Here is a 70853-nt window from a genome sequence, read left to right as displayed (position 1 = left end):
GTCTGTAATGCTTTGTCATGGCAGCTGGAGTAGACTAGTATAATATCCTTCATTCCTCCCACTCCTGTGAAATAAGGCCTATGACTATTTCACAGAGAAGGGGCCCAAAACTTTAAGAGGTTAACTATCTTGCTCAGGGTCACACAAACTAGTAGGCAGCCATGCCAGGACTTGAACGCAGCTTGATCTGTCCCCAAGCCTGTGTTTTCCACTCCGCCAGCCTAGGGGGAATTGCACCCCAGTTCGCCCAATTCAGAACATCTGAATCCTTTTCCTAGTCATGCCCATCCCTCATGCCCTGTGGGCTCAGGGACTTCCTGGCACAGGTCTCCCAACCCCAGACTCAAAGCTTCCCTGTGGTCTGCGTTCTTGTCCTAGGCTAAGAGGACTGCCGTAGCTAGATCCTTTGACAGAAGGACTCTGGAACCATATTAGCATTTACCCTAACTCTAAGGACCAAACAAAAGAGTGAATATGACAAGCCTTTAAAGTGTCACACACCAGAGTTCCAGGTGCATGGGGTTCATGAACACGTCAGCACTAAGGGAATATTCTTCCTTTACTATTAAAGTGACTACATCAGGATATCACAGATTCTGTTGCCTTTATGTGGAGGAGCAATTCAGCTCTCTCTGTGACTCTCTAATTTCAGCCCAGAGGCAGCCAGGTGTCTTCCTAAACAAAGAGTTGTCTACCCGGGGACAACCATGTCACTCGCCTAAAAAGCAAAAGCAACCGCAGATAGTTAAGGAGATTTTTCTTCTTTCTTCTTTTGTTAAAACAATTTTAGGTTAATGGTGCTTTATTGGGGTATAACGTATATACAATAAATTACCCAGATATTAAGTGTCCAACTTAATGAAAAATTTAACAAATGTACACTCCCGTGGAACCATCATCCTGGTTGCTATGGTAGTTGTATTTTTAAATAGAAATCGCACCTTCTTTAGCCAGGCATGGTGACATGTGACTGTAGTTTGAGCTACTCAGGAGGCTGAGGTGGGAGGATTGCTTGAGCCCAGGAGTTTGAGGCTGCAGTGAGCTAAGGTCATGCCACTGCACTCCAGGCTGGGTGACAGAGCAAGATTCCCATCTTTATTTACAACAAGAAAAAGAAAATCCCATCTCTCTGCTGTGAGGCTTCTGTGCTGTGATGAAGAGAACAAGGGCTGGGGAAGCACAGAGAAGAGTACAAATCCAGCATGGAGGAATCCTGAAAGCATCCCCTCGAGCGTGTGACGGACAGGTAAGTTAGATCTTGCAGAGTAAGGAGTCTGCTGAGAGGAGACAGGGAATAAAGGGACATTGTAGACAAAGGCTTGGGGGTTTCCAACAGCTTAGGAGAAAGTTCAGAGTAAATACAGCAGAAGATGGCTCACGGGGTGCCATCTGGGGTCAGGAATAGATATGATTATATAAAAATGAAACCAAGCTTGCTGTCTGATTTAGAAGCTATTTCTGCTACCAGAACAGTCAGTGCCTGTCTAATGTTCATGTCAGGTTTTATTGCTTGTGGTCAAAGGCTGTTGCACAGTAGACAGAGCAAAGAGCAGAAACAGCATGATTTTTCAGAACAACATCCAGAATAAATATGAATCTCTGCCTTAAATGGGACATTGCAGAGCAAGTTACATAAAGAATTATCTATCTAATAGATCACAGCACTAATTGATCAAAGTACTTAACATCAGCTTAGCACCAACGTTTAAAGTAGTCAGAATCAAAGAGATACTTAAAGTTGAAAAATCTAAATACATGTTTCCCCTCGTTGTCCCCACATGTCATTTTCTCCCTCTTTAAACGCTTGTCTTACTCTATTGCATAGAATTCATCTTTTTAAACTGTTTTAAATCCTTTCTGGAAAAAGGAAAGTATACAGTATACACAGATTACCACATACATAGGTGCATGCCTGTCTGTCTCAGAAACGGTCTATCATTTCATGTCAATTTTTAGTACCACCCCTGCCATAAACCAGATTGCCATATGCACTTGAACCTGTTTGAAGGCTATTTCTTCTTTTCCAGTAGTCCATTTATTCATTCCTGGTAGTATACCACACTCTGTACTTACTGTATTTTCTTCCATTTAAACAATCAAACATTCTCAAGTCTTTCCCATTAAAAAAAGAAAATTCTCCCACTGCCACCCCCACATGGCCACTAGCTACCATGCTCACTCTCTTTCCATCCTTTTACAGTCACATTTTTCAAAAAGTCTTTGCATGTGGCCCTCTGTTTCCTCAGCCACTTTTCAGTCCTAAGCCACTGCAATCTTATTTCTACTCCCATCGCACCACACAAACTGCTCTTGCTAAGGTCACCAATGAGCTTATGTTGCTAAATCCAGAGGGCAAACTCCAGCCTTCACTAGCTTGACCCAGGTGACCACTTCCTCTCCCTTTGCTCCTGTGCCCTTCCATCCTCTTGGGTTTCCTGCAGTCGCTTTCCTTATTTTCCATCCCTGTTCTTTGCCTCTCCTCCTCTTCCCACTTCTTAAAGACGGACGTTCCTAGGATTTTGCGGCTGGGTTACATTCTCTTAACAGGCTCACCACAGTTTACCTAGGAGCACTCCCCCTCATCTATGGCTTCCAACATTACCTGCAACATGGACCATGCTACATGTTCACCAAACACCGTTTCCCCTTCCTGCTTTGCATGCAGCTAGACCATATTTCCTAGAATCCCTTTTGATTACAGGTCACTAGCTTCTGACCAGTGGGATGTGGGAAGAAGAGATGTTTAACACTTGCAGGGCCGGCCACTCAAACCTCACATGTGATCTTCCATGTTCTCGTTTCATTCATTTGGCCCTGTGCCAAAAAAAAAAAAAAAAAAAATATGCCAGTAGAGATCTCTGAGTGCCTAGGGGCCCCTGGAAGTATGGGACAAGAGGAAGCTTGGTGTCTAATATCCTGAATAAAAGAGAGCCCAACCTCCACCCCAACCCACTCCCACTGACTTTGAACATGAGTGAAAAATAATCCTTTATTGAGTCAGCTCACTGAAATACAGAAATTATTTGATGAGGCAATTAACCTGGCCCAACTAATACACTATCTCTATGCTAATAACAACCAAATATTTGCATTCTGGGCTTGTTCTTCTAATTATGCATCAAATGATTGACAATGCAGCCCAAACTGACGGGATAGATGGGTTTTTTTTAATAGATTACTAGGAAGTCACAGAGATTCATGCATGCATTCTTTCATTCATCAAATGTTTATCAAGTGCCTACAGGCACTAGACACCGTGCTAGAAACTAAGGTTGCAATGATGAGCAAAGATAAAACCAGTCCATTCACTCACAAAGTTTACTGTGAGCTGGATGACAGCTGATCCTCATGTCTTCTTATATTCCAGCTGTGAGACACCTCTGTAGCATTTGCTGCTTCATGCAATCCCGCTACCCATAAAACTGAGGCTTGCCCTCTCTAGATCCTGGAATCCACTGTTCTTCCCTCTGTGGAAGGGTGCAACTGGATGTAATAGTATAACATCCCTTTCTCTTAAGTAAAAAATATATAACACAATCATCATCGATTTAACAATTTGTTGCTAATTCTGTGGCATTAAATACATTTACAATGTTGTGTAACTTTTACCACTATCTATACCCCAGAATTGTCACTATCAATAAAAACTCTATGCCCATTAAACAGTAACTCCTCTTTCCCCTTCACCCCAGCTTCCAGTAACCTCTATTCTACTTTCTGTCGCTAGAATTTGCCTATTCTAGGTACCTCATATAAGTGGAATCACATAATATTTGTCCTCTGTGTCTGGTTTTTATCAGGAAACATAGTTTTTAATAGTACATCCATGTTATAGCATGTATGAGAGCTCCATCCCTTTTCATGGCTGAATAATATTCCATTGTATGGCTAGACCATATCTTGTTTATCCACTCATCTGTTGATGCACTTGGGTTTCTACTTTTGGCTATAATGAATAATGTTGCTATGAACATTGGTGTACAAATATCTTTTCAAGTCCCTGTTTTCAATTCTTTTGAATCTATATCTTGAAGTGTGATTGCTAGATCATAATTCTATGCTTAAACTTCTGAGGAACTGCCACCCTGTTTCCCAAGGTGACTGCACCATTTTACATTCCCATCAGCAATGAATCCAGGTTCCAGTTATTCCACATACTTGCCAATACTTGTTATTTTCCTTATTTTTTATTGTAGCCATCCTAGTGTGTCCTAGCATGTGTGAAGCTGTATCTAAGAACATTTTTAAGTATAAAAGTTATATATGAATACAATTTTGTTCTGACAAATTCAAACCCAGAACAGAATTTAAAAATCTACTTCACTGTAGCCATGTCCAAGCTCCTTCCCCTCTCCAGAGAAAATCACTGTTAAAAATTTGTTATGTATCTTTCCTGACCTTGTTCTTTGCATTTGTGTTCTTTTTTTTTTTTTTGCATATATGGATTTTTATCTATGGCAGAATTTTTAGATATTTATAAATCAGTTGGAAAAAGGTAAACTATTCAATAAGTGATGCTGGAACAAATGAGTCTCCGTATGGGGTGAGAAGGAAATTTTGCCACCCACCAAAAAATTAAGATGAAATAGACACTAAACATGGAAAACAAAACTATAAAACTTACAGAGGAAAATATCTTCATTATACCTGGGCAAGCACAGATTTCTTTTTTTATTTTATTTTATTTTATTTTTCCATAAGTTATCGGGGTACAGGAGGTATTTGGTTACATGAGTAAGTTCTTTAGTGAAGATTTGTGAGAACCTGGTGCACCCATCACCCAAGCAGTATACGCTGCACCATATTTGTTGTCTTTTATCCCTTGACCCTCTCCCACTCATCCCCCCAAGTCCCCAAAGTCCATTGTATCATTCTGGTTTTTTTGTTTTGTTTTGTTTTGTTTTGCATTTGTATTCTTATGGGTGTGTGAATGCAAGATTATGCATAATGGAAACAGCCATTCTGTCACTGTCAGTTTTCCTCCTTTCCAACTGTTCCACTATTTCTTTTTTTTCTGTTAGAGAAGTTCCACTTCTAAAATTTTGCCCTTAGCTTATACTGCTGGCTATAACGTGGTCTTTGATTTCCAGGAAGAGTATGCTGTTTTGGGTGAAGTCACTACCAGAAGAACTTTGGTGTCTGCCTCATGTAGAATGCATTGCCTAGGTCGTCTCAGGCCTGATCTGAGCTGAACTTCTCCTATCACATATACCAACAACTCTTTATGCTTCTCTCTTTCTCCGAAATTACCTTCTTTTGTCTGGAAAAAAAAAAGGAATGAGAAAAATTTTTCACCCCTTCGGAGCAAACAACCATCCAACAGGACGAACGTGGGAAACAGCCAGTGTTTGGTGAGAGATCGCCCTCTGCTGCCTGTGTTAGTCAGGGTTCTCCAGAGCAGCAGCCAATAGAAAAGATAGATACATTTGTGAGGAGTAACATAATACATATAAATGTACATATTTAAACATATATATTTAGATTATAAATATAAATCTATGTCTATATTATATATAAATATATACAGTTTGGTTATAAGGAACTGACTAACACTGTTATGGAGACTGGCAAATTTCAAGATCTGCAGGGTGAGTTGGCAGCTGGAGATCCAGGAGAGATGATAATGTAGTTCCAGTCTGAGTTCGAAGGCCTGAGACCCAGGAGAGCTGATGACGTAGTTCCAGTCCAAAGCCCAGCAGGCTCAAGACTCCAGAAAAGCCGATGCTGCAGTTTGAGTCCAAAGGCAGGAAAAAGCCAATGTCCTAGTTTGAAGGCCTTCAGACAGGAGGGATTCTCTCTTACTTGGGGGAGAGTAGGCCTTTTTTTTCTATTCAGGCCTTTAACTACCTGGATGAGGCCCACCCACATAATGGGGGGCAATCTTTACCCAGTCTCCTAACTCAAATGCTAATCTCATCCAAAAAGACCCTCACAGACACACTGGGAATGATGTTTGACCAAATGTCTGGGCACTCCGTGGCCCAGTCCAGTTGACACATAAAATTAACCATCACGCTAGCCATATGGGCCTTTTAGGGAGCCTGAACCCATAGCAGGAAGCTCTGGTGCATTGAGCAATTGTCCTGATAGGCATTATAGGCAGTTAAAATTCTAAGCAAGAAAGATTAAGGAAAAAAAAAAAAAAAAAAAAAAAAAACAGGTGTGTAGGCCAAACTGGAGAGAAAGAGAATGCAGTGGCAATGCTATTCGGGTTTCTTTCCTGCTCAGAACCCCGTGATGACTCCTCATCCCCCATAGAACATACCCTTACCTTATGGGGTTTATGAGGCCTGACTCACCGCCTGCCTCCTGCTGCCACCACACATGCTTCTTCACTGTTCCTCACTTCTGCCAAGCCTTTTGCTGTTTCATGGCCTTTGCACTTGCTGTTCCATCTGCTTGGGCACTCTTTCCCAGATCCTTACAGGACTTCATGGCAAGGCCTTCCCTGACCGCTCTCCCCAAAATAGCACCCCCTCCATCCCTTTCCACCTCCTTACCTCCCTTTATTTGTTTGAGCTTGTTTCCTGTCTTCTTCACTAGAATGTAAATTCCACGAGGCCAGGGACTTTATTTTTTCTCTGCAAGGCCTGGATCAGAATAGGTGCTAAGTATTTGCTGAGTGAGTGGATAAATGAATAAATGCAAAAGATAGAAGGAGGGGACAGATCCAGTGATGGATAAAAAGCACATATGAAATGGTGTGGATCCTAACGAATAATTAATTTGGGAAAAGCTAAAGCTGAAAATGAATTGAGGCTTTAAGAAAATGCTGAAGACAGATAAGTAAAATGCCTTTTAGTGAGTGTAAGGAAGTGTGAGAGCAATTTCTTGGAAGAAAATAAATCCTCTTTTGTTGGCATTTTTGCTTCCAGAAGATTGATCTTCAAGCTAAAGAAAAGTTGGAGGAGAGACAGGAGAGAGACCGGGAAATCCAGACAGCTGGTGAAGTTGCTAGATCCCAGAGGCTCCAAGGAGCGATTGATTGCGGGGGATGTCTAGATAGTGACAGAGAAAGCGTCATAGAGATCTCCAGGCCCCAGAGCAGCAAGGAAGCAGCAGCCTCATGCCCTCAGGCATGGCATAAAAATAATGCTAGAGCTGCCTCACTGAAAAAAATCCAGAAGGGCCAGGAAGCAGGCTGATCTCAGGCAATGTCTATGGACAGAGGATCTCTAAACCAGTCCCCACCCCCAAACGCGCGCGCGGGCGCGCACACACACACACACACACACACACACACTGCTAGGGCACAATGCTATGGGTTTGCATATTTTTCTCCATGCCCCCAAAATGATGTCCAAATCTAGAGCAGTGGGTCTGAATCTTTTTGGGCTCGTGAACTCTTTGAACAAATCTGATGAAAATTGCCACATGTGCATTATTTCAGGGAATTTAAGGAAATTTCAGGAATCCTCCTCCAGGCAATTCATGGACACCTGAAATCCAAGTTCCCCAGGTTAGAAACCCCCGTTCTAAGGGTATACCCCTCAATTGCAGCACTTGGATTAATGATGTAACTCTTTAACCCTAGAGTTGAAGATTGCAGCCAAATTCTGAGTGTATTCATTCAACAAATATGTATTGAATGACTGCCATGTAGCTTATTTAATCTTCACAACTGCCCTTGAAGTAGATTATATTAATACCACCTTCACTCTTGACAGATGAGACAAACGAGGTACTGGGGCTTTGGGTAACTTGCTAGAGATCACTCATTTTGTACTAGTCACTAGTAGGGGCGGAGCCAGTGATGGAACCCCAGAAGTTCAGCTTTAGAGACATTTTACTGCTACCCCACGACGCCTCTTATGAGGTTGGCGTCTGTCTTTCAGATAACCCCGTTCACCCTGAAAACATTTCTCTTAGACTACATATAGTAGGTTAGAAGTGAAAATCCCACCACCAATGACACCCGGAGGCTCTGTCACCCTGCCTCTGCTTATTCATCGTTCCCATGGTTTGCTGACTCAGTTTTAATCATCGGTTTACCTTCTGGATCTATTTGTATGAGGGATTGCACAAATATTTCCCCGCATCCAACATCTCACAAGGAGATGGTTTTACATGCATGTTCAAGTTCAGTCTCCAAGTTGAGAAGAAAGCTTTCTGATAGCAATGCTGCACACACCCAGGGGCTCATGGATCTCTCAGGGGAGGCCACATCCAGTGTCCATGAAGTCATGAGTTCTGCAGCATAGATTCCAAGTTCAGGTTTTGTTTCATCAACATTACTGTGTGCACTTCTGGTTGAGACACTTAGGGGAACAGAGAAAATTCTTCAGTAAGAGAGAGGATGTATGAGCTTCCTGTGGCTTCAGTTACAAAATACCCACGGACTGAGGAGTTAAACAACACAAGTGCATGGTCTTGCAGTTCTGGAGGGTAGAAGTCAAAGATCAAGATGTCAGCAGGGTGGGTTCCTTCTGAGGGCTGTGAAGAAAGGATGTGTTCCAGGCCTCTCTCCTTGGCATGAAGATGACTGTCTTTGCCCTGTGTCCCTTCACATCATCTTCCCTCTGCAAGTGTCTGTGTCTGTGTCCAAATTTCTCCTTTTATAAGGAAATAAATACTGGAAATATTTCTATATTTTGCACTATAATACTGGAAATATTTATATATTCCTAGTGTTTATTTGTATATTTATATATTCCCAGTATTTATTCATATATATATATTTCCAGTATTTATTTGTATATTTATTCAATATAAGGAAATACTGGTTGTATTGGATTAAGGCCTATTGTTGTAAACTCACTCTAACTTGATTACCTCCACAAGGACCATACCCCCAGATAAGTTCACCTTCTGATGTCCTAGCAGTTAAGACACCAACATATGAATTTTAGGGGTCACAATTCAACTCATAACAAGGGATAATGGTCAGGAAGTAAAAGAGCCACAGAATACTAGACATTTTTAATGAGTTAATAAATCCTTGCTATAGGATCAACAAACTTAGTAAATGAATAAGCCTGATGATGGATGGATGGAGCATTGTACCAGGCACAAAGCCCGGCTATGATGACATCAAAGGCACCCTGCGCTCTTCCATTGAGAAGTGTTCAGTGTAGTTGGGGAGTCTCAATGAGCCCACGTAGCAGGTAAGCAATCTTGATCGCTCACACTCAAAAATGCAAATGTATCATTTTGTTCACTTATAACTAGACTTAATAGGGCATCCATTCAAATGACCTGTCATTCCATCAGTGTCCACACCTGGTGGCCTTTTCCAAGGGGTCCACAGCCCCACCAGGATTCTTCCCACTGTGGCATTCTCTCCATCACACTCCAAGGCTAGATGAGACCACAGCCCTCTTGGGGCACTAGGAAGATCCAGTTTAAACCACTGCTGAACTCAAGGTGATTTAGTGGCACTGCCTCAGAACCTCTCTGTCCTGGCACCTCACCTAGTGGCAAGGGACATATCTGCAAAGACTGCTGTCTTCCAGAATTCCAGCTGGGAAGCAGTCCTCTATTTGAAAACAAGTTTTCTGGAAGGAGGGAGCTCTGAGGAGGAGTTTCACAAGGAGAAGAACACAGATTTGGGATAAGATGGGGGGACAATATTTCAGTAGGGACAATGAGAGAGACATGAGTATAATATATATATAGCAACTAACTTTATATGAAGGGAAACACACATAGACACTTATTAAGGACACGGTGTCCAAGTCAGGGGAAAAAAGAAAAACAGGCTAATTAATGAACAGCCATCATCAGTGGCAAAGAGGCATCAGGCTCTACGCTAGCTTTTGTTCGCTGTCTTTGTCCTTACTGCACCCTTGTTTTCTAGATGAGCAAACTGAGGCTTGAGAAGGTTGAATCCTTTCCCCCCAAAACCACAGCTGCTGGGTTGAAGAGTTGGGATTTGAACCAGGGGTGACTGAATCGAAAGGCTAGGTCTCTTCCCTGAGCAAAATAATGGCATGACAAAGACAGTACTGCAGAATGTCTTGGGAAAAGACAGGACAGGGAAATCAACTAGGAGGACATTTCAGCAATCTGAATTTGAGTTGAGGTGGTGGCTTCAGAAATGAAAAAGGAAGGTGTGGATGGGTGTGAATACTGTAGGGAAAGTCTGGGTGACATATGAGGCAAAGACAAAAAAGAAAATGAAAATGACATCAATCCTGTAAACCAACGCAATCAGAAAGATAAAGGCAAAAGGTGGTGGTTAAGGAGAGGCTTGGAAGACCGGAGGACTGGGAGGCCGCAGGGAAAAGCTGGAAATGAGGGTAACTTTAGCTCCAGATACAGCAAGTGCTGATGGCGATGTTCTTCGAAATGAGTCCAGAAACCCACATAAGAATTTGGGGGGCTGCTGACAGAGATTTGGGTCAGGAAATGGGTCCGACATGTCCCAGCATGGCACAGCTGCAGTTGATGCAGATGCACTACTTTTGCTACAACTGAAGATGTGGCCATTCCAGCAGCTTCCAGCATGTAGGACGATGAACTAAGCAGGTCATGAGACATGGAGTGGAGAAAGGAGCAACCTGCTGTAAGATACTTCTCACTAATGGTGATGGGGGAGCTCAAAAAAGGGTAGCTCCTGCACTGTATTCAAAGGTGTGACAAAAACATAAAATAAAGTTGAGCAGCCCTGGAATACAGTCATCCTTGACAGCAGGAGTCCCTCGAGGGAAGAGCTGCTCTAAGATCGAGTTTTGAGGTTGGCCCAATGACAGTCAGACATCCTGGCACTTGAGGTTGCATTTGAAAGATCCGCATTCTCAAAAGCCAGATTGAACTTTAAGGAAATTTCTCCCAGTGTATGGTGGGGAGCCACGTGGTCCCTGAGATAACTGGGTCTAACCTAACGGTCTAACTCCTAGACTTCCTAAAGAGGTGGTTAAACAAGAAAAATGGTAAAACGTGTTCTTTCTTCTCTTCCCGGTCATCATAGAACTTAAAAAAATCTGTCCCAGCAGCTGTTCCATGTCTTACAGAGACAGAAACTGAACCACCTCCTTTCTTAAATCATTTCGTTATATCAAGCTTGAGCAACAAATTCTGCTGTTCACAGTAGTTCTAACACTTGGGAGTAAAGAAAAGACGAATCTATTGGACAGTTTTTTCAAGGCAATTTAGCACAACCCTAAGTTATTAAGGAGGCCCACAAGACCAAACAGTAACTGAGTATTCTCCCTCCCCCTACCATTCCTCCCCTCCGGCTCTCTGGTCCATCCTTAGGAAACTGGCCTGCATTCCCTCCGACATCCCTCTGGTCCAGACCCACATGAAGGAACCCCTGCTCCCTCTTCCTCCCCTTTTTCTCCAACTCTGACTGAATTTTTTAGTTCAGCCTCACATGAAGCAATCTCTGGCCTCTCTAGTTCAAAATTCCACCTCCACCCTCCTGCAGCTCTCCAGTCCAACCCCACATGAACTGCTCTCTGCTCTCTCCTGTGCCCTGCCTCCCCCCATTGCACTACTGCTCTCTGCCGCAGTTGCACATGAATGAACTTTTGCCCTCTCTCCAGCCCAATCCCCACACACAACTGACATTTCTCTGGTCCAGCCCCACAAGAACTGCCCTCTGCTTTCACTCCTGCCCCTTCCCCACCACCTCCCTATATTGCTCCATCCTGCGCTGCATGAACTGACCTCAGTCCCTTTACTTCTGATCTTCTCCCCAGTGTCCTTCTGCTCCAGTCCCACATGAACTGACCTCTGTTACCTCTCCATTCCAAACCCACTCCACTCCTCCTACGTCTCTCTGGTCCACCCACAGGGGCTGACCCCTGCTACCTCTGTCTCCCTGCCTGTCCCCTGCAGCTCTGTACGCGACTGGCATTTGAACTCACCCTGCCTCTCCCTCCCTAACAACAAAATGGGAGGCAGGGCCCAGTCTTTTCACTCCTCTCCAATAGTATATGTCTTTATCCAATCATATGCCACCTCCACACCCCTTAAAACTTACCCAGTCACTCTTCCTACGTCTCTCTGGTCAAGCCCTCCATGACATGAACTCAGCTCCATCTCCTTTCCTTCCCCTTCCCCACCATACATCTCTGGTCCAGCCACACATGAACTAAGCTCCATTCCCTCTCCTTTCCCTTGCCCCACACTCTGGCTACCTCTGCAGATACGGCCACACATAAGCTGTCCTCAGTGGCTTTTCCTTTCCCTCTCTGACTCTCTACATCTCTCCAGTGCAGCTGCACAGGAGCTGGCCTCGAATGCCTCTCCCATGCCATCCCATTCAACCTTCTGCATCTCTTGGTACACCCTACATGAACCGACCTCTGCTCCTTCTAAGTGTCCATCGCCACTCCATCCCCCTCCAGCTCCCTGGGCCAGCCCCACATGAACTGTCAACATTTCCCCTCCCTCCCCCACAATTCTATTGTCCACATGAATAAGCCACTAACTCTACAAATCCACCCACCGATACTCCCATGAAAACTCAGTTACATCCTCACATGAACTGACCCCTGCTCTCTCTCACTCCCTTCCCCCTACCCCCTCTCCCCTGCACCTCTCCAGGACACCTTTTACTTCTCTGTCCCTATCTTCTGCAATTTCCCACCACCTCTTGGTCCAGCCCCACGTGAACTGACCTCAGTTACTTCTCCATCCACATCCTCTCCCGCCTTCAGGACTCTTTTCTGCCTCCACATGAACTGAGCCCAGCTCCCTCTCCTTCCCCATCTTCCTGATCGCCTTGCAGCTCTCTGGTTCAGCCCCAGTGACTCATGCTCCCTCTCTATCCCCATCCCTTCCACTGAACAACTGCACACCTATCTTAGAACGGCTGCCAGGCATAGCTATGGTGAACACCTTATGTTTGTTTTTATCCTCAGGGATAACCTATTACTTGCCACTCTCTGTCCTCTCTCAAGAGATTCCTGAGAGATTTCATTTATGGGAATATTAAGCAGGAGGAGATAAGAATGTGTCCAGGATAGTCCATTAGCTTAATTTAGCCATTTGACAATGTATACATGTTTCAAATCATATTGTATACCATAAATATATACAATGTCAATTTAAAAACTTCTTTTTGATTAACTTTTTTTTTCCTTATCCCTGAAACTGTTCTCTTTTTTTTTTTTTCTAAGTTCCGGGATACATGTGCAGGATGTGCTGGTTGCGTAGGTAAATGTGTGCCATGGTGGTTTGCTGCACCTATCAACCCATCACCTAGGTATTAAGCCCCACATGTATTAGCTATTTATCCTGATGCTTTCCCTCCCCCCACCAACCCCTGCTACCACCAGCAGGCCCCTGTGTGTGTTGTTCCCTTCCCTGTATCTATGTGTTCTCTTTGTTCAGCTCCCACTCATGAGTGAGAACATGCAGTGTTTGGTTTTCTGTTCCTGGGTTTGTTTGCTGAGAATAATGGCTTCCAGCTCCATCCATGTCCCTGAAAAGGACATGATCTCATTTAATTAATTTTTTTTCAAATGAGTGTTTCTAGGGTTACAGTTAACAGTAAAATCAGAGGCAGGGCCCAGTCTTTTCACTCCTTTCTAATATTATGTCTTTTATCCAATCATATGCCTCTTATTAGAAAATCACAATACAACAAAGGTCAAATCCTCTTAGGAAATGCTATCAACAGACTTTGGGGACAGTAATGATAAAAGCTTCATGGACCCACATTTAACAACAAAGCTTATGTGATAACTATAGCAAAGGAATGGGAGTGAGACTGAACACTTCTGAATCCTCTTGTTCTTGGAACACCTTCAAGCCAGGTCCTTTCTGTAAGTTTGTATTTCACCTCCAGTGATTCTGAGTAGGCACAACTCTTCTCCCCATCACACAGACATGAAACTCCAGGCACCTAGAGAAGTAGCTTGGCCCAAATTGCCCGGCGCGGAAGTGGGTGAGTGTGTGTGTGAGAACCCAGTGATGCGGCTAGTCTGGGCTCTTCCCCCAAGTGTTTCTTAAGGAGCAGCCCCTCTGCGTGAGACTCCTCTGCGGGATATGGTAAAGTTCATGTTCCTGGGCCCCCAAGTCCTACAGGATGTCAGGGTCCAGGCATGAGACCCAGGGCCAGGCTTCTGGCCTCTGTAACGTGCTCCCCAGGTAGGGTTACCAGTGGCAATACAGGATGCTCAGGTAAATTTGCATTTAAGATCAACAATGAATAAACAAAAAATCCAAATGGGATATATTCACACTAAAAAAAAAAAAAAAATGCATTGTTGATCTGAAATACAAATTTACCTAGGCTTTCTTTTTATTAGCTAAATCAGTGCAACCCTATCCCCAGGGGACTAGCCTACCCCCAGAAGTTTGAAAATCTGTTTTCTCTGTCTCCACGTGAACAAATGAGCATTCCATCATTGTTCATTTTCTATTCTCCCTTACCCCTTCTGTCTCCCCACTCTCAACCTGGAGCAGAGACTTTCATGTCATCTACCAGGATTTCTCTCACAGGTAATTCCGTGCAACGCCAGGAAGATGGCTGGACAGGGTCTCTCAGCCCAACCCACCTCCAAGAGTCGATGAGACACCATAAGCAAATAAATTCATGAGAGGTTGGCTGAATCCATCCTAGTGTTGGATTAGCCTGGCTCTCCCCATTTTATTCAAGCACAAATTACTAACAAGACTCTTTTCCAGTCTTACACTTTGCCAAAACTATTTTTAGAGCATCATTTAGGCTTAGCTAATATAAAATTTCTGCTAGTTTTACAAACCAGCAGGTTCCCAAGGCAAAAAACAATTCACGCCAGGAAAGTAGCAAAGGATTATTCATTTCTGTCCATAGGCTGGTAAGGAGTTTTGTATCTAACAGGCTGCCTTCAACACAATAGTTGAGAAGAGGAACTCATAAGCAAAGCTAAAGAACTCATCCTTAGAGAACACAAGTTCAAACTGAGAAAGGTTTTATTTTTAAGACAAAACAAATAGCATTAACACACATCCAAATGCCAGTGCAAGAGTTCACTGGGTTTTATTAAAGAGAAAACTAAACTCAAGTGTCAAATAAAAACTGGAGCCACTCAAGAATGACTGCTTGTGGTGACATAAGTATAACATGTGCTTGTCTAAAGTTGTCCTGTGTTTGTGGATATGTGGAAATGCATCATAAGAGGGAAACAATGCAAGGCAAAATGGCAGGTGCTCAAAGCTTTAAGATCCTTTTCTTCACGCTAATGTGCTCTTGTTTTGCTTTTGAGAATTAGGGTAATTTGCAAGTCATTTTACAAAGAACTGTAATATCAAAGAACACTTCCAAACAGCTAAAATAGACTCAAGGTCACTATTAAAGTGATAAAGGGAGGTCAGTGGGGGAAAAGTTTGTATTCTCAAAAGCCAGATTTCACACAATGGCAGGCACTAAATCTAGTTACATGTGCTTGCAGTAGAAAAAGAAGACACTGATCTTAATAGAGGCTGGTCTTTTTCATGATGCGCAGGAACTCTTGCTCACTGACCTCTCCATCTCCATCTCGATCAGCTTCATCAATCATTTCCTATATGACAGTAAAGATTCAGGTTAGATTAATTTATAAACTAATGTCAAAAGGTGACTAAGTAATATGACTTTTTTTAGAGACGGGGTCTCGATGCTGCCCACACTAGTCTCAAATTATTGGCCCCAAGCGATCCTCCTGCCTCAGCCTCCTAAAGTACTGGGATTACATGCATGAGCCACTGTGCCTGGCAAGCAATAGACTTTTAATAACACTATGTGAATAGATAATTGTAGTCTACCCAATGCCAGTATGCCACTCCTGATAATAGCTTGGTTCCTGAAAACTTATTTGAAAACCAACTCATACTTTGTCAAACATTATCACCTGGGAGGGAGCTTGAAGATTACCTTGACTAGAGGGATTCCTGGAATGTAAAATAGTAGGCAAAACTGTGCATATGTGCATTTTTCTGGAAGCAGGGTTCATAGGTTTGTCTGACTATTAAAGGAGAATTAAGTTGTCCACAGAGGGACAAAGTACACTGGCTTTCCTTCAAAGAAGTGCTCACACTAGGGAAAATGTAACAGAAAAGTCACAGAGGGCCCAAAGGTGGGAATCTTAAGTTCCAGTGTGATGCATTACAAACCTGCAGCTCCTCATCAGTCAGGTTCTCACCCAACTCCTTGGCCACGCGTTTCAGATTTTTGAACGAAATCTTCCCAGTTTCATCATCATCAAAGAGCTTGAAAGCTTTCAGGATTTCTTCTTTGGTATCTTTCTCAGACTTACCAAATAGAACATAAAACACATGAGTAGGGGGACACCATGGTTACTCATGTCCTGTAGCCCTGCCACTGCCCGGTCAGGTCACCCTTTCCTTTTTAACAATGTAACTCGAGTCTAGACTTGCAGCAAGTGTCAGGAAGCCCATTTTGGCCTCAGAGAAACACCAGGCAAGCCAGGCACTCCATCCAAGGTGACGCTTGCTCCCTATCCCTGTATCTCTCCCTATCCCATATCTATTTCCTAACTGGTTTGGAATTCTGTGAGAAGAGGTATCTGCTTGGAAGTCTTGAGAAAGAAGTGCAAGGGCTTGTTTTGGGAGCCCAAGGTAACATGATGGGAGGGCAGGCCTCCTGATGCAGCTGCTACCTGGACTGCTCTGTGGTCACATGACTGTTTTAACAGGCAGATGCCATGGGCCTCTGCAGATGACTGGGGCGCCATACCATGCTAATTGTCTTAGCTACTCACCATTTTCTGGGTCATCACAGTTAAAAAGTCACCAAAGTTCATTTTTCCTGTCCCTTCTTTGTCAATTTCACTTATCATTTTCTTAATTTCTTCTTTCTTAGGTTCAAAGCCCAGGGCCCTCATTGCCACCTATAATGAAAACAGGATTGTCTCAATAAGCACATCTGAACTAGCAGCAGCAAAAATAAGTGTTGAGAGCATTAAGCCAGCATCTGATGTGGTCATGTTAATAAGATTGGGGAACACTATAACATTGATCTAATTGACATTTGCAATCAATTTTATTTAATAATACTCTAAGTAAAGACAGGAAAACAGAGCACAGTACAACCTCCCCTGTTACTTATTGCAGGGAGAAGAGGGCAAAAGGGGTAGAGAGGTGATAGGGAGATGACAAGGAAGAGGCAGAGGAAAGGAAGGGCAGTACGGCAGGAATGCATAGAGCTTGCCTTAAGTTCTTTAACATCTATGGTGCCAGTTCCATCCGCATCGAAAAGATCAAAAGCTTCCCGGATCTCCTGCTTCTGCTCTTCAGTAAGCTCAGGCTTAGGACTCATTCTTTTTCTCTGGGAACTTGATGCCATGTTTGTCTTCTTAAAGTTGGAGGCCTTCATACGTTATGCAATACACAAGCACAATAATATATTGTACAGTCCATATTTACATAACATAGTTACAGACACCCATATGTATTTTTAAAGAATTTTATAGCAACCAATTCCAAAGCTTTGCTTAACAAGAAAGATAACAGGGTTTACTGGCAAGAACAATGAATCTTTCCATGAACTTCTATCCCTCCCTTTTCTTTACTGTCGTTTCTAGAAGCAGGTAGATCACTTGTTCAGTAAGGATACCTCTTACTGAAAATCATCCCAAAAGAGAGCTAGTCAAGAAAATGACTGCGAATAAGTAGAGATAATCAGCTCTTCCCGAATGTGGGGATCCTGGTTCTGGAAACTGCCTTACAATGCCCACTCCCAGTACTCCACTTCCCAGTAAGCACTCTGACTTCCCAATTACTTCTAGATTTGGCCAAATATTAGCAAGTTGTTAAGATGTATATTGTGTCAGTATCGAGTAATAAAACTCAATCCATCTGACACCTTCGTGCCTTCTCCAAGAAGCTACAGCATCCCCTGAATGCCCCTATATTTAAATTGTAAAAAACACTTTAATAGAACACAATACACCTTCTCCCAGCTCTGTGTAGAAATTTTGGCAGAATGAGGCGGCCAGGGGGCCAAGGTCTGAGAAAGTCAGGGGCCTGTGAGGGATTCGAGTCTTTTTTGCCCAGGGAGGTTCACCGAGGTGATCAGGGAAGTCCAGGGGAGACCGAGGGGCGGGTGTGGGCCTGTTGTGGGTGAAGGGGAGGCAGCAGCAAAGCGCAGGCCCAGTAGGTTGGTTAGCGTCTGTACCCTACTCTTCCGGGAAAGAGCTCAAAGGAAGGACTGGTGCGTCAAAGCCGAGAAAGGCGCAGGAGAGGCGGCGTGGCCGAGCTGGGGCCTGGGAAGGGCTCAGCCTCTGGGCGTGGGGCGCGACAGAGCGGCAGCACTCACCATAGCCAAAGGAGTCCAATGCCGGTTGTTAGGCAACCGACGTGTACACTGATTCGGCGCCGTTCCCACCGCCCCGCGCGCACAGCCCCGCTCCCCATTGGGCGTCCGCTCGCCGCCGCAGCTCCCTACTGGTGCAGGGCCAAAGAGGGTGGGACTAACCTGGCAAAGCCCAGGCCCAGCGCGGGGAGGGGCACGCTGGGGACAGAGACCTGTCTTTATTGGGCAAGATCACGCCGTGAGCGCCAATTGGCTGAGCCGACGCCGAGCTGGGCCAATCCTCTTGGTAGAAGAAGCTCGGCTGATTCTCGGCTCACGCGGGAGGGGAGTAAAGGGTGGCGTTCCGGGGCTGGAGTTCGGTGTGCAGCCTGCTTGCGAGCTGAGGCCAGCCAGTGGGGCACCTGCGGACGGGTAAGAGTCGTGGCCTTGCCCTTGGAGGCCACCCTGTGTCAGCGACTGGGCAGGGCGGGAGGGTGAGGAGCTGCGGGGCCGCCCGGGTCGGGTGCTTTCTGGGCTGACCTAAGGCTGAGTTAGGGACCGAGTGCATCAGAGCAGCCGGAGACGATTGACCTTGCGTGTTGGAGCAGGGACTGTACTCACGGGGCAACTGAGACCCAGAGAGGGGAAGGGGTCTGCTGAGCGTTGTGGCAGAGGTCGGACGGCTGGGACCTAGGAACTGAATCCAGCCGAGGCTCGCTCTTTGAGGGTGGCCCTTCGAGAGCACCCCCAGACTGACCCAGATGTGTAGGCCCCAGACCAGGTTCCAAGAGAGGATCACTTCAGGTCTTACGTGGCTAAAAACAGCCCAGGACGGTGAACTGGGGGCTTTGGGAACGGACTTTGAAAGGAGTGAAGGGGATGTGAGCAAGCAAGAGGGGCGGGGAGAGGTCATCAAAATATACTCTTTTTGACACCCACACAGTGCAGATAAGGAGGAGCATTCCAGGCCGAGACGCCCTCATCAGCAGAGTCACAGGAGTTTTGGAAGTGAGAGGTATGCTTGGAGAATTAAAAGGGAGCGTGTGCAAGGGCTGTGTGGACTGAGACAGACCTGCAGAAGTGGAGCTGGAGGTCCAGTTTGCCCTCTTTAGCTGTCTACGTAACTTTTAGCCTTCACCTGATTTTCCTCCAGGCACTGGGGCAGTAATCTAGGGAGGCAGAGGGCAGAAAGTAAGTTTCTCAGGCAGAGAAAGGCCCGAGGCTTATTAGAACCTTTTAAATGCAGCTTCTGCCCTTTGCCCTCTTCAGCAGTGAACAGACTCCTAATTTTTGGGTCATCATCATCCCCCCAAGTAGTACAAGCCAGAGTTCTCACCATGGTCTCCAAAGCTTGGCACGACGTGTCCCCTCCCATCACTCCACAACTCTTCTCTCAGCCCCAGAACACTGGCTTTGTGGTTGAACCTCATGTGCCAGCCACACTCCTGCCTCTCATCTTTGTCCCAGTTGTCCTCTCTGTCTGCCTCCTCTTAAGCACCCTATTTAAGTACTGCAGCCCCCAATACAAACAGGCCACTCACCTTGCTCTGCTTTTTTTTCCAATAGTCCTTATCACCTTCTGACCTACTGTATATTTTGCTTGTTTATTTTGCTCTTTGTTGTCCCTCCGCTAGAAGGCAGGCTGTCTGAGGGCGGGCATCTTGGTTGTATTCACTACTGGTACTCCAGGACCTGGAACAGAGAGGGGGACATATTAGGTGCTCAGTAAATCTTGGTCAGACAACTGATGAGTAGTTCCCCTGTTTCCCACCTCTCACCTAGCTAGTCCTCCCTGCTCTGCCAGGTTAATCTTCATAGTGAACAGCTCTGGTCACGGCATCTCCCTGCTCTTAAACCTTCAGAGCCTGGACTGTAAAGGGCTCCTTAGCCTGGCCTGTGATCCCTCTGCCCAGTTTTGCCCCCGCTAACCCTTCTAACTTAATGTCCCTCCACATTTTGCTTCCCTGTCCGTCAGCCTGCAGATCGGAAGCCTGACAGAGTACAAGGGACAAACACAAGTTCTGCCCAGGCTGTGTGCAGGCTGTGTGACCTTGGGCAAGTCGCTTAACCTCTCTGAGCCTGTTTCTTATTTGTCGAGTAAGACCAGTACTGTCTACCTGATGGAATACTTTTGCATCTCAATGGGATGAGGTACTTATATGTAAAGTGGCCTGATGTTGAGCAGATCTTCAGGCAGTATTACAGTTGACCCCTGAACAACATGGGTTTGAACCTTGTGAGTCCACTTACAGGCAAGTTTTTTCTCATCTCTGCTACCCCTGAGCTGCTAGATCAACTCCTCCTCATCTTCCTTCTCAGCCTACTCAGCGTGAAGACCATGAGGATGGAGACCATGATGACCCGCTTTCACTCAATGAATAGTAAATATATTTTCTCTTCCTTACGATTTCATAGTAACATTTTCTTTTCTCTAGCTTAATTGATTGCTGGAACACAATATGTAATGGATGTAACGCAGAAAATATTTGTTAATCAGCTGTTTACATTATTGGTGAGGCTTCCAGCCAACAGTAAGTTATATTGGTAAAGTTTTAGGTGAGTCAAAAGTTAGATGTGGAATTTTGACTTTGGGGCTCAGTGCCCCAACCCCCACATTGTTCAAGGGTCAAATGTAGTTCTCGTCTCTGATTTGCTCTTGTCATTCCCCCTACCCGCCGTGCCTGGAGCCTTAGACTTGTCCAAAATCTCTTCCCCACACTGCAGCCAAGGTGATCTTTCCAATCACAACACTCACTCCTGCTTCCAACTTCTGGGGGCTCCACCATCTTTCCCCCTTGTAACTCCCTAGCTTGGCACACAGGCCCCACATGTTCTCAACTTTGCTCCCGATCTTGCTTCACACTTGCTGTGACACAACTTGTCACAGTTATAAAAACATGCTGGCTCTGTGGCTCTGTGCCATTGCTTTGTCCTTCCTACCCCTGGCCATGGAATGTCTTTCAGGACACCATGCCCTCTGTTTTACTCACTCTTCTGGGGCCTTTTGAAGTCAGCTTAGGGATCTCCTAGTTGGGGCAGGCTTCCTTGAGCCAGCAGCCTGCATTGGTGCTCTGGGCTTGCCCTCATCAGAGTGGAAACGCATTTCTGTGACTCTTTGCTTGCTCCTGTCTCCCACCCTAGATGGTGGGCTCCTTAAAGGTCAGCACTGTGTCTTTGTCAGCTTCTGCCTGGTAGTGACTGGCATTTGGTGCCTTGTGAATGAGGAAATCAATGAATGAGGTGACACCTGGGGGTTCTTTTACAAGTTACGGCTCCCACTTTAACCCTGGGGGTTTGTTTGAGCCTCACAGTGGCTCTGAGGTAGGCGAGAAGGATGCTGTTTTACAGATAAGGCCTCAGGGCCAGTGGCAGCATGATAAATCACTCAAACCCATCTTCCATTCCAGACTGGCTGCTGGGCCTCCAGGGGCTCGTGGGGTCCTACAGGGTGCTGAGTGTGAGGATGAGAGCAGAAACAGGTGCTGTGGAAGTGACTCCCCTTTCCTGGAGAGGGGGAGGAGGTTTCACAGAGGGTGCAGTTCAACTAGGCCTTGAAGGAAGAGGAGGCAGTCACCGTGGAGAGGAGAGAGAAGGTATTCCATGCAGAGGAGCAGCATAAGCTAAGCTCACAGGCATGCTGATGGGTTTCTGAGAGGTCTACCACAAAATGAAAGCTGGGGACTTTTTTTGTCCTAAAAGTAAATAGAGAAACAAACAACTGGTGGAAACATGGACACCGCAGGTCCATGGAAGGACAAGGTCGAGCTGGGTTGCCCCAGCATAATCAAGGCTAAACTGACACCTGTGAAGAGAAATGACCTCTGAGCCCTTGGCCTCACTAATCCTAATCTGGGTATTTTCTTTCCCATATCACATCTTTGAATTCTGAAAGGGAGGTTTATTTTTGTTTCTACAGAACTCCTGCTTTGCTGTATTTTCTCTAAGAAATATATCCATAATGAAGGTGTGTGCTGCCTCAGGTGAATCCTTCTCTTTCCATCTGATCTTCTGGCCCAGTCCTGCAGAGGAGGCCAAGCATGAGGCATGAGGTGATGGGAAATAGGGGAATCCTCTTTTATAATCCAAGGCTCAGGCCACCATTTCAGGATTCCAAAGAAAGTTCTAAGAAACATTACTTGGCATTCCTTGGATAGCCAGACTCTACTGAGGTGTTTGGGAGAAGGGCACTTTGCCTGGCATTGTCTGTCCGTGGACTGAAGTGATGAGCTCTCAGTGGCCACATTCTAGCTTCCTGCACTGGACCTTGTACAAGCGAGGGGCTCTGACAGCCTTTCCCCTTTATGAAGATGTCACACTTCTTTTTAGAAGGAGGGGACACTCATCTCTGTCTCTAGTTTGAAACAGAATGTTGTCTTGTTCTCTCCTTTTCCCTCCAGGAATCAGTGGTTGGAATGTTCCCCAGCAGGAAGGAGGAGGTTGGGCTAACTTGCTTCTCTCTTCTCGCTTCACCTGAGGTGGCACACACCTTCATTATGGATGTGTTTCTTAGAGAAGATACAGCAAAGCAGTAGTCCTGTAGGAGCAAAAGTAAGGCCTCCCTTTTAAGGTGTGATATGGGAAAGAAAATACTCCGATTAGGATTAATGAGGCCAGTGGCTGCGAGGTGACATCTTTTTTTTTTTTTTTTTTAATTATTATACTTTAAGTTCTAGGGTACACGTGCACAACGTGCAGATTTGTTACATATGTATACATGTGCCATGTTGGATTGCTGCACCCATCACCTCGTCATTTACATTAGGTATTTCTCCTAATGCTATCCTTCCCCCAACCCCCTACCCCCTGACAGGCCCCATGTGTGATGTTCCCTGCCCTGTGTCCAAGTAGTCTTATTGTTCAGTTCCTACCTATGAGTGAGAACATGCGGTGTTTGGTTTTCTGTCCTTGTGATAGTTTGCTGAGAATGATGGTTTCCAGCTTCATCCATATCCCAGCAAAGGACGTGAACTCATCCTTTTTTATGGCTGCATAGTATTCCATGGTGTATATGTGCCACGTTTTCTTAATCCAGTCTATCATTGATGGACATTTGGGTTGGTTCCAAGTCATTGCTGTTGTGAGTAGTGCCACAATAAACATACATGTGCATGTGTCTTTATAGTAGCATTATTTATAATACTTTGGTATATATACCCATAATGGGATCACTGGGTCAAATGGTATTTCTAGTTCTAGATCCTTGAGGAAACACCACACTGTCTTCCACAATGGTTGAACTAATTTGCACTGCCACCAACAGTGTAAAAGCATTCCTATTTCTCCACATCCTCTCCAGTATCTGTTGTTTCCTGACTTTTTAATGATCACCATTCTAACTGGTGTGAGATGGTATCTCATTGTGGTTTTGGTTTGCATTTCTCTGATGACCAGTGATGATGAGCATGTTTTCATGTGTCTGTTGGCTGTATAAATGTCTTCTTTTGTGACGTGTCTGTTCATATCCTTTGCCCACTTCTTGATGGGGTTGTTTGTGTTTTTCTTGTAAATTTAAGCTCTTTGTAGATTCTGGATATTAGCCCTTTGTCAGATGGGTAGACTGCAAAAATTTTCTCCCATCCTGTAGGTTGCCTGTTCACTCTGATGGTAGTTTGTTTTGATGTGCAGAAGCTCTTTAGTTTAATTACATCCCATTTGTCTATTTTGGCTTTTGTTGCCATTGCTTTTGGTGTTTTAGTCATGAAGTCTTTGCCCATGCCTATGTCCTAAATGGTATTGCCTAGGTTTTCTTCTATGGTTTTTATGATTTTAGGTCTAACATTTAAGTCTTTAATCCATCTTGAATTAATTTTTGTCTAAGGTGTAAGGAAGGGATCCAGTTTCAGCTTTCTACATATGGCCAGCCAGTTTTCCCAGCACTATTTATTAAATAGGGAATCCTTGCCGGGAATCCTTTCCCTATTTCTTGTTTTTGTCAGGTTTGTCAAATATCAGATGGTTGTAGATGTGTGGTGTTATTTCTGAGGCCTCTGTTCTGTTCCATTGGTCTATATATCTGTTTTGGTACCAGTACCAAGCTGTTTTGGTTACTGTAGCCTTTTAGTATAGTTTGAAGTCAAGTAGCATGATGCCTCCAGCTTTGTTCTTTTTGCATAGGATTGTCTTGGCTATGTGGGCTCTTTTTTTGTTCCATATGAACTTTAAAGTAGTTTTTTCCAATTCTGTGAGGAAAGTCATTGGCAGCTTGATGGCGATGGCATTGAATCTATAAATTACCTTGAGCAGTATGGCCATTTTCACGATATTGATTCTTCCTATTCATGAGCATGGAATGTTCTTCCATTTGTTTGTGTCCTCTTTTATTTCATTGAGCAGTGGTTTGTAGTTCTCCTTGAAGAGGTCCTTCACATCCCTTGTAAGTTGGATTCCTAGGTATTTTATTCCCTTTGTAGCAGTTGTGAATGGGAGTTCACTCATAATTTGGTCTCTGTTTGTCTGTTATTGGTGTGTAAGAATGCTTGTAATTTTTGCTCATTGATTTTGTATCCTGAGACTTTGCTGAAGTTGCTGAAGGAGATTTTGGGCTGAAACGATGGGGTTTTCTAAATATACAATCATGTCATCTGCAAACAGTGACAATTTGACTTCCTCTTTTCTTAATTGAATACCCTTTATTTCTTTCTCTTGCCTTATTGCCCTGGCCAGAACTTCCAACACTATGTTGAATAGGAGTGGTGAGAGAGGGCATCCTTGTCTTGTGCCAGTTCTCAAAGGGAATGCTTCCAGTTTTTGCCCATTCAGTATGATATTGGCTGTAGGTTTGTCATAAATAGTTCTTATTATTTTGAGATATGTTCCATCAGTACCTAGTGTATTGAGAGTTTTTAGCATGAAGGGCTGTTGAATTTTGTCAAAGGCCTTTTCTGCATCTATTGAGATAATCACGTGGTTTTTGTTGTTGGTTCTGTTTATGTGATGGATTACATTTATTGATTTGTGTATGTTGAATCAGCCTTGCATCCCAGGGATGAAGCTGACTTGATCATGGTGGATAAGCTTTTTGATGTGCTACTGGATTGGGTTTACCAGTATTTTATTGAGATTTTCTTTTTTTTTTTTTTTTTGAGACAGAGTCTCGCTCTGTTGCCCAGGCTGGAGTGCAGTGGCATGATCTCGGCTCACTGCAACCTCCGCCTTCCAGGTTCATGCCATTCTCCTGCCTCAGCCACCCGAGTAGCTGGGACTACAGGCGCCCGCCACCCCAGCTCATTGTTTGTATTTTTTAGTAGAGAGGGGGTTTCACCATATTAGCCAGAATGGTCTCCATCTCCTGACCTTGTGATCCGCCCGTCTAGGCCTCCCAGAGTGCTCGGATTACAGGCGTGAGCCACTGCGCCCGGCCTTTATTGAGGATTTTCGCATTAGTGTTCATCAGGGATATTGGTCTAAAATTCTCTTTTTTTGTTGTGTCTCTGCCAGGCTTTGGTATCAGAATGATGCTGGCCTCATAAAATGAGTTAGGGAGGATTCCCTCTTTTTCTATTGATTGGAATAGTTTCAGAAGGAATAGTACCAGCTCCTCTTTGTACCTCTGGTAGAATTCGGCTGTGAATCCGTCTGGTCCTGGACTTTTTTTGGTTGGTAGGCTATTAATTATTGCCTCAATTTCAGAGCCTGTTAATGGTCTATTCAGAGATTCAACTTCTTCCTGGTTTAGTCTTGGGAGGATGTATGTGTCTAGGAATTTATCCATTTCTTTTAGATTTTCTAGTTTATTTGCATAGAGGTGTTTATAGTATTCTCTGATGGTAGTTTGTATTTCTGTGGGATCGGTGGTGATATCCCCTTTATCATTTTTTATTGCATCTATTTGATTCTTCTCTCTTTTCTTCTTTATTAGTCTTGCTAGCGGTCTATCAATTTTGTTGATCTTTTCAAAAAACCAGCTCCTGGATTCATTGATTTTTTTGAAGGGTTTTTTGTGTCTCTATCTCCTTCAATTCTGCTCTGATGTTAGTTATTTCTTACCTTCTGCTAGCTTTTGAATTTGTTTGCTTTTGCTTCTCTAGTTCTTTTAATCGTGATGTTAGGGTGTCAATTTTAGATCTTTCCTGCTTTCTCTTGTGGGCATTTAGTGCTATAAATTTCCCTCTACACACTGTTTTAAATGTGTCCCAGAGATTCTGGTACGTTATGTCTTTGTTCTCATTGGTTTCAAAGAACATCTTTATTTCTGCCTTTATTTCAATATTTACACAGTAGTCATTCAGGAGCAGGTTGTTCAGTTCCCATGTAGTTGTGCGATTTTGAGTGAGTTTCTTAATCCTGAGTTCTTATTTGATTGCACTGTGGTCTGAGAGACAGTTTGTTGTGATTTCTATTCTTTTACATTTGCTGAGGAGTGCTTTACTTCCAACTATGTGGTCAATTTTGGAATAAGTGCGATGTGGTGCTGAGAGGAATGTATATTCTGTTGATTTGGGGTGAAGAGTTCTGTAGATGTCTATTAGGTCCGCTTGGTGCAGAGCTGAGTTCAATTCCTGGATATCCTTGTTAACTTTCTGTCTCATTGATCTGTCTGATGTTGACAGTGGGGTGTTAAAGTCTCCCATTATTATTGTGTGGAGTCTAAGTCTCTTTGTAGGTCTCTAAGGACTTGCTTAAGGATCTGGGTGCTCCTGTATTGGGTGCATATATATTTAGGATAGTTAGCTCTTCTTGTTGAATTGATCCCTTTACCATTATATAATGGCCTTCTTTGCCTCTTTTGATCTTTCTTGGTTTAAAGTCTGTTTTATCAGAGACTAGAATTGCAACCCCTGCTTTTTTTTGCTTTCCATTTGCTTGGTAGGTCTTCCTCCATCCCTTTATTTTGAGCCTATGTGTGTCTCTGCATGTGATATAGGTCTCCTGAATACGGCACATTGATGGGTCTTGACTCTTTATCCAATTTGCCAGTCTGTGTCTTTTATTTGGGGCATTTAGCCCATTTACATTTAAGGTTAATATTGTTATGTGTGAATTTGATCCTGTCATTATGATATTAGCTGTTTATTTTGCCAGTTAATTGATGAAGTTTCTTCCTAGCATCGATGGTCTTTACAATTTGGCATGGTTTTGCAGTGGCTGGTATCCGTTGTTCCTTTCCATGTTTAGTGCTTCCTTCAGGAGCTCTTATAAGGCAGGCTTGGTGGTGACAAAATCTCTCAGCATTTGCTTGTCTGTAAAGGATTTTATTTCTCCTTCACTTATGAAGCTTAGTTTGGCTGGATATGAAATTCTGGGTTGAAAATTCCTTTCTTTAAGAATGTTGAATATTGGCTCCCACTCTCTTCTGGCTTGTAAGGTTTCTGCCAAGAGATCCACTGTTAGTCTGATGGGCTTCCTTTGGGGGTAACCTGACCTTTCTCTCTGGCTGCCCTTAACATTTTTTCCTTCATTTCAACCTTGGTGAATCTGACAATTATGTGTCTTGGGGTTGCTCTTCTCGAAGAATATCTTTGTGGTGTTCTCTGTATTTCCTGAATTTGAGTGTTGGCCTACCTTGCTAGGTTGGAGATGTTCTCCTGGCTAACATCCTGAAGAGTGTTTTCCAACTTGGTTCCTTTCTCCCCATCACTTTCAGATACTTCAGTCAAACGTAGATTTAGTCTTTTCACATAGTCCCATATTATTTGGAGGATTTGTTCATTTCTTTTTTACTCTTTTTTCTCTAACCTTGTCTTCTCGCTTTATTTCGTTAATTTGATCTTCAATCACTGATATCCTTTCTTCCACTTAATCAAATCGGCTATTGAAGCTTGTGCATGCATCACATAGTTCTCATGCCATGGTTTTCAGCTCCATCAGGTCATTTAAGGTCTTCTCTACACTGTTTATTCTAGTTAGCCATTCATCTAACCTTTTTTCAAAGTTTTTAGCTTCCTTGTGATGGGTTAGAACATGCTCCTTTAGCTCAAAAAAGTTTGTTATTACCGACCTTTTGAAGCCTACTTCTGTCAACTCGTCAAAGTCATTCTCCTTCTAGCGTTGTTCTGTTGCTGGCGAGGAGCTGCGATCCTTTGGAGGAGAAGAAGCGCTCTGGTTTTTAGAATTTTCAGCTTTTCTGCTCTGGTTTCTCCCCATCTTTGTGGTTTTATCTACCTTTGGTCTTTGATGTTGGTGACCTATAGATGGGGTTTTGGTGTGTTTGCCCTTTTTGTTGATGTTGATGGTATTCCTTTCTGTTTGTTAGTTTTCCTTCTAACAATCAGGTCCCTCTGCTGCAGGTCTGTTGGAGTTTCCTGGAGGTCCACTCCAGACCCTGTTTGCCTGGGTATCACCAGCAGAGGCTGCAGAACAGCAGATATTGCTGCCTGATCCTTCCTCTGGAAGCTTCGTCCCAGAGGGGCACCCGCCTGTATAAGGTGTCTGTCGGCCCCTACTGGGAGGTGTCTCCAATTACCCCCCTGACACTTGAGGAGGCAGTCTGTCCTTTCTCAGAGCTCAAACGCTGTGCTGGGAGAACCACTGCTCTCTTAAGAGCTGTCAGACAGGGACGTTTAAGTCTGCAGAAGTTTCTGCTGCCTTTTATTCAGCCATGCCCTGCCCACACAGGTGGAGTCTATAGAAGCAGTAGGCCTTGCTGAGCTGTGGTGGAGTCTGCCCAATTCGAGCTTCCCGGCCGCTTTGTTTACCTACTGAAGCCTCAGTAATGGTGGATGCCCCTCCCCGTGCCAGGCTGCAGCCTCCCAGGTGGATCTCAGGCTGCTGCACTAGCAGTGAGCAAGGCGTAGTGGGCTTGGGACCCGCTGAGCCAGGCACAGGAGAGAATCTCCTGGTCTGCCAGTTGCTAAGACTGTGGGAAAAATGCAGTATTTGAGTGGGAGTGTCCCATTTTTCCAGGTTTAATCTGTCACGGCTTCCCTTGGCTAGGGAAGGGAAATCCCCCGACCCTTTGCACTTCCTGGGTAAGGCAACACCATGCCCTGCTTTGGCTCACTCTCCGTGGGCTATACTCACTGTCCCACTAGTCCCAATGAGATGAACCAGGTACCTCAGTTGGAAATGCAGAAATCACCCATCTTCTGTGTCGATCACGCTGGGAGCTGCAGACCAGAGCTGTTCCTATTTGGCCCTCTTGGAACAGACCGAGGTCACATCTCTGTAGAGGTTTCAGTTTAGCCTTTATTTTGCTGGGGCAACTCAGCTCAACTTTGTCCTTCCATGGGCCTGTGGTGTGGAGCAAGGTGGTTGGATTTCACCAGTACAACATGTCTCTGTTTTCCTAGATTATTTTTAGCTTAAGATTTTGTCCCAGTGTACATCGTGGGTGCACATACTAGTTTTTAATGGATTCAAATAACTAACATTTTAAAGGAAAAGACTTGAGGCTTCTGATGTGTGAACCATAACAATCCACCAGCCTCTAAAACATTGCTCTTTGGAGTCTTGTTTTCAATAGTTCAGAGCTATTCTTCTGTGTGTCTGTGTGGTAAAGTAGATATAACAGAAAATGTACCATCTTCACCATATTTAGGTGGACAGTTGAGTGGCATTACATGCATTCCCATTGTTGATCGACCATCACCCCATCCGCCTTCAGAACTCTTCCTCCTGCAGCGCTAAGAGTCTGTTCCCATCAGCAGTCACTCTCCATTCACAGAGCACTTGTCCTTTTGTGCCTAGCTTATTTCACTGACCATAATGTCCTCGAGGTTCACGCATGTTGTTGCATGTCTCAGAATTTCATTCCTTTTTATGGCTGAAAAATATGCCCGTGCATGGCTAGACCACATTTTGTTTATCTGTTCATCTGTCAGTGGACACATTGCGGCTTCTACCTTTTGGCTGTAGTGATTAATGCTGCTGTGAACATGGATGTACAAATTTCTGTTCAAGTCCCTGCTTTCAATTTTGGGGGCATATGCCCAGACATGAAATTGCTGGATCCTATAGTAATTCTCTGTTTAATTTTTTTGAGGAGCTGCCATACTATTTTTCACGGCGCAGCGTCATTTTACATGCCCATGAACAATATATGAGGGTTCCAGGTTCTCCACATCCTCACTGACACTTGTTATTTTCTCTCTTCTGGCTTTTGATAATAGCCATCCTAATAATGGGTGTGAGGTGACACCTCACTATGGTTTTGATTTGCATTGCCCTGATGATTAGTGATATTGAGCATCGTTTTTTGTTTTTTTTTTTGAGACAGTCTTGCTCTGTCGCCCAGGCTGGAGTGCAGTGGTGGTACCATCTTGGCTCACTGCAACCTCCGACTCCCAGGTTCAAGTGATTCTCCTGCCTCAGCCTTCTGAGTAGTTGGGATTACAGGCATGTGCCACTACGCCCAGCTAATTTTTGTATTTTTAGTACAGATGGGGTTTTACCATGTTGGCCAGGCTGGTCTCGAACTCCTGACCTCAAGTGTTCCACCTGCCTCAGCCTCCCAAAGTGCTGGGGTTACATGCGTGATCCACCACACCCAGCCTGTTGAACATCTTTTCATGTGCTTTTTGGCCATCTTTAAAGTAGATCTTCTTTGGAGAAATGTCTATTCAGTCAGAGGTATTCTCAATGTACATTGTAACCTGAGCGTATATCACATGGTGAATTTAGGTGAGTAGGCAGCAGGCGGGGGTTGCGTATGGGATCTGACTCATTTGTGAGGCTAGCTCTGGGTACTCCAACCCATAGAGACAGCTAAGCTGTCACCAAAATTCTTATCTGACTCATAGTATTTACAAACTTTAAAATAATTGGTATGTAATTTGAGACAAAGGAGATTTTATTTTGACAAGAGGCTGGTTTGCAAAGAATTGTGTGATTATTGTTTCAGCAGTGCAGCTCCGTTGGGGCGAGACATGTTTCTTCTTTCACCTCCTACATCCTCCTCTAGCAAATGAGGAGAGGAATAGGCTCTAAGGCTTCTTGCTTTTGTTAGTCGTACAAGGGGACCTGTAGAATTGGCAGCTCTGCTATTTGGATTTCGGGACTGCAAAGGATACTTGTATGGTTTGCTGGGGCTGCTGTAACAGATGACCACAAACTGTGTGACTTAGAACAATAGAAATGTGTCTCTCACAGTTCTGGAGGCCAGAAGTCCAAAATCAAGGTGCTGACAAGGTCATGTTCCCTCCGAAGGATCAATGGGAGACTCGTTCTTCATTTTTTCCAGCTTCTGGTGGCTCCAGGTGTTCCTTGGCTTGTAGCCACATCACTCTAACCTCTGCCTCCATATTCACATGGCCTCCTCCTCTTCTCCCTGCCTTTCCCCTCTGTATGTCTCTTGTAAGAACACTTGTCCTTGGATTTAGGGCCCACCAGGCCTCCAAGGACCTCTATTGGCCCATTCTTTTCCTACTTTTCATACAAAACTTAAGGCTACAGGAGCAGTTAAACTTACTCTTTGGTTCAAGAAGAACTGAATGAAGTGTTTGGTGTTAGTCATCGTGCTATTCATTGAATGAGGCCAAAGAGGAAATAATTCTTTCCACCCAAGTTTGCTTGCGAGTCCCAATCTGTCTTATTCTTTCTTTACACCCCTGCCCCATGCTGCTGCTGTACACATACTTTACAAAACAAGTCCTTGGTTGTTGATTTGTTAGCCAGCATCTAGTTGTTGCAACAACCCCAGGAGTTAGCCTTTAGGCAGGACCTGGGAGCCGTTTCCAGGGCAGACAGGACAGCCCCTGCCTGCCCAAACTTATACCGCATGGCAGCAGATTAGATAGGGGAGGACTAAAGTGGTGGAGAGAGTCCAAAGGCAGCCCAAGAGGAGGCATGGGCAGGGAGACTCCTGCACAGGAAGCCGTGTTACAATGATGATAAAATAAGCTGCCTTGAATGGTGCGTTGACAAGTATTTGACACAATCCTCATAATGACCTTAGAGGCCATTTACTTTACAGATGAGGAAAGGCAGACTCAGTTCTTTTAAATAACTCCCCCGAGGGCTACCTGCTGGTAAGGAATAGTAGCTGGGATTTGAACCCAGGCAGCAAGCCGACTCTGGGTTCATTCATTTATTGCCAGCTGCACTGAGGAGTGGCATGATTTGTGATTTGCTCAGGCGTAGAGGGTGAGCAGAGGCTTACAAGAGCAGAACTCCACAGGGGTGGGCTCATTTAGCCTGGCTGGCCTAGTTAGCCTGTCATGCGCTGCTGTCATTGCCCCAGGCACACACCCCTCAGACCCTCGGCCAGCAGAGGTCAATAAGGCCTTGGTGGGGTCCAGGCCAGATGTGGGCAGTCTCCTTGCCCCTGTAGATGCCATGTGCCTTTTCATTTGCTCACATTTCCCTGAATATCTGGGGAATCTGGATAAGAAGCCAGCAGTGGGCATTCGTGATTGTATCATCACAAAATAATAGTCATTTGCCCCACTGAAGCCCCTGCACCTTAGATGGGATATGCGTGTATGCAGTAGAGAGCAGTATGGGAGCTCTGGTGGGTGTGCCCACACACGGTAGTCTCATGACCCCCGGCCAACATGTGAGTGCCCACTTTGTGCTGGGCACTATGCTTCATGCGCAAGTTACAGCAGTGGGCAAGGCTTTGGTGCAAGGTGCCAAAATCCTCGTTCTCTAGCTGCTTTGGTCCAGATACACATTGAGTCCCAGTGAGTTGCATATCAGCCACATGTCTTTCGAATGAACAGTTGACAGGGCCCCTACCAATGTGAAGGGGATCACGGGATAAAGGGAGGGACAAGGCAGGCACAGAGCTACAGATTGACTTCAGTGCATTCTGAAAATGGCCATGACAAGTCAAGTTTTGAAATACAGTTTCTTGATAACTTTCATTATGAGTTCAGAAAAATGTTCCCCCAAAATGACCCCTCCAGACATTGAAGGTCCTGCATCCATTTCAAGGCCATTTTGGCCTTCTACATGCCCGTAAAATCAGTCCCCACTGGGACACATGATCATGCCCATTCATTAAAAGTGGCAAGGAGTGTAAAATTCGAGGTGTGGGGTTGGATTGGAGCAATCACAGCAGGTGGAACCCCAGCGCTGCCTGCCTGCCACCTCCTCACTGAAGTGTTCTGTGAATCTAGCTTTTCATGAGCAAAGTTAGACTCTTGTCTTGTCGTGGGTTCTGCCATCTCCAGATGTTAGGGGATCCATGACTAAGTAAATTGGCAACTACCAAGAAAACATAGACACAAGACCAAATACGTCATAGTCAAGTGGCATCTTTGTATTTGCAGTGCAGTATCATGGGTGACTAAGGAGAGGAGCACCTTAAGGGCTGTCACTAAAGCCATACTCCTCTGTTTGGTAACTTTGTTGCTACCGTCTCCCTGCTGTGAACTGCTGGGTGCCCACCATACTCTGACCACTTCCCAAGGGTTTCTGATGGCCCTAGATACTCTTAAGTTCCTCCACACGTCGCCGGGGTGGCTTTAACTTAGCCAAGCAGGAGAACTCCGTCTCCTATTGCCTCCACTCATCCCCTGTCCCAGCATCCCATATCCTGAGCTCCTAGACATAAGCCCTTGCGCCCATTTCATTGATGGGAAAACTGAGCTGCAGTAAAGGGAAGTGACTGGAGCAGATCCATACAGTTCACGATAGGCCCAGACCAGGACTCCCTAGGTGTGGGCACTGCCACACCCTAATGAGCACCACAGGAGAAACTGAGGCTGACTGAAGCATGGGAGAGCCATGGAAAAAGCTACAATGCCCAAGACATTTGTTATGTTGTAACTGATAAGTGAGCTGATTTAACTGGCCTCCTGTGCTGCCTCTAATCCAACAGTATGGTGAGTCGTGGGCCCAGTCATGCCTACATCCCAGAAACATTAGCCTGGTGTCTCATCGAACAGCTATAGCTATGGTTCAGCTATTTGTAAAAACATTAATGGGGGATGGCATCTGCCCAAAACACTAACAGCTAAAGATGTTTTGACTTGGGCAACATTAATGTCTATCTCTAACTATGTCTTTAAGAAAAGAAAGGTTGATTACAAACAGGACCGTATTTTGCTTCGAAATGGAACCAGCAGTTAGCGAGCCAATGAGAGACCAAGTCGCACGGACTCATTTGACAGAGGACACTCCCAAAGCGAGTGCTGACATAGAAAAGGTTAACCAGAATCAGGTAAGGAGAAAGTTGACTTGTACATGCCAACAGGCTGATACTGTTTACCTGTGGGTGAAAAATTGTATTTGTACATGTATTAATCAATGTTGGGTATTTTTTAATGTAAGATATATAGCTTTATTTAAGATGTGTCAGTTACTTATTGCTGTGTAACAATATCAGAGCACAATGGTTTAAAAGAACAACCATTTCTTTGCTTATGACTGTGGTTTGGGCTGAGGCCCCCTGGAATGTTCTTGCGTGGTCTCCCGTGGGTTCTTGCATGTAGTTGCAGTCACATGGGGACCCCTTGAAGCATATGTTGTTCCCAGGCAGCCTTGCTCACACCTCTGGTAGTAACTGGTGGCTATCAACTGGGCACCTTACTGGCCTCCAGTAGACCAGGCTGGGCTTCCTAGTGGAATGGCAGCAGCTCTCCTGGGGGGTGACAGCAGTATTTCTTAGGCCTAAGATTTAGTGTCCCAAGTCTCAGAGAGGACTTGAAGGAATTGTTGAGCCTGGTCGTTGTCAGGCTTCCTGGAGATTCTTCCCATAAGTCTGCAAAGGTTTGCTTTGATTGATTCTTAATCAGTGTTGCACTTCAAAAATGTGGCTGGGCACAGTGTCTCACACCTGTAATCCCAACGCTTTGGGAGGCCGAGACAGGTGGATCACCGGAGGTCAGGAATTTGAGACCAGCCAGGCCAACATGGTGAAACCCCATCTCTACTAAAAATACAAAAAAATAGCCAGATATGGTTCCAGACACCTGTAATTCCAGCTACTTAGGAGACAGACAGGAGAATCGCTTGAACCGGGAGGTGGAGGTTGCAGTGAGCCAAGATCACACCATTGCACTCCAGCCTGGGTGACAGAGCGAGACTCTGTCTCAAAACAAAAAACAAAACAAAACAAAACAAAAAAACAACGTAATTACACCAAGACAAAATGTGTTTATATCAAATGTTAGGTTCAAGATCCCTAAGAGGTTATCATTGGCCATCAAATCACCTGTTTTTGGTGTAGAACTCAGAGTCAACCTCCTCTGGGCCTCTGTGGTTGAAGCCACTTGCCATCTGCAGTTCCTCATTTATGTGGGTTTTATTGCTACTTGGCAGCCAGCAAACAAATGTGGATTCCAATGGTTATAGCAAACTGCCATTTTCAGCTAGTTTCAAATTTTTGTGTCCTTCGAAATAACATTTTTTTTCTCTCATTGGTGGACTGACTTTATAGAAGTAAAAGTTCTAAATTTAAACTACTAAAATAAAAAGAACACATTTGTCTTAACTTACGTATACATTCTGCATAAGACCTCTCTGAGAAAACGGTCCCACTGCTGACAACAAAGCAAAACAAGAAGAGTTGGAAAAACCCAATGCCCTAGACTATTCTGTTATCTCAAGATTCTATTGCAGTTAGATTAGTTTGCCTAAATGGTTTTGTTTCTTTTTTTTTTTTTTTTTTTTTTTTTTTGAGATGAAGTCTGGCTCTGTTGCCCAGGCTGGAGTGCAGTAGCGTGATCTCAGCTCACTGCAGCCTCTGCCTCCCGGGTTCAAGCAATTCTCCCTCCTCAGCGTCCTGAGTATCTGGGACTATAGGCGCCTACCACCACACCTGGCTAATTTTTTGTATTTTCAGTAGAGACGGGGTTTCACCATGTTGGCCAGGCTGGTCTCAAACCCCTGACCTCAGGTGATCCACCTACCTTGGCCTCCCAAAGTATTGGGATTACAGGCATGAGCCACTGTGCTCAACCCCTATTCTTAACACTGTCTCCAAGAGGTTGATCTTATAACTCACCTCAGTAACCCATTATGGAGTCTTGCTGTTTCCAGTCTTGAGTCTTACACTTAATTGTTAGTACATGTTCATTCTTGTCCACTGTGGCAGTGAGAAGTAAAAACTGGTCATGAAAAGTTTCATGTGATCTCCTCTAATCACATAGCATTACAGGTGTGATTAAAGACATCAGCCCATCACACATTTGACTTCCCTGGGGTAAAGGCCGGTTTGATTCCCATGACTACAAGGGTCTCCACAGAACAGCCATTAGCCCACTCATCCCAAACATTATTGATAGAACATTTCAATATCATAAAATAATCCACGTCACATTGTCCAAGAGTAGCATAGTGATTAGTCACAATTAAAATTGTGAAATGAAATCACACTGGACATAACAGCAAGGTTATTTGTTTTTGGAAAGATTAGCAACCTTTTGAAACACCTGTAACTAGAGATGCCAAATGAAATAAACAAGGCAGTCTGAAATCCTTCAGGATGCTTCCGACTGTCTTTGGGCTCAGCCAGACTTTTAGTAAACTGCAGAAACCCAGGTTGGGAAACAGGCAGCTCAGAATTATTCAAAAAAAAAAAAAAGAAAAAAAAAAAAAAAAAAAAGAATTATTCTAAATAGCTACAGTTTGCCTGTACAGCTGACTTGCAAGGAGGGGAGAAGAAAGGGATTGTTAGAAAAGGGATTGATGTGAGTTTTGTATTTAATTTGCCTATGACTTGAGGAAATATACATCTCAGTCAAGGTGCAACTCATGTAACCTGGTATGATTACATGTGTTTAGGAATAATCAGAATAAAACCTAGAAAAAAACAGGTTGGGAAGTTAGTTTTGGGTGGTAGAAGAATGGTGAGGCCGATTTTGTTAGTAGATTGCACATGGACAAATGGAGGTAAAGTACAGTGCCAGCTCCAGGTGGGCCTGGTGGAATCCGGTATGAGTGCCATTTCAGATGAGACACCCCACCTGGGAGAGAGGTGGATCTGGAGAGGATGTCTGGCCCTGGCATCCCTTGAGTCTCTGTCATAGCTCAGTTGTGTTGATGCTTAAGGAATAAGTAAGGAGATTTGTTTGTTTTTTAAATCTAGAACATAATTTCTTTAAGATCTTTCATTTCCACAAACCCAAGTTGGATTTACTGTATATGAGCTAAGGAAATCAGAGGTTGTCATCTTAAGGAGGCCCAGATACAGTTTTAGAAAGACCCTAGGGAGGAGGGATATCACAGGTCCTCCTTACAGACACCCGTAGCCAGCTTGTCTGGTGTGCAGCAGCCACAGTTTGGCGTTGACATCCTGAAGTGAGGATATTTAAGTGCCTGCATGTGCTACTCTGTCCTTTCATTATGCCCAGTCACCAGAGTTGGAATTACCCAAGGAATCGTGCATGCTGTGGAGGCTGAGACATAAACACCATGGCTCTCCCCATTTCTTCAACTTCCTTGCAGTTCGGAGGAGGGAAAGCAGAGCCTTGGGCTCGTCCATCCTCACTGCAGCCCCACCAGGAGATCCCATCAAGGCGGTCTTAGATTTCTAGGCTGAGGCAAGAAGGGGTTGGGCAATGAGCCCAGAGCCACACAGCCCAGCCCTGTTGTGGCCAGAGAGGAAAAGGGACTGACTTTGTCCTGTGAGAATGGAGACTGCTTTCTTCTTTCTGATGTTTTCAGTGCAAGCTATCTGCTACCAAATGGCTGCCTTTTTGTTTTGTTTTGTTTTTGTCCTTAGAGAAGCGCCCAGGCATCAGCTATCGGGAACAAGAAGGTATCACTGTTTTTTGGGGGGTTTTCTTTTTTCTTTGGTATTTTTTAGATTGTCCAGTTTTGATCATAGGTGGTTTGATTTCCTTTCACTAAATACAAAGCATGGATCTTGTCATCAAACCCAACCAAAGTCAATCTCAGTGTCATTTGCTGTCTCTCTTCCCTCCTTACTGATCCCAGGAGAGAAGGTTGCACTAGTGATGGAACACCAGGATGATATAAAGCTTCCATGTTGGCTCAGGAAGAGTCCAAACAAACAAGTATATCTGCCATTGCAGTGGCTCATGATATGTAAGTCTGGACTCTCTATAGCTTCCAGTTCTCACTACGCTGGTCTTCCCCACCTTTCCTCTCTTTCAACAGGCCAAGAAATGCACAGTGATCGGGGGCTCTGGATTCCTGGGGCAGCACATGGTGGAGCAGTTGCTGGCAAGAGGATATGCTGTCAATGTATTTGATATCCAGCAAGGGTTTGATAATCCCCAGGTGCAGTTCTTTCTGGGTGACCTCTGCAGCCGGCAGGTAATGGACCATGCAGCCTTGCTGATTTCCCACAAGCCCACGAAGGGAAACCACGATACTTCCCTTGCTCAGAGGCCAGCCAATTTGTTTGAAAAACAGTGTTTCATTGTGAACATTTTCAAAGTTATAGGAAAGTACACCACATTCTTACTACTTAGAATGAATAACCATCATCTCTGTCACAGCTACTCAGCTCTCTCCTGGTAGCACAGAAGCAGCTATGGTCAGCACTTAAGTGAACAAATAGATATGGCTGTGTGCCGCTGAAACTTGACTTCAAAAGCCATCCATGGGCTGTATTGTTCCAACTGCAAAACAAGTGTGAGTGCTGGGCCACAGGGTCTTGATTCTTTTAATTGAGATATAATTCATGTACCACAAATTTCACATTTTAAAAGTGTGCAATTCAGTGATTTTTAGTACATCCACAAAGCTGTGCAACTGTCTCCCACGATCTAACGCCAGAATATTTTTATTACCCCAAAATGAAATCTTGTAGCCATTCCCTCTCTTACCCTCCCAACCCCTGGCAGCCACTCATCTGCTTCCCATCTCTATGGATTGGCCTCTTCTGGACATTTCATATAAACGGAATCATGTAATATTTGTACTTTTGTGCGTAACTTTTTTCACTTTGCATGATGTTTTCAAGCTTCATCCATGTTGTACAGGTATGAATATCTTGAATTTTATTAGGTGGTGCCAAATGGCTCAACAAAGCTGCTATGTCAATTTTACCTCCACATCCGCAGTGTGGCAGAAGCCCCATTGCTCCACATCCTTGCCAACACTGGGCATAACAGACTTTTTGGTGTTGCCATTCTGAGAAGTATGAAGTGGTGCTTCACTGATGTTCAGAGTCACATGTCCTCCCTGACCAAGTAACCAGCCACTCTGCCACTGGGTGATTGGCTTTCAGGCTTCCTCCTGTGTGAAATGTTTGTCTGTGTCATTTGCCCCTTTGTCTTTGGGGTTACCTTTTCTTCCCTGTTGATCTAGTTGGGATGCCAATCCTGTGCCCATTGTACTTACTATGGATGGCTTCCCTCAGCCTGTCACTGGGTCCTTATTCTTGGATTTGGTGTCATTTGCCATATGGTTTTTGTTGATGAAATATTAAGGCCATTGCTTCCACTGCAAAGTTATGGTTGTTTTCTCTCCCATGCTGCTCATACCTCCAGGCCTGGAGATGGGGTAGATATCTTCCATGCTCATCATTGCTGCCTCCGAACCATTCTCCCTCATGCTGCTCTAAGCCTCTCCAGCTTTGAAGAGGATACCCTCAGACTATGCAAACCCCGACACCCTTCCTTCCTTATGGTGGCCACCCACAGCCACCTGCTCCCCTTCCCGTGACTCCACTTCATTTCTCAGTGGTTTCAGTTCCTTTTTGGCATTATTATTGGTGAATTCAGTGTTCGTGTAGATGACCCTACCAGTGCCCTCGCCTCCCTCATCCTTGGCCTCCTCTCACCCAGTGATGTTGCCCTCCACTCCCCTGTCATCACCAGTAAGCATGTCCTCTCCTTCATCTCAGTTGCAGGCATTCTACTCTGTCGTTCTACTCCAGCTCCTGTCTGTCAAGCTCATGCCCTCTAGTGCCTCAGCTGTCCCGATTCCTTAACCCCATGCAGACATCCAGCCATGCCCACTATGGCTCAGCCTATTCGTGCCTCACTGCCTTTAGTTCCCTGGTCCACTTGTTCACTTGCATAGTCTTCACCCTCTTCCCCTTTCTCTTTTGGTTGTATGTATCCATAAAGTTTCTCCAGAGAAACAACCAGCAGGGGGATGTGTGGAGAAGGGCAGGGAGAGAGATGGGTGGGTGAGGGAGAAAGCGAGATTGAGATTTAATTCACGGAATTGGTTTACATGATGGTGGGGGCTGACTGGGCAAGTCTGAAATTTGTAGGGCAGACCCGAAAGTCGGCAGGAATTGACGCTGTGGTCCCACACTAGAGTTTCTTCTTACAGAAACCTCAGTTTCACTTTTAAGGTCTTTGAACTGAGTATATACTGCCTGTCCAGAATATCAAGGGTAATCTCCTTAATTAAAGTCAGCTGGTTGTAGATGTCAACTACAGCTACAAAATACCTCTGTAGAAACACCTACACTCGTGTTTAATGGAGTCACCAGGGACTAGAGCCTGGCCCAGGTGGCAAATAAATGTGGCCACCACAGTGTACTTCACATTGTAACCCCCACCCTGGTTAAATCTTGCCTTGTGCATGGCCATGGGCCTCAAGCAGACCCTTGGTACCACCGAGCACCACCATCTCCACAAACCTGCCCACGTCCATGTCTCCACTCAGCCTCCCCTGCTGTTCCCGAGGATGCCTCATCCCCACCAAAGCACCCATCCTGGTGCCAGCCGGAAGCCACCTCCTCTTCCCTACCCAGTCACTGCCTCCAGGGACCTTGAGGCAGCCGTATCCTGTAGTTGAATCTCAGACTTCCTCTGACTTGACCCTTTTGCTAATGCTTTCTTTGCTTGCCTTCTAAGACGCCACCTCACTCATTTCTCCTCCTGCCTCACTGATTGTCTGCTGATCACTGTCATTTCTAAACTTTGTAGGCTCCAGGACTTACTCTTTTCTTCTCCAAGTTTAGACGGTGTCCCAGTGACTCCATCCCATCTCATGGATTAATTACTGTCTAGAAACTGATGGACTCCCTGCTTGTTATCTCCAACCCCTAGCTCTCTCAGGCGTGTGTGTATGTGTGTATGTATATGTGTGTGTATATATGTATATATATGTGTATATATGTATATATGTGTATATATGTATATATGTGTGTGTATATGTGTGTGTATATGTATACATAGGTGTATATATGTATACATATGTGTATATATGTATATATGTGTGTATGTGTGTGTATATATGTGTGTGTGTGTGTGTGTGTGTGTGTGTGTGTATCTCTAGCTGCCTGCTGGACATCCCTACTTGGATACCTCATGGACACTTCAAGCTTGCTACATCCAAAATTAAGCTCCTGGTTCCCTGATGCAAGCCTCTCCCCCATCACAGCAAAACTACTTCTGCTAAGTCTTCTCCATCTCCATAAATGGCCTACTCTGCTTTTCCAGTTCCATCAACCAAAAAGCTTAGATTCATCCCTGCCTGTTTCCTTTCTCTCTCATGCCCTTCATCCCATCCATCAGGAAATCTTGTTGACTCCACTCAGCATAGATCCCCAATCCAGCAACTTCTCACCCCTTCCGTTGCTGCCACCCTGGTGCAAGCCACCATCACTCTCTCGCCTAGATGTTAGAGGGACTCTTAATGGATAAATCAGATCACACCACCCTCTGTACAAAAGCCTCCAGTGGCGTCCAGTCCTGTGTCGAGCAAACAAAGGCCTCTGTAATCACCCATGAGGCCCTGCACCGCACGTCCCTACTACCTGTCCGGCCCACTTCCTCCCACACCTGCCTCATGGCTCTGCCCCAGGCACACTGGCCACCAGCCAAGTTTCTGCCTCAGGACCTTTGCACTTGGTGTCCTTTCTGTCAGAAATGCGCTTCCTGAACCACAGAACTTGCTCCCTAACTTCCTGTAAATCTCCAACCACCCTGTGCTAAGGAACAAGCCCCCGCTGGTCTCCCTTACTGTACTCTAGTTTCTGCATAACACTTGCCAGTACGGACATCCTCTAGATTTACTTGTTTATTTGCTTATTTGTCCTGATTAAAACATGATTGACCATGAGCAGATACAGAGCAGAGGAGATCTCTGAAATGTATCCTCTCTACCATAGAATGTAAGCTCCACGAAAGCAGGAATTTTGTTTTTTGATCACTGCTTTGTCCCCTCAAAGGAGATGAGAATCCTTAGCAAGCTTTAACTTCTCTCCAAAGGGCTCCCCAGCTGCCATGCTGTTGTTGCTAGTATATTATTTCCAGCTTTCCTTGCGTACACATTTCAAGGGAGACCCTCCAGCATGCCATGTTGTTCTCCAGCTACACTCAGCTGCTCAACTGCCAGCATGGAGAAGGGGCAAGTTGCATTTAACCAGGGTTGGAGCTTGCTAGACAAATTTAATAAAGGGAGAGGGGAACGAGGCAAAGGTGGTACAGGTGGAGCATGAAATCTAAGCTAAGTCCAAGGTGGATGTGATGTGGGTGAAAGACATGGGAGGAAAGGACTTATTTTATTTTTATTTTTTTAGACGGAGTCTTGCTCTGTTACCCAGACTGCGGCACAATTTAAGCTCACTGTAACCTCCGCCTCCCAGGTTCAAGCGATTCTCCTGCCTCAGCCTCCTTAATAGCTGGGATTACAGGTACCCAACACTACGCCCAGCTAATTTTTGTATTTTTAGTAAAGACAGGGTTTCTCCATGTTGGCCAGGCTGGTCTTGAACTCCTGATATCAGGTGATCCACCCGCCTGGGCCTCCCAAAGTGCTGGGATTACAGGCATGAGCCACTGCGCCCGGCCGGGAAGGACTTTTAAAATGTACTTTCACCTGGGTGTGGTGGTATGCACTTGTAGTCCCCCAGCTATTTGGAAGGCCAAGGTGGGAGGATCACTTGAGGCCAGGAGTTCAAGACTAGCCTGGACAACATAACAAGACCCCATTTCTTTTTTTTAAAAAATGTGTTTTTATAGTCAGTGGAGAGAGACAGATGTACATACATATAGGCCGGGCGCGGTGGCTCAAGCCTGTAATCCCAGCACTTTGGGAGGCCGAGACTGGCGGATCACGAGGTCAGGAGATCGAGACCATCCTGGCTAACACGGTGAAACCCCGTCTCTACTAAAAAAAATACAAAAAACTAGCCGGTCGAGGTGGCGGGCGCCTGTAGTCCCAGCTACTCGGGAGGCTGAGGCAGGAGAATGGCGTGAACCCAGGAGGCGGAGCTTGCATTGAGCTGAGATCCGGCCACTGCACTCCAGCCTGGGCGACAGAGCGAGACTCCGTCTTAAAAAAAAAAAAAAAAAAAAAAAAAAAAAAGATGTACATACATATAGATGAAGTTTATGTATATATAGTTGTATAGTTTTATATACACAGTATGTATTACATAAACCCTTGTTTTTTTTTTGTTTTTTTTTTTTGAGACGGAGTCTCGCTCTGTCGCCCAGGCTAGAGTGCAGTGGCTCAATCTTGGCTCACTGCAAACTCTGCCTCCTGGGTTCAAGAAATTCTGCCTCAGCCTCCCAAATAGCTGAGATTACAGGCCCCCGCCACCACTCACGGCTAATTTTTATATTCTTAGTAGAGACAGGGTTTCACCATGTTGGCCAGGCTGGTCTTGAACTCCTCATATCAGGTGATCTGCCCGCCTTGGCCTCCCAAAGTGCTGGGATTACAGGCGTGAGCCACCGTTGCCACCATGCCCGGCTCGTAACACTTTTTAAAGTCACCCCGGTCTTGTGCATCTTCTGTTGCTGACGGGAAGTCTACTCTCAAGCTGGTCGTTATTCCTTTGTAGGTTGTCTGGCTTTCCCTCTCATGGCTTTTAGGATTTTATTTTTTATCATTTATTGTCTATAGAGAATATATCAGGGCCTGAGTTTTAGTTTTGATTTTAAATCTTACTCAACACCTGGTAGGCCTTTGCAATCTGAAGATGAATGTCTTTCCTCATTTCTGGAAAATTCTTCAAAGATTAACTGTACCCCTCTTCTCTCTTTTCTCTCTTTCTGGAAGCCGTGCTGGACATATGGTGGTCTTTCATTGTATTATCTGTCTCTTATCCTCTCTTTCTTGCATTCCTTCTCTTTTTCTTTTTGTATTATTTCATTGGAGATTTCCTCCTCTCCTCATCTGCTCATGGCCAATCATGTTTCACCTGTATTCCCCCTCAGATTATGTTGCAGTCAGTCCTAGACATCATATCATTTTATCTGTAAATATTTCAGTATTTGTCCCTAAAAGATAAAGATTATTTTTTAAAACATTGACAGTAGTTCCTTAGTATGTAGCCAGTGTTCAGATATCCCTGAATGTCTTATAAATGTTTTTATATTATTGTTTTTCCAAATAAGGAACCAAGCAAGGTCAGTACTATGGATTTGATTGAAATATATAGCTGTCTTTTAATTTACAATTCCCTTCATCTTTTTAAACTTCAGTCTATTTATTGAATAACTGATGTTTAGTAGAAACCATGTTTATGGTGCTGTAGTATTTCCCACAGTCTGGGTTTTGCTGATTACATCCCCATTGCATTTAACATGCCCTTCTGTCCTCCAGTATTTTCTGTATACTGGTATATCTGGGATGGCGCTGTCCATTAAGGCAGCCATTAGCCACATGCAACTATTGGAAACTTAAAATGTGGCGAGTCAGAATTGAGAGGCACTGTAAGTGTAAAGTCCACACCAGATTTCAAAAACCATGTACAGAAAAAAGGAATGTAACTATCTCATTAAAGTTAATTTCACCTTTTTCTTTTTACTTACTCCAAACTTTAAAGTCACTGTGACTTTTATTATGTTTCTACTGGGCTAAAGATTTGATCGGACTCTGGTTCAGTTTTTCCCTCTGGGGTATTATTACTTCTGATACTCCAATAGTAATAAGCATGCCTGGTGCTCAGATTTGGGTTTCTGTATACCATTTCCCATAAAAGGAACTAGGGCTTCTTGGGAAAATTTCTCATTCTAGGACCCTAGGGCAAGGGCAGTACAAAATGAGTCTGGGACATTTTCTTAGCACAAAATGAATGAGGACATGTCAAGAAGATCTAAGTGCCAACTTGAAGGGCTTCCACTGGCCAAATTTGGGACATTTTGAGCGTTTGAGCCTCACAAAACATAACAGTAGTGGATGACAATGCATTTTGATTTCAAAAAGAATCCATGGGCCAGGTGCAGGGCTCACACCTGCAATCCCAGCACTTTGGAAGGCCGAGGCGGGCAGATCACCTGAGGTCAGAAGTTCGAGACCAGCCTGGCCAACACGGTGAAACCCCATCTCTACTAAAATACAAAAAAACCGGGTGTGGTGGCATACGCCCGTAATCCCACCTACTTGTGAGACTGAGGCAGGAGAATTGCTTGAGCCTGGGAGGCAGAGGTTGCAGTGAGCCGAGGTCGTGCCAGTGCACTCCAGTCTTGCCGACAGAGCAAGACAATGTCTCAAAAAAAATAAAATAAAAAAGAATCCATGGGTCTATAGAAATACTGAAAAGAACAATTGGGATCAGGGAGAAGGGGAAGCTCTACAGAGGAATGCCAACTAATAACTATAAAGGCCATGAATTAAAAGGCTAGACAGCTAGCCTTAGAATGTCACCTTTTTTTTTTTTTTTTTGAGACGGAGTCTCACTCTGTCACCCAGGCTGGAGTGCAGTGGCAAGATCTCACCTCACTGCAAGCTCTGCCTCCCGGGTTTACGCCATTCTCCTGCCTCAGCCTCCTGAGTAGCTGGGACTACAGGCACCCACCACCATGCCCGGCTAGTTTTTTTGTTTTTCTTTTTTTTTTTTTTTGTATTTTTTTTAGCAGAGACGGAGTTTCACCGTGTTAGCCAGGATGGTCTCGATCTCCTGACCTCGTGATCCGCCCGTCTCGGCCTCCCAGAGTGCTGGGATTACAGGCTTGAGCCACCGCGCCCGGCCAGAATGTCACCATTTTATACTCAGTATATTGATTATTGTTCCAGGCAGGGACTATCAATAAATAATGAGGTTAATTGGTAGAATTAACATACTGCAGATTACTTATCAATGCAAGGGAAAAGGTACCTTTTCGATGGCTGGAATCTGTCAGCCATCGTCATCACCACGTGCTCCAACTTAATATCACCAAGAGTGGGACAAACTTCCACCTCCTGAGGTAATTCCCTGAGAAGGACACACCACCTCTGATGTGGTATTCTTACCAAAACCATTAAACCTGAATCTAATCTTGAGGAAACAGACTAATCCAAACTGAAGGACAGTCTATAAAATAACCAACCCGAACCCCTGAAAAATGGCAGCATTAAAATAAGACAGAAAAGATGGGAATTTGTTTCAGATTAAAAGAGATGGAAGAGACATGAGGACTAAATACTACATGTCATGCACAATTGGATCCTGGACCCCAAAAGGCTATAAAAGACATTATTGAGACAATTGGGGGAATTTGAATACAGACTAATTATTGGATAAGAATATCATATCATGTTAAGTTTCTTGAGTGTGATCATTGTTTTATGGTTATTTAGGAGAATGCTTTTGTTCTTAGGAGATACCTGGTGAAGCGTTTAGAGGCAGCATGATGCCTGCAACTTACTTGACTCATTTCAAGAAAAATATATGATTGTGTGTATGTAGAGAGAGGGAATTGTGGCAAAATATTAATTGGCACATGTCATAATTGTCTTTTGGTGACAAGCATGAATCATACTTAGATCCTATTAATTAAGGTTTGACAAAATGGTGACATGCTATTTGTCTTCATTTAGTAGCTCTAATCTTTATACCTTATGCAGAATAAATATTTGGTTCTTTCCCTTTATTTACCAGTTTCAGAAAGAATTTTTATTCTTACTTGTGGTCAAGCTGTCCATTTTTTGCCCAGTGGGAACCTCTTCAGGTTGGCACTTGAGTGCTTTTAACATGACCCCAGTAGTATTAGCTAGCTAGCATCCTCACTCTCTGGTACAAGGTGTGCCTGGTTCATCTTGTGTATTTCCTGTCCCAGATCTGCAATCAGCATTTCTCTCAGGAGCTCTTGTTCCTTTTAGCAGTAAATCAAACAGACCTGTTTTAAAAATCCCTTTCAGGTTGCCGTATCGTGTCTAGTTTCACAGGAAGGAATATGCCTGTTTATTGGCTATTTACTGTCTTTAATGGTGTGGAACTTTTTCATATGATTCATAATTTCTATCTGAGTTCACCTTCCTGGGGAGTTTTACCCGCTAGGTGCCTGCCCTGAACCACCCAAAAGGGTGTTGCCTCTGTGTGGATCCCACAGGCTTCTCATGCCCCAAACCCCTTTTGATTGGGGACTAGTTAGTAGGGAGAAGGTGATTAAAGGGACAACTTGGTTTCTATCCCATGTACTTCAGTATCATTGATTCTTTTATGAGAATGTATTTCCATATTGATTATAGAATTATGAGACAAGGAACCTACAAGCCACAGGTTGGAGAGTGAAAACGTGGGAATGCCATTGACCTGTCCAAGCAGGAATGATTATTTTGTCTTTGTTTGCTTTTCCAGGATCTGTACCCAGCTCTGAAAGGTGTAAACACAGTTTTCCACTGTGCGTCACCCTCAGCATCCAGTAACAACAAGGAACTCTTTTATAGAGTGAATTACTTTGGCACCAAGAATGTCATTGAAACTTGCAAAGAGGCTGGGGTTCAGGTAAGGGGAAAACGAGTGAGTACTGTCAGGAGCGTGTGATAGCCCTTTCTAAGGGTGTAAGGTTGTAGTTCTTGCAGTCTCCCTGGGCCTAGGCCGGGTTGCTTCTTCAAGTGTTGGGAAGATCTTAGAAATTACCTTGGAGTCACTGGGGATCATGAAGGTCTGCTTGCCAAGGCCGATTTGAGATGTAATATTCTAACTGCACACAAATAGAACATCTGAGGACCTCAAGGCTATTAGCCTTCAGTTAAAGAGCTGCAGAACTTAGACATTGCTTATATTTTTATTGTGATAAAATATATATCACATACAATTTACCATCCTAACCATTTTTAAGTGCAGAGTTCAATGGCATTAAGCATACTCACAGTGTTGTACAGCCATTACCACCATCCATCTCTAAACCTTTTTGTTCTTCCCTAATAAAAACTCTATACCCATTAAACAGCAACTCCCCAATCTCCCTTCCCCACCCAGCCCCTGGCAACCACCCTTCTACTTTCTGTCTCTGTGGGTTTGACAACTATAGGGACCTCACAGAAGTGGACTCATAGTATTTGTCCTTTTGTGTCTGGCTTATTTCACCGAGCATGATGTCCTCAGGGGTCATCCATGTTGTAGCATGTGTCGGAATGTCCTTCCTTTTTAAGGCAGAACAATATTTCATTGTATGGATGGACCACATTTTGTTTATTCATTCAGCCATCAATGGACATCTGTGTTGTCTTCACCTTTTGGCAATTGTAAACATTAGTGCTGTGATCACAAGTGTACAAATATCTGTTCAAGTCCCTGTTTTCAATTCTTTTGAGCATATACCCAGAAGTAGGGTTGCTAGATCATATACTAGTTCTATGTTTAACCTTTTGAGGAACCACCACATTGTTTTCCAGACCTTACTTATATTTTCAAAGAAAAGCAAACTGTGTTTACCCTTAGCCAATGAAATCTGTTATAACTCAGGCCTGAGGGGATACAAATTTCTACCCATTGAAGCTTGCTGCATTGTTACCAATCCTGGTTCTTAGAATTGTCTTTATAGGACTCCAGCCACTGGCTAAAACAGTTCCCTGCCAGCTCAGCATCCTGTCCCTCACAGGGACGCATGCCACAGGTACTGCATAAATTAAGAGAAAAGATTGAAGCAAGCCAGGGGGTTCCTCTCCCAGCAACCTCTCCTGGCACTGTTGGCTGGTCCCCAGCATCCCCAGCATCCTCAACCAGCCCAGCAGGGTTGGAGCTCTTCTGGGCTTGGACCCTGGAAAAGATCAGTTATAACTGACCCCTAGCAGTTGACAAGATGCTTTGCCCTGCTGCAGTTATCACCTAATTAGCTCCTCCGTAGGTAACCAGGGGCTAAACGACGTCTCTTTGCTAGTAATTGGGAGAGGTGGGGTCAAAGCGGATTCTCCAAGTCCCAGACTCTGCACTCTGTCATGCTGATGTAACTGGAGCCCTGGGAAGGGCCCTGCTGCTCTTTGTTAAATGGAAGGTTCCTGGCATACAAAAAAGATTTGCGCCCCAGGTGTGGCAGCTCACACATGTAATCTCAGCGCTTTGGGAGGACAAGGCAGGAAGATCACTTGAGCGCAGGAGTTCAAGACCAGCCTGAGCAACATAGCAATGCCCCACCTCTCCAAAAAATTTTAAAAGCCAGGTGTGGTGGTATGCACCTGTAGCCTCAACTGTTTCGGGATGCTGAGGCAGGAGGATCACTTGAGCCCAGGATTTTCAGGCTGCAGTGAGCTATGATCCCAACACTACACCCCAGCCTAGGCAACAGAGCAAAACCTTGTCTCTTAAAAATAAGTAAATAAAATAAACAGGATTTGAGAATAAAACAGCACCTCTCCACTCACCACAGTATTTAAGTAACAACATTACTGGTGTGTGTAATGTGTGCCCATCCTCGATGCCATTGCTCTCCTCTTTTAGCCATGGGTAACAATTCTCAATTTGGATTTATTTCCATTTGCTCCATGTGTAACCAATATAAGGTATTGGATTGCATGTTATAAGATTTTATAAAATGATATCTTATTGAACAGATCCTCCTGCAACTTGCTTTTTTCTCCAATGTTATGTTTTTCTTTATTCATCTTGGCATATGTAACTGGTTCATTTACTGAAGGGGCAGAGTGGCTTAGTATGTAAGAGTGCAGAAAGCGATTGCTGTGTTGTACTGAAGGAACATTTTCCGACACTGAGATCAAAAGATTATTTAATGTACTTTTTTTCTCAAAGGTTTTAAGTGTTGCTTTCCACATTTAAGTCTTTAATCCACCAGGAATTTATGTTTGCATATGGTGTGAGATAGAGATCTAACTTTTTTCCGTGTGTATAACCAGTTCAGTGCCATTTATTGCATAATCCGTCTTTCTGCATTGCTGCACACCATCTGCAGCATGTCTTAGGTGTTTGTGTCTTACATGGGCCTGTTCCCAGGCTCTCCCCTCTGCCCCATTGATCTCCCTGTCTGCCCAGGCAGAGAGGCTCTGCCTTTTTAGGATAAGTCTCAGTGTACGGTAGATACACCCCCCCAACCAATTTCTTCAAACTTTACTTGGCTATTCTGAGCCCTTTGTTCTTCTACATATATTTGGCTTAACCAGTTCCTTGCTAAAGCCAGCTGAGACTGCTATTGTGATTGCATTGAACTTGTAGGTAATTTTGGAGAGAATTGACATCTTTCCCATATCGAGTGTTGCTGTCCATAAATATGGGATATTTTTCTGTTTATCTTGCTCTTTAATGTCTTCAATAGAGTTTTATACTTTACTTCATAAAGATTTTGCATATCTCGTTAAATTTATTTGTATGTACTTCATTTTTTGTTATTTAATAACTTTATATTACATTTCCAATTACTGCTAATATGTAAGACTAGTTAATTTTTGTATATTGATTTTTAATTCAGCAACTTTGCTGAACTCTAATATTTTCTACATATTTGCCTGTTTTCTGTGTAGATTTTTCTCTCATCTGCAAGTGATGGAAGTTCAGTTTCTTTTCAAATCATTATAAATTCTTGTTTATCTTACTCTACCACTCTGGCTAGAGCTTCCCATACAATGTTGAATAAGAGTGGGAACGATGTGATTCATGCTAATGGTGTCCGGTGTTGGATGAACTGCTCTTAACCAGCAGGCTGGATGCTAGGGACCCTCATAAGAGAGCATCTTCCTTTAGAATAGCATTTCTTAAGAGGTCGTGTGGTGTGTGTATTCCTATGTGTGTTCACATGGCCAGGTCACTATCAGAATAGCCAGTGATCTTTTTCAAAGAGACATCTTCCTAGAAGTTTGCAGGCTGCCCTTCACTTACAGAGAATCACTGTCATAGTGAGGTACCATGAATGAAAGTTTGTTCTATCTCTCAGGTGTGATGGGATAGAAAAAAAATGTGTTATCCCTTGTTTTGGAACCAAGATCTCTTGATTCTTGGTTAGAATGTAATACCATAGTGTGTCTGGAATCCACATAGCTGCAGAAGATGGTGATCTTTGGATTCTTTTAAGAAGGCCTGAAAAGCAAAGGCATTGCAGCAAATAATTTCTGCAGTGCCTCGAATGCGAGGGCAGCGAAGGGATGCCCCTTGATTCTCTTTCATACAGGATCATCGCACTGTTTGAATCATGATAATTTGTGACTTTTATTTTTTTCTAACCTTCCTCTGTCAGAAACTCATTTTAACCAGCAGTGCCAGTGTCATCTTTGAGGGCGTCGATATCAAGAATGGAACTGAAGACCTTCCCTATGCCATGAAACCCATTGACTACTACACAGAGACTAAGATCTTACAGGAGAAGGTATGTACCTTGGAACTAGTTGAGTGAGCAGACTGAAGGGTTTAGAATCCTAAGAAAAATGTTTATGAACTTATGAAGTTCATATTCTGAGGCCTACGTACCTGACTTGAGATGTAAAATTTGTGGGTAAAATTAAATTTAAAAATACTGTGAGAGGCCGGGCATGGTGGCTCAAGCCTATAATCCCAGCACTTTGAGAGGCTGAGGTGGGCGGATCACCTGAGGTCAGGAGTTCGAGACCAGCCTGGCCAACATGGCAAAACCCCATCTCTACTAAAAATACAAAAATTAGCCCAGCATGGTGGCAGGCGCCTGTAATCCCAGCCATGTGGGAGGCTGAGGTATGAGAATCGCTTGAACCTGGGAGGCAGAGGTTGCAGTGAGCCGAAATTGTGCCATTGCACTCCAGCCTGGGGGATAGAGAGAGAGACTCTTGTCTCCAAAAAAAAAAAAAAAAAAAAAAAAATACTATAAGAACAGAAAACACTGTGTTCTGAGTGTTTTCCAGGAGTATTTTCCTTGTTTAAAGGTCACAGTTATCCCATCATCACCAGATTACAGATGAGGACTGTGGTGCACAGAGAGACTCAGAACCTTTCTAAAGCTGTGCAGCTAGGAGGTGGCTGACTCCAGGCAGTCTGTCTCCAGAGCCTACACTCCACCCTCAATGCCATGGGAGCTTCCTCCCTTGCTATGGGAATTTACAGCAGTTGCAAGTGTGCAGACAGGAATCAGGCTGGAGGCACCTTCCTAGTGGCACTCTCGCCCCCTCCCTTACTTAGAAAAACAAACAACGGAAGGATCTTGCTTTATTTTAAGGAAAAGTACTTTTCCACTTGGCAAAACAGCTTCATCAAAGGGCACCTGATTTTAGTGTGGTTGGATTCAGCCGCAGTCGCTACCAAGCCTTCAGGCTGCCGGGGCTGTGGGGCCCCTGACAACTGCTAGCTACAGATGGGGATTGTCACCCTGAGGCCATCCTAAGCTGCAGGCCAGGAGTGCTCCTGAGCCTGGGATAGCTCACCTTAGCTGGGTAGCTGTGAGTATACCCCTCCCAGGTGTGTGTGCAGTGTATCACATCCACTGAGGTTTTCTTTCAAAGCCAGTACATACTGAACTGGAGCTGAACACTGACCTGGCTTCCTGAGAGCCAGCTGCCTCCCGGCTGTTTGCTGTATATATATATATATATATATATTTTTTTTTTTTTTTTTGAGATGGAGTCTCACTCTGTCGCCCAGGCTGGAGTGCAGTGGCATGATCTTGGCTCACTGCAACCTCCACCTCCCAGGTTCAAGCAATTCTTCTGCCTCAGCTTCCTGAGTAGCTGGGATTACAGGCATGTGCCACCACGCTCAGCTACTTTTTGTATTTTTAGTAGAGACAGGGTTTCACCATGTTGGTCAAATGGTCTCGAACTCCTGACCTCATGATCTGCCCACCTTGGCCTCTCAAAGTGCTGGGATTACAGGCATGAGCCACTGTGCCCAGCCTGTTTGCTGTTGCTTCAGCTCAGAAAGTCCTGGCAGAACTGGTCCATAGGGAGACACAAGGGCCACCCAGACCAGGAGTGGAGGCTTGACCTTTGGCAAGCCACAGTCCTGGCTCCAGACTATGCTATCTCGCTCCTTGGAGCACCCATGTGCTCGAACTTGGCCCGAGGAGTACTAAAGCCTCCCTGCGCCTTGCAGGCAGTTCAGTCACCATGGAGACCCTGTGCATTCTCAACCCGACACGCCGGATATTGACTGCCACCAGAGCTGAGCCCACCTAGGCTCAAGAGCTTCAAATGATGGCCTTGGCCCAGACCATCAGTGTCTCGCTTATATCAACTTTTGGGTTCTCAACTGGAAATAAGCAAAGCCTTCAGATGACTCTAGCAGTAACTCACCTGGAGCCTCCTTTCAGCCAAGGTTGACACCCACTGTTGGCTTTATAGCCTTCCTGCTGATCATAAACCAAATGTGATGGGGAGCTAGGACTCCTCCACCTCTCCTCCCTTTAGTAGTAGAGATGAGCCTTGGTGGAGGCCATTTGAGGGCTTATTTAGTCATTTCCTTCATCACTGTGGAGACCAGAGGCCTGGCGGGAAGAGGAGGGCCAGCTCTGGGAATCTGTTGAAACGAGGCAGCTTTTCCATTGTTGAGTAGCTTAAGATCACTGGGGTCAAAACATAGACCAGCACTTTGCTACCATAGAGTAGAAATTTGAGGTGACATGACAGCAGGAACCATACTTACCAAGCATACAGACATGCACTGAAACAACTGACGTGGGCCATCTTGTGTAATTCGCATGCAGCCCCATCAGGGTAGGTACCTTTATGATCACCACTTTTACCCGCAATAAAACAAATCCTTTGGGAAGTTTTGTTACTTTTGAGGCAAAACCCATTTCTCTGTACTTTAGGCTCTTGAGCTCTAGTTTGTCCATGAAGTCACACAGAAGACACCCTTTCCTCACAGTGGCAACAGGAGCACTGGCTCTGGACCAGGCACTGCTCTGAGGACTTTACATGTCTCGGCCTCCTTTGCCCCCCAGCTGCTGGCCTGTTTCTCTCCAGGCATGGTCTTCAGACCCTTCACCTTCTCTGACCTTCTTCTGGGCCCACTTGGGTTTCTCAGAGCCCTCCCCTCAGAAGTGGTGCTCAGAATTGCCCGGAACAGACCTGGCCTGGTGGAAACATGGGCGGCACGTGCAGTTCAAGGCACTGGAGGCTCATGGCTAACTTGTTCGCCAGAACCTTCAGATCTTTTCCACAAACTGCTGCCGAGGCATGTCTTCTGGCAGTGTTGATGGATTTTAGCCTTTGAACCCAAACCGGGGCCTTCTGATTTGATCTTACTGGTTTTTGCCCGGCTGTCCGTCCTACAGTTTCAGATTTTGGTGTGAGGGTGGGTGGGGTGGAGAGGTAGCCCAGAATTATAGCAGCCACTGATGTAGGTTGTCAGCTCAAGGCAGATCACTGCTCGGTGGCCACATGCCAGCAGCGTGTGTCATCTGTCTGTCCCCCACGAGTGGTGCTTCTCACCCGGTGAGGCACTCTCTTGGCTTGGGCCTAGGAATTTGCAATGAATGTGCTCCTTCTCCCACTCTCCTTCAGGCAGTCCTGGGCGCCAACGATCCCAAGAAGAATTTCTTAACCACAGCCATCCGCCCTCATGGCATTTTCGGCCCAAGGGACCCACAGTTGGTACCCACCCTAATCGAGACAGCCAGAAACGGCAAGATGAAGTTCGTGATTGGGTGAGTCAGCCCACAGCGGCTCTTCCCTAGTCCTTCCTGGTCCGTGCTTGCGTTCAGAGAGCACTTGGCAGGAGCCAAGTGGCACTGTGGCTCTTTTCTTATGTGGCTGTCTTGGTCCATGCAGGCTGCTGTAACAAAATACCTAAGACTGGGTAACAAACAACAGACAGGTTGGAGGCCGGGAAGTCCAAGACCAAGGCGTTCCCAGATTGGGTGTCCAGTGAGGCCCTGTTCCTCATGAGTGGCACCTTTTCACCATGTCATCACATGGTGGGAGGGGAAACAGGCTCCCTTGGGCCTCTTTTATGAGAACACTAATCCCATTCCTGAGGGCAGAGCCCCCATGACCTAATCACCCCCTAAAGGTCCCTCTTCACAGTACCATTGCATTGGAGATGAAGTTTCAACATATGAATGAATATTGTGGGGATACAAAGATTCAGGCCATAGCAGTGACCTTGTCTACTGTCCTCTGTATTCATTTCTTGTAGTTGCCATAACAGCTTGCCACAAAGTGAGTGCTTAAAACAACAAATGGATTCCGTCACAGTTTGGGAGGCCAGAAGTCCACAGTGAAGATGTTGGCAGGGCTAGTGCCTTCTGGAGGTTCACAGGGAGCATCTGTTCCAGGCCTCTGCCCTAGCTTCTGCTGGCTTCTGGCCATCCTTAGAATTCTGTACTTGGAGAGGCATCACTTCTGCCTCTGCCTCCCTTTCACATGGCTGTCTTCCTTGCTTTCTGTGTCCAAATTTCCTTCTTATAAGGACATCATTCCCTGGATTTAAAGCCCACCCTACTCCAGTATGAGCTCAGCTTAACTAATTGCATCTGCCGAGCCCCTATTTCCAAATAAGGTCACATTCACAAGGTCCAAGTGGACAGAAGCTTTGAGAGGATACTGTCCAATCCAATGTACCCTCTCAGGTAGGCTGGGAAGGTATTTGTGACCCTGTCTGGAAATTGAAGAAACCGAGGCTCAGAGGGGAAACAATGGGCCCAGGGTCAAGGGCCAGGGCTTGACTCTCCTTGCATCTCGGAAGGCAGGTGGGGGGCATTACATTTCTCCTCGGGGAAAGCGTAGGTGGAGGGGCCTCCACAGGGGACAACAGTGTGGCTCTCTCCGAAGTAGGCCTTCTCTTCCTTCATTTCCTCCTTCTCTCCTCTCTTTCCTCCTTTTTCCCTCTGCCTTGCCTTCCTGTTTCTCACTCAGCCTCACTGCTACCCTGACTTGTCACCTTGAAGGATTACAAGGAGACTGGTCAGTAAATGGGAGACCAGAGCAAGGCGTTGGCCCCATGTCTCCTGGGAAGGGGCTGAAAAGCTGCGACCCAAATCGGGACAGGAGAGACAGCACCAGTGTTGGCCATGCTGGAATGGGTGGGCAGGTCCCCCAGCTTTCAGATTCCACTAACCCTGAAGACCCAGGAGTCCTGGCCCAGTGTACATCTTTAACCAGTACAGGCATCCATGAGTGCCTGGACTGGCCTTGCCAAGTAAGGTGGCAGCCATTCTGCAGGTCACACTCTCTCAAATGCTGAGACTTGGGAGCAGCCCTGGCCTTCGTGCAGGGGCTCCCAGTACGTATTCCATCATCCCTTGTGCACCTGCAGAAATGGGAAGAACTTGGTGGACTTCACCTTTGTGGAGAACGTGGTCCATGGACACATCCTGGCTGCAGAGCAACTCTCCCAAGACTTGACGCTGGGTGGGAAGGTAAGGCCTGCTGCACCTGTCTCTGCACAGGTGCCTTTCTGCGGGTTTCTTCTCCTTGCCACTGGATTTGCTGGCAAGTTGCTCCTGTGATCCTGTATTGTGGAGGATCTGTATTAGGACCCCCTGTGCCAAGGTCAAGCCCCTCTGATAGAGCATGTGGTGTCACTGCAGCATCACATCACTTGGGCAGCCAAAATTGGGGAGCTGATGAGCTGGGATTGTACAGACATTCAGGACACAGTCCTCTGTGGCCCCCTGACCTGGCTGCCCACCTGTTGGCATGGCTCCTCGTGGCAGGAGCCCATGTAGATTGGGCAGGGTGCTTGCTCCTCACCCTTTCTCCCACTCATTCCTCAGGTCTCTCCCTCCCTTGCTCTTTGGTCCTCTTTTATTCTCCTGAACCTCTACCGTTTTCCCACTGATAACTTTCAAAGAAGTTGGCAGTAGGGTGGGTGTGGCTTTTTTTTTTTTTTTTTTTTTTTTTTTTTTTTTTTTTTTGAGACAATCTCACTCTTATCACCCAGGTTGGAGTGCAGTGGCGTGATCTCAGCTCACTGCAACCTTCGCCTTACTGATTCAAGCGATTCTCGTGCCTGAGCCTCCTGAGTAGCTGGGACTACAGGCCTGTGCCACCATGCTCAGCTAACTTTTTGTACTTTTAGTGGAGATGGGGTTTCACCATGTTGGCCAGGCTGGTCTCAAACTCCTGACCTCAGCTGATCTGCCCGCCTCTGCCTCCCAAAGTGCTGGGATTACAGGCGTGAGCCACCATGCCTGGCCCGGGTGTGGCTTTTGATTTAAAACAAGCACAACTCCGTCAAGAAATGTAATATGAGCAATTCATTGCATCCAAAGATATGTAGATAAGTTTTATGATGATTAACACTTATCGAATTAACAAATGTACCTTTCCAAGTGCAATCTATGCTTCACTTAAAATCCTGGCTCATAGATAAAACTTTCATCATCTGCCCTTTCTACGCCTTAGCAGTTGTGCGATTGAGGGCAGGCCACATGGAACGCTGCAGCAGTTAGGCAGTGAGGATGCAATCTGCATGGGCTTAATAGATGCCTCAACTTTGGGCAGGTGGGGGTGGTGTTTCTAACTTCTTGTTCTTGTTCTCCCGCCAGGCATTTCACATCACCAATGATGAGCCCATCCCTTTCTGGACATTCCTGTCTCGCATCCTGACAGGCCTCAATTATGAGGCCCCCAAGTATCACATCCCGTACTGGGTGGCCTACTACCTGGCCCTCCTGCTGTCCCTGCTGGTGATGGTGGTCAGTCCTGTCATCCAACTGCAGCCCACCTTCACACCCATGCGGGTCGCACTGGCTGGCACATTCCACTACTACAGCTGCGAGAGGGCCAAAAAGGCCATGGGCTACCAGCCACTAGTGACCATGGATGATGCTGTGGAGAGGACCGTGCAGAGCTTTCGCCACCTGCGGAGGGTCAAGTGAGGGACACTGGAGGCTGGGCTCTCTCAACACGTTCCCCAGCCAGTCACTCCTTCCCCTGTGGAGTGAAGAAATAACATCCTTCGAATGAGTTTGCTCTGAGCCTGTGACTCCTCCTGCTAGGCAGAGAGCGCACCCTACTACTTCCATGACAACGAAGGCAGTAAAAACAGATATTTCTTCCTTCATGGAATTGGATTTGGATTTCTTGAAGCAGGCAGCTTCATATTATACTGATTTGTTCTCTGTCGTTTTGTGTCTCTCTATATACCCCCTCCCTTGCCCCCTCTTCTGGGTTATACATTTCATTCCAGTGTCCTTATACATAATCCAGGAAGCTGTAGGAAGCTACAACGCATTTGTTAGTTGTGATGGAGAACTATTTCCATGCAGACCAATACTAGAGTGAAGCCTCTAGACTTTGTGCAAGATACTGCATCTTCAAAATATCCCGGAAGAAAAGCAGAAGTTGTTAACACCCAGGTGAGACTTTACGTGTACATTTCATACTAGCAGTAAGCTTAGAGCAAAAGCTGAAAGCTGAAATGACTAATTCAGTCTCTGTTGCTTGTTCGACTCCTTACATGCTTCCACATTCTCTTTCAGGTACATTGCTGTGCCTGCCTGCATTGTTTTTTGTTGTTGTCGTTGTAGAGACAGTCTGAGTGTGTCTCTGTTGCCCAGCCCAGAGTGCACTGGCTAATCACAGGCCCAATCATAGAGCACTGCAGCCTTGAACTCTTGGGCTCAAGCAGTCCTCCCACCTCAGCCTCCTGAGAGCAAATGTGCGCCACCACACCAGGCTTGCACTGTTTTCACAAAACATTTATCAACAAAGTTCTGTTGTTTTTAGAGGCAAGGCAGTGATCCAGCCCAGTGGCACGCTGTTTGATCTGTTCAGCTCCTCTCCTAATGTGGGACACTGGGCTGGGTGATAGTAAACCAGGGAAAAGGGGCTGCTTGCCTGCAGCTCACCCTCAGAGCCCTTCAGGCCTGTTTCCAAAGGGCGTATTCCTCTGAATGAGGAGACACTGTGCTGCCCTCTGCTGATGGGACAGGGGGATAGAAACATAAATAAGACAGCCTTTGCCCCTAAGGCACTTAGAATCATGGACTTAAGATATGTTCACAAGCCCCTATAATGCCAGGCAGGACATGATACACACACTTAAGACGCGGTGGTACACATTCAGCTTCTGTTGGGGAGATGATGCCTTGAGTCGGACCCTGAAGAATGGATAAGCAATCAAACTTACTGTTGGAGTTGGCATTTCAGGCTAAAGATGTCAGAGTGTCACAGTCAGTGGCATGTCATAGTTTAATTAGCAGCACGTTGTGTTTCTTAGTGGTCCATGAGATATAATGGTGTCTTAGATTCAGTGACGGACAGACATGCCAGCCTGGTATGGGGTGGGAAGCCAGCCAGACTGATGGTGCAAAGCTGAAGGGGATGTACTTTTATCTCCTAGGCAGTGGGGGCCAAGAATCCAGGAAACCATCATGGCTCTTACGTGGAGCCTTCAGACAAGAGGCAACAAAGGCCCACGCAATGATGGAGTTGGGCGGGGGCAATAGCGTCGGGGGTAGAAATGAAACCTTACAAGAAATGGCCTGGAAGGAGTCTGAGCTCAGCACCTGATTTCCTGTGGGGAGTGAGAGGGAGGGAGGAGGCCACTCAGGCTGGAATGAAGCTGCAGAGCAGCTCTAAGCTGGTAGGAGGATGGTGTCGGGCCCGGAGTGGGTGAGGCCAGCAGACCTTGCTGATGAGCACCAAGGGCCAAACTGCCCTCCGCTTCAACCTAACCACTTGCTCAGGAAAATGCTAGCTGCCATCTAGACCAAAGATGTCCCTCATGGAACCTCTTCTCTGCCCTCTCTGTTCACTCATTCAGACCACACATATTCGTTGGGCCGTGCCCTGCCTTGCCCTGCCCTGCCCTGCAGTGGTTAATAAAACACGCAGCCCACAGACCAATATATTGTTCAAAACTGCTACAGGTTCCAAAAAAGAAAAGTGCAGGGTGCTATAGTGGGACATAGGGCTGCAAGCAAGCCTAGCCGAGGTGGCGATCACAGCAGAACAGTTGCAGAAGCAGTGTCTGCTCAGATCCGAATGATGAGGCTGTGCACAGAGACCCTGAGCCCCCCGCTGGCCAAGCTAACGCCCTCCCCACCGCTCCTTGTATTTCCCTGCATTCCTGACCCAGACCTATCTCGACCCCCCCGTTTGGAGAAAGTCTAACCACCAGGAAACCACAATCTCAGTACCCCCTGAGAGCTTGTTAGAAACCATAGGGCCCCACCCCGGACCTGCTGAACTGAGACCCTGGGCTTGGGCCAGCACTCTCTTCGTAAGCCCTGCGGATGGTTTCTGACCAGTGAAGGAGCCTTCCTACAGGTCACTGAGTCCAGCTAGAACCTCCCCTTGGCCGCAGCAAGACTGAACTTGCCCTACTCACAGGCCCAGGGCCTGGGGGCCACCCCCACCCATTTCTTTCCTGAAAGCTGATGGCTTTGCAGCACACTGCCCTAAGATGGCATCCTGGAGTGTGGACCCAGGCCTGTGCCTGTCCCTCATGTCACATCCCATCTGGAGAATTGGGGCCAAGGGAGGGCAATTCTCTCCCAGACTGGAGACAGCTAAAAGCCCTATTGCCAAGTGCTGCGTGTCCTTTGGGATGATCTCATTCAATCCCTCTTCCTTCCCTTCCCTATCAACACTGACCTAGTTCAGCACCTGACCCCATCTGCTCCTAGGTCAGGTGTCCTGGGACAACCGACCTGATCTGTCTGCTTACTCTCGCCCCTCCTCCCATCCAGCTGCTATGTGTACACCCAGGGTGTCCTGTCTCTCCTCTGCTAAAAACACTAAAGCGGGGCCCGATTTTCTCCCAGCCCACGTTTCCAGCTCTTTCCACTGGGCTTCACACCTGCTGTGTTGTAACCAAATGGAATCATGGTTTCCTGTTCACACCCTGCCATGCAGCCCCTGCCCAGGCTGTCATGACTGCATGCTGTGTCCCCTCCCCACTGTGTCCCAGGTCCAGAATGGCCCGCTCCCTTCCCCTAAAAAGCCGAACCTAATCCTCCCAATTGGAAACCGCCTATTTTCTCTGGATTCCCAGCCCTGGGGCTCCTGACCTGTGCCTAATTTTGTGTTTCCTATTTGTGCTTTTTCCCGCCCCCACCAGGCCAGGAGTTCTTAAGGACAGAGGCAACCACTGTCCTCACAGCATAGTGAGTGCTCAGGAAACCTCCCTGTCTTGTAATCCTGGAGTCACAATGCAACAAAAGAAAATGGTCCCAGGAATGGGGAAAGGCACAGCCCATGAGACTGGGTTGAAGCAGAGAGAGGTTGCCAACCTGACATTCGGATGGGGACTTGGGAAGTCTGTGAACTCCATAAATTCAATGCAGCCTTTGGATTGTGTGTGTGTGTGTGTGTGTGTGTGTGTGTTGGCATGAGAGGGCACATGGTTTTCATCAGCTTCTGAAAGAGGACCGTGGCCTAATAAAAACTAGTGAGTGGAGGGAGACCAGCAGCTGTCGGGGAAGGGGCCAGGAGAGACATGCCAAGGGCGGAGTGGGGCTCCCAGGCCTCATCATCACGCCGTCTGTGTGTGTGACTGACTGTTCCATCATGGGGTCCGTGGCTTCAAAACAGGGAAGCACTGGAATCCACGAGGAGGAGGGCTCGCCAGACAGGACGGCAATGGTTGAGGCCTCTGGCCCCAGCCCTCTGGGCTGTGGTGCCCATTGCCCCTGGAAGATTCTTAGCTTTCTGGATGAGACAGCCCTTGCTGGTAGAAAGCTCTACCTTCTGCTGAACTGAAACACTATTGGATGTGACTTCACTTGTCCTCCCTCATCTCCTCCCTCACCAAACCCCAGCAAATGCAGCTTACACAGGTGCTGTTCCCTCCATTATCCCGCAGCTCCTCAGCGGCACCATCCTCTGCTTGGCTCACCTACCTCAGGGTACCTGCTGCTGCCGGGCCAGCCACTCTTCTTCAAACTCCATCTCCAACATCATTTATTCTTTGCAGTTGTCCCCCACAGGTCTTTCTGGCTTCATACAATGGCTGGCCTACATCTCCATCAAAGCACTTCCTCTGTCACAGGGCAACCATCTGCTTAGCTGCCCAGATAGAACCCTACAAACTGTTTTGCTCCTCAAGGGCTTTTGATTCGTTACCTGTTCCAGGGAAGTAAGGGTGCCCAGTTCGTGTGCCAAGACTCTAAGGGCATTGACAGGAGAAAGCCACCAACTCATTGGCCAGCTAGGGGAGCCCCAGAGAAAAGAGGCCATGGCCAAGGGTACTCAAGGGCAGTTAGCAGAGCCAGGGCTGGACCACTAGCTCCTGATCCCCTAGGCCAGCACACCCCAGGTCACCCATTCAGATCCAGGGAGCCTAATGCCACATAGGTGCCCATGCGGGAAGGAGGCAGTCAGGATATGGGCTCCAACCTGAGGTTCTCTTAACATGAAGGGCTGAAAAAGCACAAATGGATCATTAGGAACTGTAAGAAAGAAGATATGTTGGCAGACACTAGAACCTTCCATTCCAGTATGTACCTATTTTCACCAGCACTGCCTAGTCATTGATCGTGGAAGGCTCCAAAGGATGGTGGACCCAAAGTCAAGACTCTGCCAGCTCTGCCTCTTACCGGCCCTAGGAGATTTGTTCATATTAACTCATTCAGCCCAGAGAATTTCCCAGAGAACTTTCTAGAGTGACTGGGGTAGGGGAGAAAAGGAGGGAAGAGGATGGAGGCCTCTCACCTTCTTTTGTCCTGTATCACAGCCTGGCTCCCAGCAACACTTTTGGGATGCCTCTTGGAGCAGGTACTGGGAGACATGCACACCACTGGCGTTGTTCTCCGTGGTGGGCAGGGGGAACATCAATTCAAAAACTTTTAACTGGGCATCTGCTGTTTCCAAAGGGATGCAGAAGTGACCAAGATAGAGCCCTTGCCCTCAAAGAGCTCACAGTCCCATAGAAGAAATGAAATGCAGACATTAATAACCCAAGTGCTCCTTCCTTTAAGAGCGGAGGTCAGCAAACTATGAACTCAGGCTCCAATCTCGCTTGCCACCTGCTTTTGTAAATACAGTTTCGCTGTCACACAATCACATCCATTTATTTATGTATTGTCTAAGACTGCCTTTTCACTACAATAGCAGAGTTGAGTAGTTATGACAGAGGCCATTTGGCCTACAAAGCCAGTCAAAATATTGACTATCTTGCCCTTCATAGAAAAGGTTTTGTGATGGAAGAATGAGGTCAGAGAAAAAAAGAAGAAAAGGAAAGGTTTGTCAACCCCTGCTTAAGAGTGACTGAGAGGCCATGAGCACATGATGCTCAGCATCACTAATCATTAAGGACGTGCAAGTCAGTACCACAGTGCAACATCACCTCACCCCATTAGGATGGCTACTATCAAAACAAAAAAATAGGCCGGGCACAGTGGCTCATGCCTATAATCCCAGCACTTTGGGAGGCTGAGATGGGCAGATCACTTGAGATCAGAAGTTCGAGACCAGCCTGGCCAACATGGTGAAACCCTGTCTCTACTAAAACTACAAAAAAATTAGCCGGGCATGGTGACAGGTGCTTGTAATCCCAGCTACTCGGGAGGCTGAGGCAGGAGAATTGCTTGAACCTGGGAGGCAGAGGTTGCAGTCAGCCAAGATCACACCACTGCATTACAGCCTGGGTGATAGAGCTTGGACTTGATCAATCCCTGGAGGGTGACATGGTGATATTTGTGTTTGGATGGTGGGGAGAGTGCAGGGAGAGGGACCAGAGGTGGGGCACCAGTGGGGAACTACCTCTAGTCCAGGGGAGAGACGATAAGAGTGTGTCTGTCCTGAGGAACTGGCAGTGGGGCTATGGTGCAGACATAATGGAGAGATGCTTCTGTGCAAGAATGAACCATCCATGGTGATTGATTGGATGTGGGGCTAAGGGAGGGGAGGGGAAAAAGAGAATTAGGAGACTGAAGCTTAGAAGAATTGGTGGCCAACCATGCCTTCTGCTGAGCTAGGGACCCAGGAGAGGGCGAGGTCTGGGCAGCAGCAAGGAAGAAGCCGAATTCCATTCTGGCCATAATGAGTTGAATGAACCTTGGCGGTTTCCAGGTAAAAAAGTCTAGAAAGCAACAGATAGTTGCTTCAGACATCTTGGCTTATTGCTGCTACCGAAAGCCACAGGAAAAGCAGGAGGATGGAAAAATGAGACCCTGAGACTTAAGAAGTGAACCAAATACCCAGGTGTCAAGGAAAGCTAGGGAGGAGGGATCAAGCTTGAAAGGATGGTCAGCAGCGTGGGTGGTGCTGGGAAGTTAAAAGAGGCTGAAGACTGAACAAGGAAATGTCTCTGAAATCTAACACTGAACACCCACTTTATAATTGGCCTTGTGCTGGGGATAAGAGCCACCGTGGTAGACAGTCTATCCAAGAGCCTTTCCAGAGCTCCTGATCTAGCTAAGGGAAAGAATCACAATTGATTCCAGCTGAGCTAAGCGGCCCCAGGGAAGCTGGAGCACAGACTATTTGGCAGTACACTTGTGCCCAGCATGGATTTTCATACCCTGCTCATGGACTTGTGTCCTTCATCCTCCCTTCCATATTCTTCCTTGATGGTGCTCTTCTCAACTGTAGATTTTCTTAGACCTTTCAGGGGCCCATCCAGCTTCTGACCCAGACAGTGCTAGCCAGGCTGTGGGCACTCCAGGTTTGTTGAGTGGTTTTGACGGGAGGAGATTAGAGGAAAAGCCAAAGATGAATGCTGAGCAAAATGATAGGAGCAGGGTTGTGGGAAGGAGAGTGCCTCCTCAGTCAGCCAACGCCTTCCCAGGTGGTCAAGCACTTTCTCCTTGGATCCTCAACAAGCCTGTTGAGTCCAGCAGGGTCTCCCATTATCCCCATTTTGTATAGGGAAGCCCAAAGCTTCAGACAGGGAAAGGGGCTTTCTGAAGATGCACAGTGAGTTAGGGACAGCATCCTTTTCCTCAATGGCCTTCTACTCTCTTGGGATAATGTTGAGTGCCCTGAACTCCTTGCCTACTCACTGGCTGGGAACACTGGATGTATTCCTTTCCTATGACTGCTGTGTCAGATTACCACCAGTTGAGTGGCTTAAAACAACGCCAATGTATTATCTTATAGTTCTGGGGGCCAGAAGCCCAAAATCAGCTTCACTGGGCTAAAGTTCAGGAGTTGGAAGCTCTGAGGCTTCCGGAGGCTCTGAGGGAGGAGTTCCATTTTCTTTCCTCTTTTGAGCTTCTGGTGGCTACTTGTTTTCCTTAGCTTGTGGCCCCTTCTTCCATCTTTGAAGCACATTACTCCAATCTCTGCTTCTATGGTCACATTTCCTGCTCTTCTTCTGTAGTAAAATCTCCCTCTGACTTTCTCTTATGAGGACACTTGTGATTACACTTAGGGTCCACCCAGATAACCCAGGATAATCTCCCCATTTAAAGATCTTTAACTTAATCGCATTTCCAAAGTCGCATTTGCCATATAAGGTAAGAAGAGTAACAGGTCTCAGGGGACCTTCATGTGACCATGAAGCTGGCTAAGAGAGGCAAAGCCCTTGGGTAAAGTGCCACCTCACAAAAGACCCTGCTTGGCTTCAATAGGCTGAGGACCTTGAGCAAACTCTGCTAGATCCCTACAGCCCTGTCTGCCAGAACTATCCAGATCGCTCACTGGGCTGGTTTGGCACCAGCCAATGATTGTGAAAACTGTACAGAAGTCACCAATAGGATGGTGCCAACTTAGTGCTAGAAAATGTGGGAGGATCGGCAGGGCAGGTTCAAAAAGGCCCAAGAATCCAGTGGCCCAGGTGAGCAAGTGTCTGTACCAGCACTGCCTCCAGGCTCGGGACTGGGGTTTCCGATTCTGGGTCTGGACTCCTGCAGGGGAGGGACTCAGACTTACACATCCTCTTTGTACCTTGTTTGCTGCTGGGATTAGAATTTAGGGGAGTGAAGTTCAGGGACTAATCTAAGGCCTCCCAGCCAAAGGTCATCTAGCCACAGCCCAAACAAAGGGGCTTCTGACATGGTCCTAGGTGGTACTGAGACCAAGCCTGCAGAGACTGGACCCTGTGAGAGAGGCAAGGCAAGGCCCCAGGGCACTGCAGGCTGTTCAGGTGAGGGCATCTCATGCCACCGTGGAACCAGGAGCACCCAGGGTCCCTGTTCTGTTAGCAGTGTCTGATTGTTGAGTGTCTAATTGCTCCCTTCTCCAAAGCCAGCTCTGGCTCAGAACCCTGGGTGCTGAGACACTGCCTTTGGTGAGCATGAGCTGCTCAGGAGCTTTAGAGGGACTCCTGCTGAACTGGGGGGCCTCTCTCTGCAATGCCTTCTGCCCTGTCTGCCTGCCTGACTCCCACATGTGTCTCTATGGGCTAGTAGCCTGGTCAAGTGAGGCTCCCCTCTGTGCCTGTCCAGCTTGGCACCAGCTAATGATTGTGTCCAGGAGCTCTGGACCTACCTCTTTCTAGACCAAGGAGTCCTCAAAGGCAGGGCCTGCTGGGAGCCTCCCTGTGACCCCTGCAGTACCAGCACAGGCATTCGTGCCATGAGTTGAATAGAACTGAAGAGAAGGGAGAAGCTTCCTGGGGGTGAGCAAGAGGAGGCCTGAGAGCCCAGGAATAATGGGAAAATAGTAATGGCCCAGGGCTAAAGGAATCCTCCAGAATCCGAGTTCTGTGGATCCAGGTTGGCCTGGGACTGCCTGAGGATGGGGCAGGCCCTGCCCAGAGGTCTCTTGGAGCCAGCCTCCAGCACCTCCTCAGCCTGACCTTCCTCCTTCAGTGTTTAGAGCTGAGAGAGCAGGCTATGGGTCACGTAGGTCAGCCCTGGATTGCTTACACAAGTGGGCCAAGACTCCAAGAGGGGTTGAGATTTGGCCAAGGTCTTTGAAGAAGGAATGCCCATTCATGAAAGAAGAGCTATTACAACTTCTGTCTCCTTCTAGAGTCTTCTTTCCAGCTCTTCCTAGAAAAGCATGGCCCTCTTAGTCATTCTCAGGCTCCTGTGCTGAGAACAGGAGTGAGGAAGGGAAGCTCACAAGAATGAAGCACCCACTGGCCACTAGAGATCAGATGGGCACTATTATATATGTTGGATAGTATTCCTCCAAAAAATATGTTGAAGTCCCAACACCCAGTGCCTGTGAATGTGACCTTATTGGGAATGAGAATCTTTGTAGATATAATCAAGTTAATATGAGATCATTAGAGTGGGCACTAATCCAACATGATGGTGTCCTCATAAGGAGAGACAGAGACACAGACACATGTGGGAAGACAGTCACGTGGAGATGGAGGCAGAGACTGGAGTGATGCAGCCACAAGCCAAGAACACCTGGGGCTACCAGAAGCTGGAGGAGACAAGGATCCTCCTCTAGAGGCTCCTGAAGGAGCATGGCCCTAATGATACCTTATTCCTAGACTACCGGCCCCAGAACTGGGAGATAATTCATTTCTGTTGTTTCCAGCCACCCAATTTGTGGTACTTTGTTCCAGCTACCCTAGCAAACTCATACAGACACTTTCACAAATGTCTCACAACAGCCTCGCAGCCAGGCAGAGGTGGCAGCATCAGCCCCGTCTTCTCATTCTAATGTCAGCTTCTTGCATTACCTCTCCAGGCTTGCCACCACTCCAACTGTGAATAAACAGTGCTGCTCATCTTCAAAGCCCTTTGGAAATACTAATTAACTCTCAGCTAATTAGATGAAAGAACGTGAAGCTCTAATGACATCATCTCCATTCTGTGCCCAGATCTAGCCACAGGCGAAATCTGGGACTGCTGGGCTATGAGCCTTGTCTTGTGGAAACATGTTGTGCCCACGAAACATGGCCGGGGATGGCTTTCCACTCACTTTAGCTCCATGGGCTTCAGAAAACAGCCAGCTGTGGGCACACTTGGCCAATCAAGCATGCATAACACAAACGGTTTCTGTGATTAAGAGTTTGTGTGGGTGTGTGTGTGCGTGTGTGTTAATCACATACCTTTGCACTCTGCACATCACCGAGATTGTCTTATTGGCCGTTCTAAACAGAAGCTTACAAAAACATGTGTACTTTCAAATATTTCTCAGAATGCTACCCTGTGATCCTGAGGGCCTGTGTACCCCCTGCCATGTAGAACCAAGAAGAATCCCTCTGCGTCCAGGGCCCCAGGGGGTGAGCATCAGTTTTTCTGGGCAAGTAGCTGCGTGCGAGGCCTGGAGGCAGGAGCCTGCAAGTCAGAGGCCGTCTGAACCAGGAGCCAGAGCTGAGAGAGATTCTGACCAAGGCCAGAGGGCGTGAGGAGGCGGTGCAGGGCTGGGGCTGTCCCCACCACAGCAGGGTCTTTGGTGGACAGACAGTAGGCATGCTGCAGTGGACAGAGGCAGGAGACGAGGGTTAGAATCCTGCCTTTGACTGTGCCACTCATTCACCTGGACGACAGTGACAGGCCCATTCCAGGTCTCCCTGACTCCATGCGGTCTCTCCATCCTCTACCCTATGGCCAGGAGCACCATCCATGCACCAGGCAGATCTGCTCCTGGCACTGAACGCTAAAATCCTCACCCGTGTGTCCCAGGGGATGGACTTGAACATGACGGGTACTATAATGACCGTCTTTGTTCAATAACAAAGAAAGAAAGAAAGGCCATTCCTGCTCAGTTATCTTTCAATCCTTCAGATCCTGAAAAAAAATCAAAAAACTAGAAAAAAAAAAAAACCCAAAACCTCAGAGTTCCATGCTCTTAAGGTTTTTGACTTTGTATTGAAGCATGATATACACTTTAAAAAGTGCATGTCATACATAAGTGTACGGCTTGATGACTGCTCTCAAGGAGAACATATACATGTCAAAGAACCCAGACTGAGAAACAAGATGGCCACTACCCTGACATCTAGCAGCAGCAATTAGTTTCACCCGTTTTTCTGTTTTATTTAAATGAAATCGGCCGGGCGCAGTGGCTCATGCCTGTAATCCCAGCACTTTGGGAGGCCGAGGAGGGTGGATCATCTGAGGTCAGGAGTTCAAGACCAGCCTGGCCAACATGGCGAAACCCTGTCTCTACTAAAAATACAAAAATTAGCTGGGTGTGGTGGTGTGTGCCTGTAATCCCAGCTACTTGGGAGGTCAAGGCACAAGAATCACTTGAGCCTGGGAGGCGGAGGTTGCAGTGAGCAGAGATCACGCCACTGCACTCCAACCTGGGCGACAGAGCGAAACTCTGTCTCAAAAAATAAAAATAAAAAATAAAAACAAGAAATCACTCTATATGTGCTCTTAGGTGTTTGGCTTTCTTCTCTCAACATTATGTTTGTGAACTGCATCCATTTGTTTCTACACTCATTGTCATTGCTGTAGAGCATTACATTGTGTGAAGATAGCACAAATTACTTGTTCCTTCTACCTTAATGGGCATTAGGGTTGCTTTTGGCTATAACAAATAGTTCTGCTCTGGGTATTTCTTGGGTATATGTCTTTAAAAACATCCGTAGGCTGTTGAGTGGGAACCTGAAAGTGGGATTACAAAGTCAGAAAGTATGTGTGTATTTGGCTTCAGTGGGTAAGCTGAGTTTCCCAAGCGGTTGTACCAATGTACCCTCCCCACCAGTAAAATATGAGTATTCTAGTTGCCAACAGTTAATATTTCCTGTCTTCTTAATTTTATTTTATTATTTATTTTTGTATTTGTTTTTAGAGATAGGGTCTCACTCTGTTGCTCATGCTGCAGTGCAGTGGTGCGATCTCAGGTCACTGCAGCCTCCCACTCTTGGGCTCAAGTGATTCTCCCACCTTAGCCTCCCGAGTAGCTGGGACAACAGGTGTGCATCACCATGCCCGGCTACTTTTTTATTTTCTAGTTTTTTGTAGAGAAGAGGGTCTCACTCTGTTTCCCAGGCTGTTCTCAAACTCCTGAGCTCAAGCAATGCTCCCACCTCGGCCTCCCAAAATGCTGGGATTACAGGTGAGCACCACTGTGCCCAACCTGGAGTTGTTTATTTGTTTGATGTATTCTGGATGAGGGTTTTGTTGAAGATGTGTATTGTGAAGATCTGCCACATGTTGAGTATCCTTTCACTTTCTTAACAATGTGTTTTGATGAACAGAAGTTTCTCACTTTAATATGGTTCAATTTGTCACATATTTGGTCACACTCAGCACTTTTTGTGTCACACTTAAGAAATCTTCGGCTGTTACAAGTTCACAAAGACACTCTCCTATGTTTTTCTTGTAAAAGCTTTATTGTTTTACCTTTCACATTTAGGTCTGCAGTTTGTCTGGAACTGATCTTTTTATATGATGTGTAGTAAGGATTCATAGACATTTTTTTTTTCATATGGGTACCAAATTAACCCAGCACTTTTTGTTGAAAGGCCAATCCTATTCCCACTGCCCTGCCCTGTGGTGCTAGTGTATCTTTAGCTTCTCAAACACTTGCTAACTCCCTGATTTGGTGTTGGAAGTGTTAATGGGTTAAAACAGTTCAGACCCCAGTTATCAATCGAACACTTACCTAGGTGTTGTTGCGAAGGTGTTTTGCAGATGCGATTAAAGTCCTTCATAATTGACTCTAAGTATGGAGATTGTCCTAGATCATCTGTGCAAGCCTCAACCAATCAGTTGGAAGGATTTAAGAGCAGAGCTGAGACTGCCCTGAAGAAGAAGAAATTCTGTCCATGGATTGCAGTTTGGGCCCACATCCAAGAGTTCCTGCATGCCCTTCCTGATGACCTGCCTTATGGATTTTGGACCTCCCCAGTCAGCCCCCACCACCACATAAGCCAATTCCTTGCATAGATATCTTAATATGTATCTCCTACTGGTTTTCTTTCTCTGGTGGAACCCTGACTGATACATGCCTCCATCTCCCAAACAAGACCCAAATGGTTTTAATAGTAAATTCACTAGCCATTCACCACAGACTAGGCAAAGAGGGAACCCTGACTAATGGGAATGGAATGGAAGAGGAAAATGAGTCTAATCTCAGTCATGAACATAGATTAAAAAAAAAACAAAAC

General features: G+C 45.8%; 2 protein-coding genes across 7 annotated transcripts; one reads left to right on the top strand and one right to left on the bottom strand.

The window, feature by feature from the left end:
• Nucleotides 1-14829: 14829 nt before the first annotated feature.
• Nucleotides 14830-18313, bottom strand: CETN2 (centrin 2). Of its 3 annotated transcripts, none has more exons than XM_007993018.3 (5): nt 18191-18313; nt 17084-17242; nt 16635-16763; nt 16027-16164; nt 14830-15437 (listed from the first exon to the last, which is right to left on the bottom strand). In XM_007993018.3, the coding sequence occupies exons 1-5, from the start codon at nt 18191-18193 to the stop codon at nt 15348-15350; spliced, it is 519 nt and encodes a 172-aa protein (XP_007991209.1). In that variant the 5' UTR covers nt 18194-18313; the 3' UTR covers nt 14830-15347. The 3 variants fall into 3 exon arrangements, with proteins under 3 accessions (XP_007991209.1, XP_007991207.1, XP_007991208.1); XM_007993016.3 differs by having other exon boundaries at nt 18050-18197; XM_007993017.3 differs by lacking the exon at nt 18191-18313 and adding an exon at nt 17825-18161.
• Nucleotides 18314-18474: 161 nt separating this feature from the next.
• On the top strand, nt 18475-58060 carry NSDHL (NAD(P) dependent 3-beta-hydroxysteroid dehydrogenase NSDHL). 4 transcript variants are annotated; one of them, XM_007993022.3, is made up of 10 exons: nt 18475-18598; nt 19110-19181; nt 20486-20547; nt 34058-34208; nt 38111-38269; nt 47436-47582; nt 51262-51390; nt 54494-54636; nt 56247-56349; nt 57481-58060. In XM_007993022.3, the coding sequence occupies exons 4-10, from the start codon at nt 34101-34103 to the stop codon at nt 57811-57813; spliced, it is 1122 nt and encodes a 373-aa protein (XP_007991213.2). In that variant the 5' UTR covers nt 18475-18598; nt 19110-19181; nt 20486-20547; nt 34058-34100; the 3' UTR covers nt 57814-58060. The 4 variants fall into 4 exon arrangements, with proteins under 4 accessions (XP_007991213.2, XP_007991210.2, XP_007991212.2 ...); XM_007993019.3 differs by lacking the exon at nt 20486-20547; XM_007993021.3 differs by lacking the exons at nt 19110-19181; nt 20486-20547 and having other exon boundaries at nt 18478-18598.
• The last annotated feature ends 12793 nt before the right edge of the window (nt 58061-70853 follow it).

The sequence above is a fragment of the Chlorocebus sabaeus genome, chromosome X, assembly GCF_047675955.1.
Source record: "Chlorocebus sabaeus isolate Y175 chromosome X, mChlSab1.0.hap1, whole genome shotgun sequence".
NCBI lineage: Eukaryota > Metazoa > Chordata > Mammalia > Primates > Cercopithecidae > Chlorocebus > Chlorocebus sabaeus.
Note: the sequence above shows the minus strand (reverse complement) of the source record. Positions and strands in the feature narration are given on the sequence as shown.

Coding starts and splice junctions, on each gene's coding strand:
- CETN2 (XM_007993018.3), bottom strand. Junction 16,764..17,083: donor TAGATGTTAAAGAACTTAAG/GCAAGCTCTATG, acceptor TTTTCATTATAG/GTGGCAATGAGGGCCCTGGG. Junction 15,438..16,026: donor TGACTGATGAGGAGCTGCAG/GTTTGTAATGCA, acceptor ACTGTCATATAG/GAAATGATTGATGAAGCTGA.
- NSDHL (XM_007993019.3), top strand. CDS start 34,101: ATGGAACCAGCAGTTAGCGAGCCAATGAGAGACCAAGTCGCACGGACT. Junction 38,270..47,435: donor GTGACCTCTGCAGCCGGCAG/GTAATGGACCAT, acceptor TTGCTTTTCCAG/GATCTGTACCCAGCTCTGAA. Junction 47,583..51,261: donor GCAAAGAGGCTGGGGTTCAG/GTAAGGGGAAAA, acceptor TTCCTCTGTCAG/AAACTCATTTTAACCAGCAG.